At 40.7% G+C, this 72,089-nt stretch overlaps 1 protein-coding gene across 2 annotated transcripts; it reads right to left on the bottom strand.

Moving 5' to 3' along the window:
- Positions 1 to 13,392: 13,392 nt before the first annotated feature.
- Positions 13,393 to 69,264, bottom strand: SH3BGR (SH3 domain binding glutamate rich protein). 2 transcript variants are annotated; one of them, XM_072807017.1, is made up of 7 exons: positions 68,948 to 69,264; positions 61,511 to 61,696; positions 53,577 to 53,657; positions 30,890 to 30,964; positions 30,103 to 30,195; positions 16,733 to 16,876; positions 13,393 to 13,812 (listed from the first exon to the last, which is right to left on the bottom strand). In XM_072807017.1, exons 1-6 carry the CDS (start codon positions 68,990 to 68,992, stop codon positions 16,766 to 16,768), a joined length of 591 nt encoding a protein of 196 aa, XP_072663118.1. In that variant the 5' UTR covers positions 68,993 to 69,264; the 3' UTR covers positions 13,393 to 13,812; positions 16,733 to 16,765. The 2 variants fall into 2 exon arrangements, with proteins under 2 accessions (XP_072663118.1, XP_072663117.1); XM_072807016.1 differs by lacking the exon at positions 68,948 to 69,264 and adding an exon at positions 62,490 to 62,668.
- Between the last annotated feature and the right edge of the window lie 2,825 nt (positions 69,265 to 72,089).

Here is a 72,089-nt window from a genome sequence, read left to right as displayed (position 1 = left end):
GTGCTGTTTACCCTCTCGATGTATTCGCCATGTCTTACTCTCTGTATTCTGTTTCTGACATCAGGGGCCTGCTGACCCTGAGAGACTGCCCTCACAGGACTAGTCAATTCATAGAGACAGCAGACAACTTGCATGTTTTTCAAATGCAAACCCACCAATCCAGAGCCCACACCTCTGACCACTTTCTCTCATACTCTGGACCACTACCCCCATGCCTGCATCTGGGACCAGGTACCAAACAATAAGGGACAGTCCCTATGCCCCAGAATCTGCTGAAATTATTCCAAGGAGCCTGTCCTAGGCCTGCTTACCCTGACGAGGCTGTGTCTTCCTGTGGGAACCATAAGAAAGGTTCCTGCCCCCATGTCCACCTTCCCTCTGACTCCTGACCCTCCTGGTGTTTCCCTGTGTGCCCCCCACTCCTGCCATTGCAAAGTGTGGCGCACCCTCTCCTTTGGGAGCTGTGAGTATCAAACTCACATTTCAATGGCAATTGTCTCCTGGTCTGTTGGCCATACTGAGCCTCACAGTTCCTATTAACACATTATATTTGAAAACATCAAGGAAACAAAGTTTTCCTGGAGAGAAGAGAGTCAAGGATTGACGGTTAGTTGCTGGGACCACACAGATGCAGGCAAAGTGACCCCAGAAAGCAGTCTTCAGTCATCACTGAGAGACTAGAGTCTTGGGTCTTGCAAAGTCTAAGCTACGGTTTTCAACCCAAACCTGTGTCACTACTTCTTACGGTGGGCTACCACAAAAACATCCCCATTTTCATTCTCTTTTTCTTCCTGAGCAGCCATCTTTTTATAATCTTTTGGAAATGACGTCTTGTACCAGCTTTAATGTATATATGGCTACATTTACACAATTATTCAACACATCTATTGAGCACCTACTGTATGCACTGTTCTAGGCCCAAGAGATACAATACAGATCTCTAATTACATGGAGCTTATAATCCAGTAGGACAAGATAGTAAACAACATGAATAGATGGTATGTTAAGTTGGGCTTAGCAGGACAATAAAGGGGAAATGGAGACCATATGTTCCAGGAGGTCGAGGAGGTCACTTTTTTAAAATAATATCTTCATTGAGATATAATTCAGATACCATAAAATTCACTTGTACACTGTCTAGTTCTGACATCCCTAGTATTCACAGAGTTGTGCAACTATCCACATTATCTCCTTCCAAGACATTATCATTTTCCAACCTCTCCCCAAAAAACACCATAACCATTAGCATTGCTTCCCCGTTGCCCTGTCTCCCCAGCCCCCAGCAAACACTAATTCACCTTCTGTCTCTGGATTTACCTGTTATGGGAATTTCGTAAATGGAGTCATACAACATGTGGCTTTTTGTGTAGCTTCTTCCAATCAGCATGATGTTTCTAAGGTTTGTTTATGTGATAGCATGTGCCTATGTCCCATTCCTTGTCATGGATGAATAATACTCTGCTGTATGCATTTACTACTCTTTGTTTATTTACTCATCACTTGGTTTTTTTCCACTTTTTGACTACTGTGAATAATGCTACTGTGAGCATTTGTGCAGAAGGTTCTGTGTGGACACGTGTCATCACAGCTCTTGAGGATATACCCAGGAGTGGAGTTGCAGGATCATCTGGTCACTCTGCATTTAGCCTTTGGGGAGATAGTTCTATTTTGAATCAAGTGATCAAGGGAGGCCTTGCTGATAAAATGACATTGAGTAGACATCGGAAGGAGGTGATCTAAATAAGCCAGACCTAGAGGTGGGTGAGGGCATGCCAGGCAAAGAACAGCAAGATCAAAGGCAAAAACAGACCTGGTGTGTCTGAGCGACAGCCAAGTGCACTAGCATGGCTGAACTAGAGAGAACAGGGAGGGAACTACATGTTGAGCTATGATGCATCACATTTAAGTGGCAACCTGTTAATATGTTTGTAATTAAATGGGCCTACATATTCCAGCTTCCTGAACTTAACCTCTTAACTCAACTTATCCATACGAATTTCTTTCACTGATTGATTCAGATTTTATTCCATTTCATCTATGATTCTGTCTTCTTCTGACATGTTTCACAAAGAAATACACAGAATACACGCACACAATGATTACATAGCAAAGATTAGGTTATAGATGCATCTGTGTTTGGAGTGGCATGAATAGGTATGCTTCTGCCCCTGCCAGATAAAGGTAGGCTAACTGGAAAGCCCATCGCCCTGTGCTGTTATTGCCCACATTCCCCAGCCCCGGCGAAGTAAACTCTGTGATGAGTCAGCAGTAGCTACATGATCAGACACCAGCAGTAGGAATGGTGCTCCTCTACAGGCAGGCTCTGGATCACCTCTCCTTTCTGCATGGGTCACACAGGAGAACTACAGAGTGAGCAAATGGGCTTGGCCACTTGCTTCTCCTGGAAGTCTTGATTGCAGTGGCTGCCTCTTCATGTTCCCAGGATGGCCTTCGGTTTAAGGTTCAAGAGGACAGTGGGAGTTCTAAACAAACAGGGTGTGTGTTGTTGCTAAGAGAGACTAACTGGGCCCAGAGGAGAGTGCGGAGGCCAGTGAGGATGCACTGAGGAACAGATATGGTGGTTGTTACTGAAAGGTGAGGTTTTACTCGGTATGGAATGAGCAAAGGCATTTCAGGAGAAAGAATGGCAGGGGTGAAGCTCAGACATAGGGGAGAACACGGGACCCTTTAAAAGAAGAAGGAGGAGAAGAAGAGGAAGAAGAAAAGAAAAAGAAAAGGCAATTAATTAACTACATCCCTTTTGTGGTGGGGGAAATACAGAGAGATGAGCAGGCTTGAAACACACAGCTGTAACACCTAGAGCCTTGTTAGATGTTGAGAGCAATCTGGATTGCTCTCAATCCAGAGCATCTCAATCCTTCATGCTAAAGGCAAGAGGCAGGACAGGAAGGATTTCAAGCATTGAGGTGACATGATAAGGTTTGATATGACTGATGATCGTGAACTGGGCTAGACTGGAGGCGAGGTGCTCAGATAAATTCCCAGTCCTCTCCACAACATTGCATGCAGCTCCCAAGCCCACCTGAGCATCCTGCCTGGGGTTCTTGTAATATCCAGATTTGAGTCCCAGATCAGCCACTAAACTCTGTTTAACAGGAAAAGCACAGGGGTATCTGGGTGACTCAGCGTTTGAGCATCTGCCTTCGGTTCAGGCTGTGATCCCAGGGTCCTGGGATCGAGTCCCGCATCGGGCTCCCCGCAGGGAGCTACTGCTTCTCCCTCTGCCTGTGTCTCTGCCTTTCTCTGTGTGTCTCTCATGAATAAATAAATAAAATCTAAACAAAAACAAAAACAGGAAAAGCACAAACACCCCTTGAGATAACAAATATGCCACAATGAGCCAAATGTGACAATCAAGATCAGACTGGTCCAAATTCAGCCACAAGAAAGTTGTCATCACAGAACATGAAGACTCCTAACTCTGGGAAACGAACTAGGGGTGGTGGAAGGGGAGGAGGGTGGGGGGTGGGGGTGCATGGGTGACGGGCACTGGGGGGGGCACTTGACAGGATGAGCAGTGGGTGTTATTCTGTACGTTGGCAAATTGAACACCAATAAAAAATAAATTTATTATAAAAAAAAGAAAGTTGTCATCATTTCCCAAAGGACCCATAAGAGAAGGATTCGCTCGCCTTCCCTTCCTTGTTTCTTCTTTCTGATGTAGAAAGCAAGTCCACTCAAACAAATGGAATTATGCCACTTGGCAAAGTAACGGCGACAGATCCAGATACATGCACATGTTATATGTATACATAAAATGCGATCATTGCAGTTTTTCTATCCACTAAACTAACATTTCACCAGGGTAGCCTTTGTCCTTAGAAAATTCACAGTGGGGGCAGGTTTCCTTCTATGAATGAAACAGGAATTTGAGCCAAATTTAAGTAAATCTTAAAGAACAGCTAATCTTACTTGACATCAACATGATCCTGGTAAAAGGAAAGAGGAGTCTGGGACCTCTATTATATTGGTATTTTTCATAAAAACCTATCTGCAATTGTACCTTTGAAAAGAATCTTATTGTCACTTACAAAAAAACCTCCCAGTTCTTGGTTATATTTCTTAGTTTCTTCCTATTTCTTTCTTCCCCAAGATAAATCAAATGATCTTTTAACCAAGATTAAATGTCCACAAAGGAAATATCTTTATATGGGACTGTTCACAACATTTTAGATAACTTTGTCTGCCGTCAGTCATCATTTTTCCTTGAGTCTTTGTGTGATCGCAAGAGGAACCAGTGGCTTGATGCACCGCCACAGGGGGAGCTTTGCATTCCTTCTAGAAGCGCTCTGTTCTCCTTCTCCCACTCAGTGTTTCCATTTCTCTGTATCATTCTATTCTCTGACACACGCACACATATACACCACGACACCTATCTTTCCAGCATTACTTCCTGACATTTTTTTTTTATTTTATTTATGATAGTCACAGAGAGAGAAAGAGAGAGAGGCGGAGACATAGGCAGAGGGAGAAGCAGGCTCCATGCACCGGGAGCCCGATGTGGGATTCGATCCCGGGCCTCCAGGATCGCGCCCTGGGCCAAAGGCAGGCGCCAAACCGCTGCGCCACCCAGGGATCCCCCTGACATTTTTAGAATAAATTATACTATTGTGTTTGTCCCTAAGTTTTGTGTGTTCTTTCAATTCCAAAATATAACCTTATCAGGGAAAAGATTGGATGGGCAGAAAGGGAACCCTCATCATTATTTAAAAAATTTTTTTTTAATTTTTATTTATTTATGATAGTCACAGAGAGAGAGAGAGGCGCAGAGACACAGGCAGAGGGAGAAGCAGGCTCCATGCACCGGGAGCCCGACATGGGATTCGATCCCGGGCCTCCAGGATCACGCCCTGGGCCAAAGGCAGGCGCCAAACCGCTGCGCCACCCAGGGATCCCCCTCATCATTATTTAAAATCAAAGATTCAGAGGCACCTGGGTGGCCCAGTCAGTGAAGCATCTGCCTTTGGCTCAGGTCATGACCTCCCGGTCCTGGGATGGAGCCCCACTTCAGGCTCCCTGCTCAGCTTTCCCTCTGCTGTTCCTCTCTGCTTATATTCTCTCTCTCACTCTCAAATAAATAAATAAAATCTTAAAAAAAAAAAAAACATTCAAATCCCCAGTGACTCACAGCTTTTCTGCCCAGAAAAGCCATACTTCTTTTTGTTCAGTTGATCTTCTATGCAAGGCCTGTAATGATTGTACCTTCCCTCCAACCTTGTCTGCAAAGAGTAAAGACTGTGTAAGTGCAAAATCCAAGCATTAAGTTTGTTTTCTTTTTAGTTTCATGTGTTGTTTTGTTTTTAAAACCTATTTTTCTTTGCTTCCTACTATATTTTTTTATTTTATTTAAAGATTTTATTTATTTATTCATGAGAGACACAGAGAGAGAAAGAGAGGGACAGAGACACAAGCAGAGGGAGAAGGAGGGGCCATGCAGGAAGCCTGATGTGCGACTCGATCCCGGGACTCCAGGATCATGCCCTGGGCGGAAGGCAGGCGCTAAACCCCTGAGCCACCCAGGGATCCCCTAATATTTATTTTTTAAAGAGAGTGCACATGCCATTGGAGTGGGGGTTAGAGGAGGGGCAGGGAGAGAGGGAGAGAGAGAATCTGAAGCAAGCTCCATGCTAAGCATGGAGCCCAACATGGGGTTTAATCTCACAACCCTGAAATCACAATCTGAGCCAAAATCAAGAGTCGGACATTTAACCCACTGAGCCACCCAGGCACCCAACTTCCTACTATCTTAAATCAATTAATCCTTAGGGAAATAATCTCCCACCACAAGAAGAAGACAGAAAGGCATGGAGCTGACATCAACTTCTACAGAGTAAAGCCTGTTGGAAATAATAAAAGTTGCTTTAGAATTAACAGCTACAGCCTCAAACATCTTAGAGTAGCATCAGCAGTGAATGAATCCACAAGAATTCAGCTGGAATACAGTGGCCAACATGTAAGGAGTCCTTGGTGCGAGGTGTTGGCATCTATTAACTTATTCATCTTTGGGATGAATACAACCGTGTAGTAGCTGTTACATTACTCATTTTACGGGTAAGAAAACTGAGGTGTTAGGAAGGTGTGTGATTTGCCATAATTCGCCAAAGATCACACATGTGAGGAAAGAGCAGAACCAAAAATCAAAAGTGAAGCTGCCTGTGCTCAAAACTGCTATAACATGTCTGCCTATGCCTTGGCACAACCAGAAAAACTTGGAAACAGATGTGAATCAAATTTTTTTTTCTTTTGAAGATAATGAATTTGTGAGAATCCAGTGTTCTTCAAACCAGCTAGGGGCACCTGGGTGACTCAGTGGTTGAGCATCTGCCTTTGGCTCAGGTCATGATCTCGGGGTCCTGGGATCAAGTCCCATATCGGGCTCCCCACAGGGAGCCTGCTTCTCCCTCTGCCTACTTCTCTGCCTCTCTCTCTCTCTCTCTCTCTGTCTCTCATGAATAAATAAGGCCTTTAAAAAAATAAATAATAAATACTAAAAATTGGGTGAGAACATAACCGACCTGATGCCTGTACATTTCTATTTTTAAAACAACTTTTAGCCAAGAGCTATAGTCAAACTATGTAACAATTTTGTGTCATGGGAGCCAGGGAAGAGGAAATGGGCCATGGCCATGGCATGGAACAGGGTTCTGGAGGCCTCCTGCAGAGATAGGTGCTAATGCTTTACTTGCTGGATCCAGGAGCAGCCGAGAGGAAAGGGCCCATGGAGAGGCGCCAGGGCAGTGAGGTCTTCACCCATTGCTGGAGTAGTTCAGCATTTTGTCAACCAGTGTGACTAAGCCAGTGCCATCCAGTGCAGGTTGGGCCAATTTGAGCCCACTCTGTCCTCACTGAGGGACCATAGGCCATACTGAACCCTAGTGGCAACTGCTCTCCTGTATTCCATGCCCTCTTAGAGGAGGTGGATTAATATGACATTTTAAAGAACACTGGATCCCCATAAATTCATTTTCTTCAGAAGATTCTGGAGGCCAAACAAAAAGGTTGTAGAATAGTCTGTGGATATGGTGGAAGCATCATTTATGCGAATTGACACAAGAAGAGCCAGAAAATTAGTCTAAATTCCCACAAGGCAGCAATTTGTAATTAGTTTAATAGCAAAATGTGGGGTAACACGGAAAATGCAGGTAAATTTTAGCTGATGGTTCTCTTTTTTTCTTTAAACAGTAAATGATAGGACAAAATGGTCAGTATCCCAGAGTCACAGGCTGACTCAGACTTCATGGTAGCAACATCTGACCCACTTCAGTGGCTGGAGAGCCTTTGCTTATCCCACAGAGGCTCTCTGGAGAATGTCAAGATTCTCTTGCAAATTAAATTGCCTTAATTGTTTGGGTAGGCAGCCAAAAATAGTAATGACCAATAAGCCTGGCCTTTGTACTCAAACTGAGAGTTTGACTCCCACTTCTACTCCCGACTAGCTGTGTGCTCCTAGGCTGGCTACTTGACTTCTCTGTGCCTTTATTTCCCCAGCTAGAATTAAAGCTCTATAAAAATAAGACTTAGGTCTTATGGTCTTTGGAAGGATTAAAGACGACAATATTAAAGAGTATCTAGCACATAGTGAACATAAATTCCAACCAAGAAATTCATTTAACACAGACTCAAAGCAACTGTGTTGAGTTACAAAGATGAATGACATGTGAATTGCGTCCTTAAAAACCTACCATCTAAATTCCACTGCTTGGTGTTTACTGAAGAGAAATAAAACATTTGTGAACAAAATGCCTTGTCCACAAATGTCCATGGCAGCTTCATCCAAAATAGCCAAAAACTAGAAAGGACTCCAACATCCATCCATAGGCACAGTAATAAACAGACTGGTGATTCCATACTCAGCAATGAGAAGAAACAGATCAATGCTGATATTAGCACAAAGATAAATGCACCTCCAACACTTTGAGGAGGAAAAGAAACCAGACAAAAAGAGAGTAAACAGTTATTTTACTCATTTATATGAAGTTCTACTAAAGGGAAATCCATAGTGTCAGAAAACAGAGTAGTAGTTGCCTGGGGAGGTGGTGGAGAGGAGGGAGCAGCTACCAAAGGATCACAGGGGAACTTCATAGGGTAATGGGAATGTTCTGGATCTTGATAGGGGTATGGGTTACATGAATATACATAGATGTAAGAATGCATCAAACTGTACATGCCGAATAGGTGCTGGAGTATATAGTAAGCAATATATCTGGTCTTTGTCTTCAGTTCCTGACACAGATCTCCTAAAACCCTTGAAATTTTCTGAGTGTTCAGAGTGTCTTTTGTTATTCATAATAAGCCCCTTTGGATCCCTTTGGACCTGAGAAATGGGAGATGGGAGCTGGTTGCCAGAAAACCAACCATGGGATTAGAAGTTTAGACCTTCTCACCCACCTTACCCAGACATCTGGGAGGAGGAGAGTGAGTTCAGTCACCAATGGCCAGTGATTTGTGCCTACCTGATACATGCCTACCTAGGAAACCTCTATTAAAAAGCTCAGAAATTAACCCCAGGAGTTAGTGCCAAAACTGAATTAAAATGACACCTATCGGTGTCAGAAAATTGGAGAACTGGCCAATGATGGAAAAACAGCACAGTTGCATATTATTGTATAAAGTAAACCTCAATGAAGTTGATTTAAAAAGAAAAATCTACAACCAAGCAAAGAGTTTTCAAATTGTTCTCTGCATTGGTGGGTCCCCTTGGGGTCAAGGTATACTCGAAACTATACTCAGAGCAGCTCTCCTCCATCTGATTTTTATACTGGGAATCCATTTGAACAGATTCCGTGGCTTAAATATATATATATTTGAAAACCACTGGTTCCTTTGTAAGAGACCATTGGGAGTGATCAGTCTGATTGGCCCATGCAGGTGAGGGAATGAGGGCTTCGCTGTTTCCTGGAGTTTAGATTCCTCCTGGGCAGCATTTCTTAAACCCAGCTGCACATCTCAACCAACCGAGGAGCTTCCAAAAATACTCTGGTACCTTCAGAGTGGATCGAAGACACCATCATTGTACGGTAAGTCCCCAGGAATTCTAACCAGTTGGAGAGCCATCACCCGCTTTGTTCGGGAGCTATCTAGAACTCCCATTCCTCTGTCTAAATATTTCAGAAAAACAAAAAAACAAAAAAACAAACAAACAAAAAAAACAAAAAAAAAAAAACCTCATAGCACTGAAATCCCTTCTAACCACTCTGAGACACCATCAAGTTGCCTGTTTACTGGATTTGGCCTAATGCTATTTCGATCTCTGAATCTAGTCAAAAATGGAGAACATCTCTCTACTCCTTGGAGCAAAATAAAACCAGGTTGTATTTCTCTGCTTTATTTTTTGCAGAATCTGAAGATAAATTAACCTATGAGTGTGAAGTTTTTAATATGAGCTTTACTTTCCTCCCTAGGTAACTTCTGTTGCCTTTCAGCGATAGACTAACACTTTGTTATAAAGGGAACACAGAGAAATCTGATCTGCTACAAAACTAGCAAACTAAAATTCATGTCCTGGGACTAAAGAGTATTTCGCCTCATTAAATCTCCCTCAACAAAGAGCCAGAAGGAACCATCCTCTCAGCTAAAAATACCGTGAGGAGTTAGTTGCGACACCAGCGCATCATTCAGTGGCCGGTGACAGCTAAGCCCCGGAGGAGTTCTGGGTGTACCCTTCAGCATCAGTGAGTGGAGTGTACCCAAGGACAACCAGACTGGAAAAAGCAGATGACAATTTTTAGTTTTTTCTCTCTGCAACCTAAGACTTCGTATTGGAAGCCACTGACCAACTTCTGGAGTACTGTGGGCTGACAGCGCTTCACTTGCCTCTATAACTGGGGCTGGCGTTGGTGGCCACAGCAAGCAGCCCAAGAACCTGAGAATGAAGGGGATGGAGATGTCCCCCCTGACGGTTCAACTAAGAAATCAGCATATGTGGATCATAGCTGAGAAGTTCCAGTTCCCTCCCTCCAGGGCCTGAACTTCATGACCATGGCATTGAGTCAAGCAGAACGTAAGGACCATCAGAGCCCAGGGAAGGAGACTCTCTGAGGACAAGGCACACACTGCCCACTGCCCAACTGGGAACTGTCCAGGGGGCATGGCCACAGTCAAGGACAGAGAGAAAAGGGTTTGTTGGGAAGGCTGCTCATGGCCATGGGTGGAACCCAGGTAGATCTCGGTCCCAGCTTGGCCATTTCTGGGCTGTGTGACCTTACACAAGTACTTAACACTCTGTCCCCACATTTCTATGCTGCCTCACTTTCTTAATCTGTCAAATGAGGATGGTGTCCACCTCATCGGGTTACTGTAGGGATTACGTGAAGCCCTTAATACAGAGCCTGACTCACAGCAAGCACCCAACAAATGTTAGCGAATAAAAACACTATGAAACACAATAACCAGAGGCCTAATTTTAATCATAAACTGTGAGTTTGATTCGTGTGAGCTGGTGAGAGAAGGGGGTATGCTCAGGTGCTAACACTCTCCACCTGCTGGATTTGAACACATTCCACTCAAGTTACTCCTTGACCCCCACACGCACCTGCCCAGCCGAGTCCTTTCCCATTGCGCATCTTCCGCCCCTGAGAGCATCACCATGTCTTCAAACAATCTCCGGACTTCTAGTTCTGGAAAACAACCCAACCTGCTGAGAGGTTTTCATGATTTCACAACTCATTTTTCTCTACTTCCAACAAAGTCCAAAACAAACAGGAAAAAAAAAAAAAAAGCTGAGGATCTTAGACAATCATGAAAGAAATACTTTTGTGAGGATAATGAATATATCTCCAAATATTTGGAAATACACTATTTTAGGGCTGAAGGGCTGGAATGGGGAGGGACAATCAGCCACTTGGCTCATTAGGGTTCTGTTCATACTACTGGGAGGAACTAGCACCATTCAGAGGCTACAGGAAAATCCTGTACCTTTACCAAAAGTGTCCATATCCGATCAATCATTGAATCATTGACTGAGTTTAGACTCCTTCTGTGTAATGCAATGGTGTGAAATTCAAACAATCGATTACTGGTTTAATGGTGTTTAAGAATGCACATCATTTTGCTCATGATAAATTATCTTGGATAAAAGCATTATAAATGATATGCTAATTAATTGACCAATTGGCATGCAAGGTTTCTGTTTGTTCTTCCTCTGTCCAGTTGGCAAATCCCATATGCCCACCTTCTGATTTCAACAGTACCCAACCTTTTACATGCTGCCAGGGGGCTCTGGGGGGCAGTACGCTGTGTCCAGAAGTTTATGTTCTATCACCACCTAATGGACTTCTCCATTATTACAATTCACTAGAGTCCCTGTGCATGACCATGCTTAGCACAGGTGTCATACTGAAACTGTTTAAAGGAAATATTCAAAAATATTCCTCAAGGAACTCTCTCACCTCTCACATTTAGTCTAGAAAACTAAGAACTCCCCAAAACCACACATTGCCTTTATCACACATCTTGGATCCAGGCACCAGATGAAGACTCCAACCCAATGAAATGCAAGGAGACCCCTGATCGGAAGAGAACAGCATGGAGATGGGAGTGTTTCTTGTTCAGGGCTTAGGAAAAGTGCTCTTGGATTTTTGTGTAGTTGTTTTTCTACTTTAAAAAGGGCAAAGAAAAGAGAAACCGTTACTTGGAATTTGGGCCTTCTGTAGACTAATAAATCAAACTCTTTGTACCTCTATTAGCTTCAGATCAACAGACAATTATTCCATTTTCTGGCCTTTCCTTTCTTCAGAAGGATTTTGCTTATTTGCTTGGGTTTTTCTTCTGGGTTTGTTTGTTTTGTTTTGTTTTTTTTTTACGTATTCATAATGCTTTTTGGTTTCTAGAAGTTTCCTATACTGACAAATGTGTGGAGGTTAAAAAAACTCTATTTTGATATTGCATAGTCCCTATTGGGGGATCTTCCTTACTGTGTCCCCGGGCTCACTTAGCCACTTAAGCTGGTGCTGTTTATATGGCATCCCATATACAGGCAGACCTAAGTGGAGTCTGCATTGCAATAATACTTCCCAAAAAAAGGAAATGGAAGTGAGAATAAATAAAGATACACTCATACAATGTCAATTTTCTGATTACAGAAAGACAATATAAGAGAAAAATAATTCCATTTAAGTAAGTAGTCATCTTTGTCATCTTGCTTATTATTAGCACAAATAGTTATTTTCCTTTAGCAATATGAGAAACAAGAGGAAAATTGGCACCCAGCTGAATAAATGTTCCTCCATCCGACTCCACCACAAAAGAGCTACAAGTCAGCCCAAGAAATAGCAAAAAGCTTGAGGCCTACCCATGAGTGGAGCTGCTACAAAGTTATGCATGCTCTGTAGATAGGACATTTAATGCAATAAAGTACGAAATAGAAATTAATTTTTAATCACATGAATTTTCATCTCACCCTAGTCTCACCTTAGTTTAAGCCAAGAAAGAAATGTTTCTAAGGTCGTTTTCAATAATTGGGAACAAAATAATCTTAATTCTCTTCAAAGTGCCTCTTTTTGTTACTAGGGTAACAGGAAAAGAGCTGTTCTCAGAGTCCCTGTGATGCACACAATCTCTGCCAACACACAATACGTTCCCGGATGACACAAACAGCCTTGGCTGCAAAATCAATAGGCAGACTGAAGAGGAGGTGAAGTTTATGGCCACCCCGAGTTGAAGTGCCATAATTGCCTTTAAATAGGACCACATGGAGGGGGACAAGCTCTTCTGACAGAACGGAAGCACTGCTTGCAGCAAGAGAAATACAAGGACCAGCACAGATACGAGAGGGGAGGGGTGTCAACAAAACCTTGCAAGAAAGGAAAAATCCCTTTGACAAACTGAGATGGGGTACGTGAGCACAGAAACGCTGCCAGCCTACCTGGTGTGCAAGTCGTCGGGGCTGGACCAGCTCTCGGTGGACCCTGGCATCAGCCGGCACAACTACAGACGTGCACTCTGCACCTCGCAGCCGTGGCTGCAAATCAATGAGAGGCAGGAGGAACAGAAGCAGCCACTCCCTCGGCGCAGAAACGTGCAAAGACACTGGGGTGCAAATCTATCTGTCCCTACTGTCATCTCTACACAAGCGGATGGCAGGCTTACAGTTAAAAAAGGCCTTGGAGATAATGTGCACAGCTGTGTGTATCACACAAAATATGATGTAACAAGACAACCAGTGTCATTTGAAAACACGAGCTGAATAACCAGCACAACAAAAAATGCCCGTCCCAGTGCAGACAGAAAGGTTGTGCAAAGGATTCAGACTTGGCAACAGACACATTGAGTTCAGCCGGATACAAGTAGAGACTATAAATAAAGAAATTAATGTTCCTCGGGGAAGATAGCCGCTATTAATCTTTATTTGTATGATTGTTCTCTGGAAAGCTCTTTATTTTCAAAGCTCTTTATTTTCAGCTCATTCTGAGACAGGTGGCATAAGGCACATACGAAGAAATGCTTTTATTACATCACAAAGAGAAGTTCTATATTTGGAAATCATGTTTCAAAATCATTTCTTTTCAGGGTATTAGTAAGAAGATCTATTCATGCAGAGCAAAAAAAAAAAAAATTAAGCAAAAGCCAAAGATGTCAGGCACATGAAGGTATGGAGGAGTTGTCTTCACATGGACTCTCACGTTGCTAAGATTAGATAGACATACCCGCGTACATCTAACCATGTCAGGTAGGTACAATTCCTCGGGGAACCCCGGGTGTACCGAGAGAGGGGTGCTAGCTTCACGCCAAAGCATTTTGTTGAGTTTGGTTTGTGGGGAGACAGTTGAAATACTGCTTCATGGCTTGAGTTTTCTAAAAGAAAGGGAAAATAGTAGGGAGAGGACGTCAGGAGAGAAAGCCAATGTTTACCACGATCTTCACTACTTACCACGTGTTAGAGGCAAGTGCTCCCTTTTACTCTCTAAAGCACTACTCACCCTTTGCTTCCAAGTGCAAGGAAAGAAAAATTAAATGGTTTCTTTTCGTGGAAACCCAGATCAGGTTTATATCCTTTCTCTGTACTAACACATATCAAACACCCTAAGGAAGTCAACATCTCTGATGACAGTTTCCCCACTGAAATTTCATGGAGAATGGAGAGGCCGAATTGACAAGCTCGGAACTGGAGAGGGCAATTTAAATGGCCCATGCCTTGACTGCAGGGCAGTATTGAGCAGCAGCCCCTGGGGAGGTAGCATTCGGTCTCATACTACAGATGATTTCTCCTGGAGCATTAAGTTAGCATCAATTTTGAACATGGGATATGAGAATCCCTTCACCATTCTATTCCCTGTTCTCCCTGGCTTCTCCAAGTTTCCCCTAAAGTGAAACCTTGTCAAATAAAACACCTGGATTCTCCATGAGCTAAGAGATGGGTTTGCTTTGGACACTGAATGGCGTGGTGCCCAGTTCAATGAATGACTGCATGGCCATGTTGCATATGAAAGGATACTGAATCTCTCCAGGGTTGGGGGGTGGGATTTTAGGGAGGTGTTTGAGTCACTCCTTCACTATCAGGCATTTTGACCTCACAACAGACTCCTGTGGATGGGATTTCAAACTACAGAATCGGTGGAACAGGCAAATGTGCTTGCTGGCCACAGCTGTATTTGCCTTTTCTTTTTCCTCCTTTGAATCAGTCTGTGAAGCCATCTGGCTCCATGAAGGATGCTCTCAGCTGTGCCACTTCACAATCAACATATTTTTTTCGTTATCACACTATAAAATTGCATGATTTTATTTTTTTTTTTTTTTTTAAATTGCATGATTTTAAAAGGAACTTCAGATGGCGGGGGGTGGGGGTGACTGGGTGGCAGGCACTGAGGGGGGCACTTGACGGGATGAGCACTGGGTGTTATTCTGTATGTTGGCAAATTGAAAACCAATAAAAAATAAATTTATTAAAAATAAATAAATAAATAAATAAATAAATAAATAAATAAATAAATAAATAAAATCTTTTAAGAAATAAAATAAAAGGAACTTCATAAGCAGGGTGAATAGAAATGGATTTTAAACAGTACTTATGAGTTTTTACTGTTTGGGGCTTTTTGGTAGAAGAAGAAATAATCAGGATATTTCTCCTTCCCAATATTCTTCAGATAGAATTTCTAAAAGCAAACTTGCTCATTTTTTTTTTCAAAAAATGTGTCCCAAACTACTCCTTAAAATTGAGACACTAAGAAGGGACACTAATAAGATTAACAACAGATTTCTCGATAGTAACAACAGAAGAATTTTTTTTTTAAAGAAAAGAAATGGGATTACTTCCAAAATGACAATCAGTAGGCCTTAAAAGGTGAGGTCTGTGTGTCCAGAACATGAAAGAAACCACCTGTGAAATGTCAAATGATGGGCTAGATTTCCTTTGTAATTTACATAAATGAATAGTGATATTTGCATGGTCTGATAAGAATGGGCTACGCTTTTTTAATAAAAAAAATTTATATCAATTTTTTATGCATAAGTGACTGTCAGTATATCAAGGGGGGAGATTCATACTAATCAAATTGGTCTTTGGTGCATAGAGCGGAGCTATTTCTCAGCCAATATTTACAAAGCACCGGGGATTTCTTTTTCCTTCCTCTGCTTAACTTTTGTCGACCCTTCATGAGACAGGGCTCTGAGATGCACCACAGGCCTTTACTGAAAAACCACCCTACACTTCAATGCTTCACCTTCCATCTCTCCTTCCCCAGATCCCCGATATCTGCACCTCCCAAATCTGCCTTGTGTGCTTCACTGGAGGCAAGGAGACTAAACAAACTTTTAGTAAGTAAGGAGACTAAAAGAATTTTTCTAATTTTAATTTCAATTTTGAAAAGAACCTTTAGAGTACCAAAGCAAACCTCAGCGCCCTAGAGAATAATCTGCTGCCTCAAATTTGGTCACAAGTTTAAATAATATTCTTATTAATATTATTTAAGAATACAACTCTTGCATAGGCATTTGCTAAGTGTCTGCGATAGCCAGAGATCGCTGCAGCACTTACTGATCTCGAGTTGTTTTCATCCATGTCTTATCTGTATGGCCCACAATATTTGTCCTCAATACCCACTCTCATGAGATACTATCATCATCTTATTAATGTATTCACACAGCACTTGCAGAATTACATAACTATCCTGCATTGTCAGAAGTTTACAGTGACAAGGCGGCGAGCGTACTTGTCCAAGGAACTAAGGTGATTTTCACCATATTCCATGATGTTTCTACACGAGCATTCCGGTTAATATTTGATAAATGAAAATGTCTGTCAAGTACTTATCACTCAATCTCGAGCAGCAGTATTTTTCCTTCAAGAAGAGCCAGCGTTGTGATTTTTCAAGGCTGTAATTTATTGCCACCATTGTGAACTCGATTGTCATTCCCCTATAGATGTGTACGTATATCCAGGGCAGCAGGAGAGTCTGGGTAATAGAACAACGGTCACAGAACACTCCCCGTGCTCTCCCTTAAATGAAGGTCACGCAGAGGAAGAGGAGGAAATAAATAACACAAAGCCAACTGCGCCTTGCCTCTAGGGTACACATTTCCTGGAAATCATATAAACCATGGCCTTCCACACCCTCACCCACGGGATGGGTGGGGGGCAGCTGAGCAGCCCTGTGGCTCCAGCAGAGCCACCGGGGCCCGGGGAAGACCGCGTGGCCTGACCTGGGGTCCTTCTCCCATCACCAAGGGAGAGGCAGCATCAGCCCAACGTTGTAACAACCCAGGACCATGTGGTTACCTGGAAGAGGGGAGAAATGAAGCATGAAAAGGCCTAAGAATCTTCTGCTTCTGCTTCTTCTTCTTCTTCTGGCTCCTCCTCTCCTTTCTCAGCTTCCTCTTCCTCTGCTTCCCCTTCTGCTCCCTCATCAGTGATCTCTTCCGTCTAATTTTAACAAAAATTTCATTAATTTTGAGAAAGGTCACAGATACAGCGAGGAAAGAAATACAAACTCTCAGACTAGAGATGAGGGCCTCTCACACACCCCTACCCTACACTCACACACACACATCACACATACAATACACACAACACCCATCACACACAAAAAACCTATGACATACATCACACACACAATATATACCACACACATCACACAGTACACGTGCCCATCACACAATACACACAACACCCAGCACATACAACACCCAGCACACACACACTACACACAACATACATCATACACACAACACAGAGCACACACACAACACCCAGCACACACACACACACACACCCCACAATTTGGAATGGTGCTGCAGAGCACTACATTAATTCTAATGAGTATCATGATTTCTCTTAAGTATGTAGTCTTTACTCATATTAATGCACTATTCTCATCAAATTACCTTTAAAAATTTGGGAGGCAGTTAGAAGAATAAAATATGAAAAAATCTCGGCAAACAGAACTTATCAGAAAAAGATGAAGCTTTTAAATGTAGAAGTTGGTTATATTTTGTTATAGCAATCTAATTTTTTCAAGCCAAAGTCATCAGCAACCCATACATATAACCTGAAACTACCTCCAAATTAGTAGTATCTTTCTCTTATCTTTATATATAAAAATGGGATTTTTAAAAATGGAAACATGTCTAACAACAAAGAAGCTACTTATTGGAAGGATGTAACCTATAACTTTAAAAAGCAGAGCATAGAATAGGCTAGAAATAACCTTTAGGCCTAGGAACAGGGGTTAATTTGACAAAATGACATTAAAAATAATGAAGCAGATCTATATTTACTGTCTCTCCCCCCCCCCAAAAATATACACACATTACATGAATGAAAGTAGCTTACAAAAGAGTATTCATCAAGATTTGATGTGTGTGTATGTGTAGATAGCGGTTAACTCCAGGTAATTGGGCTACAAACTATTTTCATTTTCTTTTTTTAATCTGTATTTTCTAAATTTTTTATAAAGATCATAAACTATTTCTGGGGCCCTTGGGTGGGTCAGTTGATTGAGCATCTGACTCTTGGTTTCAGCTCAGGTCATGATCTCAAGGTCGTAAGATTGAGCCCCAAGTACCATTATGCTGGGTATGGAACCTGCTTAAGATTCTCTCTCTCTCCCTCTGCCCCCCTCCCACTCACACTCTCTTGCTCTAAAAATAAACAAATAAAAATTTTAAAAAATAAAGATCATGAACTATTCCTTTTTTTAAAAAAGTTTTATCTATCTATATCTTTTAGAGAGTGAGAGAGGGAGAGCAGGTGTATGCACATGAGCAGGGGAGGGCAGAGGGGGAGGAGAGGGACAAGCAGACTCCACCCTGAGCACAGGGCCCTGTGCTGGGCTCTATCATATGACCCTGAGATTATGACCTGAGTGGAAATCAAGAGGATGCTCAACTGACTGAGCTACCCAGATGCCCAATCATGAACTATTTCTAACTTTAAAAAGCAATAAAATAAAAAAATAAATAAAAAATAAATAAATTAAAAAAATTAAAAAATAAAAAGCAATAAAAGGGGGGATCTCTGGGTAGCTCAGCGGTTTAGCACCTGCCTTTGGCCCAGGGTGTGATCCTGGAGACCCAGGATCAAGTCCCGCATCGGGGTCCCTGCATGGAGCCTGCTTCTCCCTCTGCCTGTGTCTCTGCCTCTCTATCTCTTTCTGTCTCTATCATGAATAAATACATAAATAAATAAATCTTTAAAAAAAAAGCAATAAAAGGTTTTTTAGGGGAATTTCTTATGACATTTGGGACTCTCTTTAATGTTGATGACCTTCAGCAACAAAGGACTTGATGAAACACTGAGACAATACACTGGGTGATTTTTGGTAAATTATTTTTCCTTTTCTTCGGTTCTTGTTTTGATTTAGCTCTCTGATTAGCATTTTAAAACAATTAATCAAAAAAGTTCATTCACAATATTCTTAAAATCATTCTTGATTACAATGGAAGTCACTGAGAGTCAGCTAACCTGAGGAGCTGGAATAAGAGGGAGAATCCGAGAATGTCCCTTTGCACCTGCCCTCAGAATCCTCTAACATTCTCTCAACTGATTCCTCTCCACACTGACATGATTCCATTCCTGTGAGGGTTTAAATTCAAAACTACTCCGAAAAAAAAAAAAAAAAAACTACTCCAAATGCCCAGCTAAGGAGCCACAGGTTCAACAAGCAAGCAGCTGGGCAAGAATTGCAATCGGCTTCATTTTGACACATAGCACCCCTTGCACAGCGGCAGCAATATAAAAATAGCATGCTGCCCTTGCAGTGTTAAATTAATGAAAATTATCACAAAATTCCTTATAATGAAGTCCCTGCCCCAGCACAAATAGAAAGCAAAACAAAATTTCTCAAACAAGCAAAAGCTCATTCTTGGAAGCTTTCACAATTAAACAGGAAGCATTAGGATATTTCAGCAAGCAGGAAAAGAAAAGGAAAGAAGAGAATTCATTCGTAAAAAACTTAAGCCGAGTTACAGATCTCCCCAGGTCTGGGGTCTCTTTCCCCCTTCTCATTTCCTATAACTCATTTCAATCACTGAAAGAAAATTAAGGGTTTGGGTTTCGTTGTTTTTTGGTTTTTTGTTTTTTTTTTTACTAAACACGAGTTCTTAATATAAAACAAACAGTATTGTCTTTGAAATTAGATGGACTTTTTACAATGAGCATCGAAACAGTAGATCTTGCAATCCAACTCCCTTGCCAACACTTCAGGTGACCTAGAATTTATGACCTAATCCAGTGCTTCTCAGACTTTCTGGGGCATCAGAAACACCAGAGCTTGCTAACACACAGTTTGCTGGGCTGCACCTCAGCGTTTCTGATTCAGGAGAGCTGGCACCAGGCCTGAAAAATCTGTATATACAGAGGTTCTCAGGCGATGTGGCGGCTGCTGCTGCTGCTGCTGCTCTGAGAACCCACTTTGAGAACCTCCAACACAATCTCTATTCCCTCCCTTAAATCACATCAATTGATAACCAGAGCATAATGAGCACTCCCAAGGAGTAGGCTTGGCATCACTACCCACTGAGGCCTTCATTTTCCAGGGTGCGTTATGTTTATTCACATTTTTGTGCATGCAAGTTATAGTCTAATGTAATTACATCATTTACATAAGCATCATGGAAATCAGAACATGAAAGGATATTTTGTTTTCTATGTGAACTTAACGGAATGCTTTGAAAAGACTCTGTACATGTAAGTCATCTTAAAAACTTATCATCAAATGAGGTATCAAAAAAGCTGGGATTGGGCAGCCCGGGTGGCGCAGCAGTTTAGTGCCACCTTCAGCCCAGGGCGTGATCCTGGAGACTCAGGATCGAGTCCTGCATCAGGCTCCCTGCATGGAGCCTGCTTCTCCCTCTGCCTGTGTCTCTGCCTCTCTCTCTCTCTCTCTGTCTCTCATGAATAAATAAATAAAAATCTTTAAAAAAAATAAAAAAAGCTGGGATGGCAGGGAAGACTCACAAAACCCAAAGAGATTATGCACCTAGCTTGCATTGTATTTTTAAATTTCTGCTCTATTTTTAAAAAGCCAAAACCGATTTTCTAGACAGACAAATGAGTTATGTTTATGTTAGAAAGACAACAGGAGGTGACTGGGTGATGGGCACTGAGGGGGGCACTTGATGGGATGAGCACTGGGTGATATATGTTGGCAAATTGAACACCAATAAAAAAATAAATTAAAAAAAAAGAAAGACAACAGGTAACTCCAATCATTGGACTCTTATTTAAAGAAATAGTCTTTATCTTACATCAAAAACATGGCAGGAAGTATACGTTTATATATTTCAAGTTAGAGTAAAAGTGTTAAGCCTCTACGTTTTTATAACTGAGCACTTGAAGTGACTTCTTCAGTTGGTCAAACCACCTTCAGTTCGAAACTTAGGACTTGAGGTCTTCCATTGTACCTGGGAATGTTGGTTATTATTTAAGCACAGACTCCATAAACAAACCTATCAGCCAACCCAAGAATAGATTGCATTCCATTACAGAGGATAAATCTTATTTCCTTAATTTGTATCTTTAATAGCTTTAATACTATTTTCTAGTTAAGTTTTGTGTGTTTTAAGTAGGCTTCACACCCAGAGCAGAGCCCAACATGGGGCCTGAACTCAAAACTCTGAGACCAACACCTGAGCTGAGATCAAGAGTCAGAGGCTTAACCGGCTGAGCCACCCAAGAGCCCCTCCAGCTTATCTTTTAATGCTTTAATTGTGCTTTTAAATCTTATATCCTCAGTACTCTTAATTCTTGAATATTTATTTTGTAGGATTCTTAATCTTTTATCTCTGTGACTCTTGATTCTTTTACATTTAAGTTCTTCTTACTCTACCTTATTCATAGAAGACATTTCTTTTTTCAATCCTTTATCTTATTGAATGCATATGTTTCCTTTACATCCTTAATTTTAATTCCTTTTATAATCCTTTTCTTTCTTTTCAGTGAGTGTTTTCTCTTATGGGCTTAGGAGGATGGCAAAGAGGCAGGCAATGCCCCGAACAGCGAATTGGAGGCTCCTGCTATCTATGTGATCTCTCATCCCCTTCAATCCTGGCCTTCTAAAATGAAGATAGACTCTCAACCTCAACTCTGTCAGACAACTGAAGGCATGCCAGACCAAGGCCTACAGGGTCTCATCCACTGGCCATGGGAGACAGGCTCCAGGAGGCTCTCTATTGCACACCAGTGGATGAGAACCAGTGCTCTAATATAACCTCAAGATGAAGAGGCAGGTTAGAAATTCTTCCCAAATCAGTAATGCTCTCCCTGGATAGGTTCCCACCATGTTATGTTTCCTAATGTCACATATCTTCCAGACACTTAAAGAGGAGCTGCATGTTTAAACTTCATAGTTTCTATGATACACAGCTATAGTGAAACATCTAAAATTGACCTCAGTGTTATATGCTACTTTGACAACTAGTAAAATCTGGAAGGCCAGAAATGGCCTAAACACTGGCCAAAGCTCCCACAGATTAGGATTAGGTCTCCTACCCAAGCAGCCTGCTTTACCGAGTACCCGGGCACAGTGCCTGTCCATCCCCTGGAATTATTCAACAAGCCAATCACATCCTCCATGTGAACCAAGGCACACTTTGCCCTCTTGATACCACAAAGCCTGCCTCCCACACCCCCAACTGTTCACACTGTCCCAAGTGCTCCCCTTGTGTCCCTACACTGTGTTGATGTTCTCATCCCTTGGGCTTGGAGAATATGTAATAAACTGCCATCAATCTCATCTGCCCGGTGTCAGGTTCTGTGTATCAGCCATCCCCATGACCATAGGAAGGGAATCCTTCCCTCACCAATAAGTTGAATAGGTGGCAATCAAAACAACACTGCTAAACACCATGCAAGCTGCATTAACTGTACACACTACCCAGGAAGGAGGAGGGGAAGAATGGAAGCATGACCTGGTCCAGCCCAGCCCAACTCTGCAGACAACACCTTCCCATAGGAGGCTCAGGAATGGTCCATGACCACACCCTATTTCTCCATCCACGTCTCTTTGCTACATTTACCTCCAACTTGCTAAAGTTCCCTTCTCAGCAGGCTAAAGGAGGATTTTCTGGGATGCCAGCTACATCAGCTTCTTCATATTATGAAGAACAAAGAGAACATGGCTAAGCTGCAATTCTCTGACCTAAAAGATGTTTTTATTAAGCACCGCTGTTAAATATGCTACTGTACCTCTTCTGTCACTGTCTCTCTCGCCTCTTCCTTAGGTCCATAAATAGGAATTGAAGAAAAAATATGAATTCAGTTAAGTTTTAAGTTGAGTCTAAAAATTAAACAAATAGAGGCGCCTGGTTGGCTCAGTCGGTTGAGCATCTGACTCTTTATTTCAGCTTAGATCGTGGTCTCGGGATCATGGGATCCAGCCCTGTGTCAGGCTCTGCACACTCAGTGCAGAGTCTGCTTGAAATTTTCTCTCTCTCCTCTCCCTCAGCCTCCTCATCTCCCCCTGCTCATGCTCTCTCTCTTTCTCTCTCTCTCTCAAATAAATAAATAAATAAAATTGCTTTATTTTTTTTTAATTTTTTATTTATTTATGATAGTCACAGAGAGAGAGAGAGAGGCAGAGACATAGGCAGAGGGAGAAGCAGGCTCCATGCACCAGGAGCCTCATGTGGGATTCGATCCCAGGTCTCCAGGATCGCGCCCTGGGCCAAAGGCAGGCGCCAAACCGCTGTGCCTCCCAGGGATCCCTAAAATCGCTTTAATTAAGTGGAGGGAGCAGTCCCTAAAAATTCCTCATGCCTTACTACTCAGGCAGTGAGCTTACGGAATCTTGCACTTGGGGGAGCTAAAAGCAATCTTGCATTCCCATAACCTCTCACTCAATCCCTCCTTTGGACAGATGAGGACATTGAGGCCACAGAGTTAAGCAATTTGCCAAAGGTCAGAGGACAAGTAAGCAACACAATCAGGACTGACTTTAAGGCTCCTGGCCCCTCATTTAGTGTCCTTCCTACTCTGTGATACATCTCAAGATCAATAACAGAAAAGGCAAAATCATGGAAGGCGGTGATAAGGACCCACCACATCCCTCAGTCCAGCCCTGTATCCTTGGCCAGTTCCGGAACCACACTATCAGATTTCTGAGGCTGGCAGGCAAAATACAGAACCTCAAAGGCTGCTCCAGCTGGCCAGGCCGGGTCAGCCCCACAGGTCTGCCTAGTACAGGGAATCTCCAAACTAATCCTTAGCCCTCTTTCAACGCACCAAGTTTTAGTGCTAAAATAATGTCCAAGAAAAGAGAGGTCCATGCTTGTTGGCTTCTCAGCAACGTGTTGAGTGGACGTCCCTAGCACTGCCTAAGTCTTCCCATGCCTTGGCCCTCCCATCCATGACCTCCAGCTTCTCTCACTCGGGGCACGGTGCCCTAGTCTTCCTTATCTCTGACCTGTTCTCCACACAGTGGCCAGGTATCTTGTAATAAAAGACAGCACACCTTACTTTGCTTCCCTCATGTTGAAAAACTTCCATCTTTTCAAGGAACTTCTATCCATTATTCATAGGATGGCCAAAAGGCCATCACAATCAGGCCCCTGCCCACCCCCACCCCTGCCATGTCCCTCACCACTCTTTATTTCAGCCATGTGGACCATGTGCCCCTTTCTCACATCGGCCACACTTTCCAGGGCACTGCTTAAAATGACATTTTCTTTTAAAAAAAAATTATTTATTTGAGAGAAAGAGAGAGCCAGAGAGAGTACAAGTGGAGGGAGGAGCAGAGGCAGAAGCAGGCTCTCCACTAGGCAGGAAGCCCAATGTGGGGCTGGATCTAGGACCCTGGAATCATGACCTGAGCCAAAGGCAGATGCTTAACCACCTGAGCCACCTAGGCGTCCCTTAAAATGACACTTTCAAGGAAGACTTTTCTGACTCATAGGCTGAGTTATGGGACCCCCCTTATTTGTTCCCATGACCATCATTTATCCATCTCACTGACGAGTCTGTGTACTCCTTGGGGCACGACTTGTGTGTTTATTCATTTTTGGATCTCCAGGATCCAGCCACTATCTGGAACCAAGATGTCAGCTCAATAAATGTGCTAAGTGACCAGATAAATGAACGTATACTCTGCCAGTAACTGTTTGGATCTCGAAGAACATTAATTTTCCTCTTACTCACAGGAGATCAAATTAAAATATGTAACAGACAATTATCAGCTACATAGAGTTCCACATTTTTCTAAATTCAGTTATTTGTATGAACTGAATTCAGCTGAAACAAATGCATCAACGAGATAGACACTGTTAAAAATGGGGTTATCCTTAAAGGGAGGCTGAAGGACAGTAGGGGGGCTTACAGGAATAAGCATAAGTCTCAACTTTTACAGCTTAGCCAGCAGCAGTTACCGAGGCACCTAGGACTCCATCAATATCTGAATTGACCTCAATTTCTTAATTAAATGGGGAAAGTAATTGCCCAGAGAATTTATAGAAATACTTCACCACAAAAAAAATCAAATATGGGGGCAGCCAGGGTGGCTCAGCGGTTTAGCGCCGCCTTCAGCCCAGGGCCTGATCCTGGAGACCCGGGATCAAGTCCCACGTCAGGCTCCCTGCATGGAGCCTGCTTCTCCCTCTGCCTGTGTCTCTGCCTCTCTCTCTGTGTCTCTCATAAATAAATAAATAAAATCTTAAAAAAAAAAGAATATCATAAAAAATCAAATATGCTTTGAAGAACCCAGATGTTACGATCACCAGTTCTACTAGAACATAAGCTCTGTGGGAGCAGGGACTTTGTCATTTTCCTTGCTCTGTCCCCAGTACCCAGAATTCTCCCTGGCATATGGCAGCACAGTCTGTCAATAAAAGGTTGAATGGATGCATTTATATATGCTACTTCTGCCTCGAATTCCTCATAGGAGGAAGGGGATATATTATGGAAACAGAACTTAAACCTCCATCCTTAGGTCACAGAATTGTAAAATATCAGAATTAGGCAGAACCTTAAAAAGCCATTCATATTCAATGCTTGCACGGACCTTTATGATGAACAAAAAATTATACTGGTAAAAAGTTTTCTGGGTTTTTTTTTAAGATCATTGTGATCACATGGTCAATTGAGCTAAGTTCTTGCAAATCTTAGGACAGGCTATGCACCATTCACTGGACGAAGCTACAACCTAAAATCATTTTACCTTGTTGTTCTTGTAAAGAAAGCTAGTCAGGGGAAGCCCCAAAAGTAGAAAGAAACCTTCACCAGCAACTATTCTTGTTGGGAACTTGGCCAGTGAGGCAGGCCACAGAGGCGGCAAGTGGCCAGGACTATGGACAGGTGTTGGCTGTGGTGAGTGTCAGGCAGTGGCTGATTAGGACAGGTGGCTGGTGTGGAAGGAAGCCAAGAGCCAGCCCAGAGTGACCTGAGGGGGGCAGGTGGCCTCAGAGTGGCTGGAAATGTCAGGGACAAGGGCAGAGTTCTCTCGATCTTCAGGCCTGAGACTTACCAGCTCGAGAACTTAAGCCAACATCCGCCCTTCGAGAAAGCAACTTTCCTCAGGACAGGTTTTGGAGGAAGCCGAGTGGACTTCACAAGCCATCATCATGTAGTCAGTCAAGCCAAGGTCTTAAAAGGTTTTGGAGAGGACCACTGAGTTGGCAGGGAACACAGCTTAAAATAATATTACTTCAGTGGGTGCAGCGGGTACAGTCTCCCATAAAGTGCTCATGAGGCCCCCAGTCTGCAGCCCCTTCCCCAGTGTGTGCCCTGAAGCTGGGGTGACCTTCTGCTTCCTTCCTTTCCTCCTCAGGTACCATTTACAAGCCTTGCCTCTCTGCCCTAGCCCCTTGTCCTTTCCAGGCCAGCAGGGAAGGCGACCACAGTCACCCCTCTACTGGGGTCTGGAGCAACAGAGGAGATCTCCTCAGGCATGAATGAACAGTCTTCCCAGTGTTCACTATCCTGCCTCCCAAATGCCCCCAACCTGCCAGCACATGGTTAGTGCACATCCTGGCATCTGGCATTTAAGAGCTGGGATGCTGGGGTTGGTGGTCAGGGGAGGCCGTTTCATTTCAAGAAGTCACGATTTCTGTCTCCACTTCTGATTTTTTTTTTAAATCAAGAGTGCTATTCTTAGATAAATACTCCTCCCCATTAAAATGGCATCAAGTGCGACCTGAGTGAGCACGTGCGACAGTTGGATCAGATGAACGAGCCCACACCTCACTTAGCTGGTTCATCACTTGGTTTATCACGGCCAGCTGCTGGAGGCAGTTGCTACCATGATACACTTGAAAACTGTTCTTAACACACCAATGAATGGTTTTTAAGACACAGATGAAAGGTGTGAAATAATGGTGGACACTGAATCGGGTCTGTAGTCTACTTAACAGAGAGGCACCAGCACCACGTGTCTGGTTTCCACCATGTACCATGGCTCCCTGACATGTCAGCATTGGGTGCAGCCAGGCGAAGGGCACACAGGATTCTGGACAATGTCCCTGTGAGTCTATGATTATTTCAAAATAGAAGGTGAAGATATGTGTGTACTCTTTGTCATACATAGTGTAACAGACTACTAGGATATGAATTACATTGGGCTCATACCACACAAAATGGGGAAAGGGAGGAGCATTAGTGCCGCTCCCACACTCCAAGAAGATAGCTGCAGATTTATAGTTCTGGGCTCCTAGGAAGAAATGATAGGCCTTGCTTTTTTAAATCCTAGGCTAGCTAGGAGAGGCAGTGAAGCTAGATGGTCCTTAAACAATGGGGCTTGGAGCTTAAGCTTGGAGTTGGGTTGATGGAAGCAGCCAGACTGAAGACAGAGGGGCAGGAGAAGGGACATTGCACCCAGGGGCAGCCACTGTGCTCCATCAGAGACATGTCCACCAACATCCCACCAGGGCAGAGGGCCCTGCCCAGCCGAGGGGCCAGCGCCCAACAGCTACTACAGGCAGCAGGACAGCCAGGTCACAGAGTGACCATCACGAAGAATCGGAGCCCTCTCCTCCGTCCACTGATGACTCGGGATAACCCAAGTCCCTGGGGAGGGAGTGGGTCTTCAACGCCCCTCACCCTGATGGAAGTTCCCACCAGCATGAGGTGGAGGCGTGAAGTAGATCTCACACTGTTCGAGAAATAAAGGAAGCTGATATTCTTGTCACACATCTTAGGAACCAGATGGAGGCCGACGGGTACTATGTTCCTTCTACCCCCCATGGAGCAAGCAGAGGGAGCCCTGATCTGTTTGAATAAAATGGGCCAGAAGGAGCAAAAGGTAAGACTCCGTGACATCTCCTCCAGGTGGTTTTCAACAGAGCCAGAGTTTCGTCTAAAAAGCATCAGATTGATCTGAGCTATAACATCTAGAAAAACCTACCAGGATGGGTCGAGTACTTTGGAAATCAAGTTTTAAAGAGGCAAAACACAGCAATCTAATTGACTTTTCTGTTTGCTACAAATAAGCCTTATCTAAGTCTGCGGGCACCGTGGGCCAAAAGGTGTCATGACGAACAGCCTAGGTGGCCTTCCCACCTTAACCTTTAAAAACAAATCCAAAGGGCACCTGGGTGACCCAGTCAGTTAAGCATCCACCTCTTGATTTCAGTTCAGGTCATTATCTCAGGGTCCTGAGATCAAACCCCAAATCTGGCTCCACGCTCAGCAAGGAGTCGGCTCGAGATTCTCTTTTCCTCTGCCCCTCCCTCTGCATGCACATGTGCATGCTCACTCTCTCTTTAAATAGATAGATAATAGATGAATAAATAAATAGGAACAAACCCCAAAACTATTAAAATGTATAAGAGGGAAAAAAATGAAAAATGAAAAATAAAATGGATAGGAGGTTCTTCAAGTGCAAAATACAGCCATTCTAAATATCAGATAGTTTTGTCTCCTTTTCAAATTTCAATCCATTACCCTATATATTCAATCCCAAAGGCAATCATATTATGTCATTTGTAATGCCTACTGACAAATCATGGGGTTCTTTTCCTTTATATAACTGGATTAAAGTAGGTCAAAGAGCACGGATCACTTGTCAAATTGGAAAAAGTCAGAATCTATCTTTATGTAGAATATTATTAAAGAGTTGAAAAATGAGTTTGATCATGAATGTGAATAATACATTCATCCAAAATTAAAATGATTTTACTTAGTCACTTCTTCATCACAGCTCAGGTGAAAATAACAAAAATGATTTTTTTTTCATTCCTATCAGCATTCACAAAATTATAATTTACTTTGTAAAGTGTTCTCAATAAAAAAAAAAAAAATGCTGGTTTTGATGGCTTACCACCTCCCTGAACAATAGCTGAGAAGAGGAAGCAGACCCATCCTTGCTGTAGTTATGAAAATGCTACCTTCCTCTCAGTACCCAGGAGAAAGGGATTGGGATGTAATGTTTCTTATCTTTGTCTCTCTGTTTTAAAAGAACCAAACTGGAAAAAAAAAAAAAGAACCAAACTGGATTTCAAAAAGTATAAATTGATAACACTGTAAAACATATAAAAACATGGATTTTTAAATTATGGGGTAATGAAATTGTCACTATATTTAATTTAAAATTTATTATTTCTGAATTTACAGACTGCCATGAAATTCCATCTAAATTCTGGGTCAGGATTAAAGATTTTTTGTCTTTCTTCCAAACAAAAGACTTCAAATAGTCTTAAATTATTAACACTTTGAAACAGCAATCTTTAAATATGAGGAATTTACCGCCCTGGCCCTTCCAAATTTAAATTCCTTAGGATGCAGACAAATTGATGCCCACCCCCACCCCAACACGCCCATAGCATGTTTCCCTAGTACCCTTCCTAACCACATTCCATCTGCTGGGAATGAGAGTCCAACTATCTTAAAAGATGCCTACGTATCTATAAATAGGTAAAAAGAATCATAAATAGGTAAAGATGCAAATCATCATGGTTCAGTAAACAGTCTTTGCTACAACTGGCCTAGTGCATTTCTACCACTGGCTCAGCCCGATGCCAGCAACCCCACCCACTCAGCTCCCTGTGCACCAGGGTCTCCCCTTACCTGACTTACTGGTTACATTCTCAGTATTCCTTGACTCAGTGGCCCATCTGATTCCCCATTCTCTCAGCTTGGCCATTCTAGAACTAGAGTCACCCCAGCCCTCCCATACCCCCTGCCCTTTATCCTGTGGCCTCTGAACTAGGACGCTTGTAGAATTAGATCACAGACCTTTGAGCAGCTGATATTCCCATGACTGGATCTGAATTGAGTGTGGGTTTCCCTCCCTGAGGCACCCCCTTCTCTCTCCCCAGCTCCTGTCGGCTTCCCACAAAATGTCCAACCCCTCTAGTTCTGTGTCCCAAGCAGGCAGTGTTCTTGGTGGGTGTTTTGCTGGGAATCCATCAATACTCATAAGGTTCCTTGTTTTATAAAAAACTTGAACCTAACCCTAACAACACAATTACAGATTATTAAAGCCTTGTCTAGTCTGTCCCTCCAGGCCTGGGTTCAGGGTCCTTCCTTGGTTTCCTTTTAGTCCCCTACCTGCCTTGACCACAGTGGTTAACGGTTCCTCCTGCTTCCTTCCTGGATGAACCCTCAGCTCCTGACTTCTGTGCTCTCTTCAGTGTGCCTAGGAAGATTCCTGGCACCTGGGCGGTGCTTCAATGCTTGTTGACCTGAATCCAATGAAAACTATGGTGCAAAATGCAAACACTCACATTCTTCTCTTGAGATTCAGTGAGGTTGCCTGCATCTTCATTGTCCTCTTTTTGTGCCTCATTTTCTCCAGCCTCTTCAGTCTTCTCTGTTCCCTGGTCGTAAAGCAAACCATGGTATCACTAACCTTAGATAAACTTTCAAGGGAAAAGCAAACTACACATGCTATGGTTTTCTTATTTGAATACACATTATACAAACAAAGCAAACATAGACTTCCTATTTATTAGGTCACTTAGCCACTAGAGTATAGAATCACCAATCCCCTATATTGCTCATTGGACCTGCTGTTGTAAGTCAATAGATCTGAGTCATGTGCCTGGTAAAGAAATAAACTCACTAATGAGAAGCTTGTAATTCACCCACTTAAGGCTTATGAAGAAAACTCCAAATGATTTGATATTTAGACAGTGTTTGCTTTCTGTTGCTTAAGTGGAGGCAGGTTTTATCATTTTAGAGAGAAAAAAAGATGATAGGGGATAGATAGTGAATACATACATGGATGGATGATGGATGGATGGAAGGATGGATGATGGATATGATAGATGAATGATAGATAATAAATGGATGAATGATGGATGGAGATGAATGATGATGATTGATGATAGATGATTAGATAGATAGATAGATAGATGATAGATAGATAGATAGATAGATAGATAGATAGATAGATAGATGATAGATAGATCTTCTATCTATGTAAAGTAGAATGACAGAAAAAATGAGAACCAAGCAGACATTCTGAGGAAGCTAGTCTGGGGGAAGATGGTTCAAGATATCAACTCTTACCTCTGCGGTGCTCTGTACCTCTCCCACTACATCACCATTGGGAAGGGAAGATGCATCCTCGGATGATTTTGTCACCTGCATCATATAAGTTGAGAACGTTAGAGAATTTTCTTGAGGATAATAACTTGCATTTCAACATCTTCTAACCAAGTAATGTTTGTCTTCATCCCTCACTTTATCTTTACAACAATACTATAGCCTGGTAAGTAGGACAATCACTACTACTCACACTTAAGAGATGAGAAAATCAAGGCATAAAGTGTCACATTGCAAATTAGGGATGGGGCTAGGTCTACACCTCCTACTTTATGCTCTTCGGACTTACCCACAGTTGCCAACCTTCTAAAATATTAAGTTATTTTTCTCATCATAAGAAAAAATTTTGTAACTGTGTGAGGTGATGTTTGCCAACTAAACCTACTGTAATCATTTCACTATAAATATATACACACACACACCCACACACACACACACATCAGTTCTTTACATTGTACACCTTAAACTAATACAATGTTATATGTAAGTTATATCTCAACAAAATTGGGGGGGAAATCAGTTCTTTTTATTACAAAGGCAGTTAAACCATTGACACACCCTCTAGTACCATGCTCTTATGGTAATCAATATTAAAATTTTGTTATATACCTAAATCTATCCTAATACATCATAGAGGTTTTTTTTGTTTGTTTGGTTGGTTGGTTGGTTGCTATTTTTGTTTTTGTGTGTGTGTGTGTTTCTTAAAACAGACATGGGAACATGGGGCACATATTGATTTTTTAGCTTGATATATCCTGAACATTTGCCCAGGTTAATTCAAATAGTTGTAGCCTCATTTTTTAAATATCTGCTGAATATTAAATATATAACTTATTCAAATATTTCCCAGCCAATAATTTTCCAGAATTTATATGTTTGTGCTTCAATAAACACTATACTAAGCTGAATAAAATGGTGGGGGTTTTATCAGATTTCTTTCCAAAACAAGAAATTGTAGCAATTAATATTCCACAGTAAATAAATTAACATCCTCTTTTCCTTTATCCTCATGACCAATGATTACTCTTTTTGGTCTCTACCAACACACTGGGGAGAAAATGAAAACAAAATTTTTGTTTTTGTTCCCATTTACATTTTCTTAATTACTAGAAGAGAAATGCATATTTTTCATGAGTTTTAGCCACTTACATTTCCTGTTCTGATACTTGCCTTCATGTTTTGCCCCTTTTTATTTGAGTTGTCTTTTATTATTAATCTTTAGAGGTTCTTTACATAATAGAAATATTAGCTCTTTGTCAAGTTACAACTTTAATTTTTGGTCTATACATTTTTGCAAATTTTGTACTTTTTAGTCTTTTAGCCTTTTATAAAAAGTAAATTTATCTAATTCTTATTCTCTGAATTGCAATGCTGTTATTTTATATTATTTATGAACAACAAGAGCCTTGATCCCTCTAGAATTTAATTTTGCCTATAATGTAAAGTAGGGCTCTGTTTTCATCCAGATAAACACCAAAGCATGTCTGCACTATTTATATAGCATCATATATTTGAATATACAGACATATCTATGAATATATTTATCAGTTTCCATGCCAATATACTGCTTTTATCAGTGTAGCTTTTAACATGAATTTTAATATTCAGAAAGGCAAGTTGCTAAACAGTTTTGTTTTTAATTTTCTTGGCTCCAGTGCCTGGGTGGCTCAGGCAGTCAAGAATCTGCCTTCAGCTCAGGTCATGATCCTAGGGTCCTGGAATCAAGTCCTGTATTGGGCTTCCCACTCAGCACAGAGTCGGCTTGTCTCTCTGTCCCCTGCCGCCGCCCCCACCCCTGCTTGTGCTCTCTCTCTCTCACTCTTTCTCTTAAATAAATAAAAAAATAAAATATTTAAAAGTAAATAAGTAGGTAAATAAAAATAAATTTTTCTTGGCTCTTCTCAGATGTTAATTATTCCAATAAATTTTAAGGTCATTTTCCTAGTGTCAAATTTTTTAAAATAAGATTTTGATTAAAATAGCATTAAATAGGGGTGCCTGAGTGGCACAGTCGGTTAAGCTTCCAACTCTTGATTTTGCCTCAGGTCATGATCTCAGGGTTGTAAGATCAAGCCCAGCATGGGACTCCACACTTAGCATGGAGTCTGCCAGAAGATTCTTTCTCCCTCTCCTTCTGCCCCTCCTGCTTGTACTCTTTCTAAAATAAATAAATAAATCTTTAAAAAGATAAAATATCATTAAATATATTTATTAGCTTAGATAATTTTCACTTCTTATTGTTAAGTCATCCTATCCAGACACATTGTAGGTCTTTCTATTACATTTTTATTTGTGGGTGTCTTTCAGAATAAAATTATGTTCTTCATAATACAAAGCTCTATATGGTTGCTGATAAATTTATTCCTAGATATTTTATAGATTTTTATCACCACTGTGAATGAGATTTGATTTTTATATTTTAACTTCCTATCCATTATTGTTGATATAAATAAAAGCTAATTTTTAATGTTTTTCTTTTATCCAGAAACTTAATAAACTCATTAATTCTAATAGATTTTATTGGAGTTTCTTGAGATTTCCAGGTATACAATTACATTATATACAAATAAAGACCATTTTAAAATTTCATATATATTACATATACATGACACATTTTCTTACATGACTATAATAACTACAGCTTCTGAAACAAAGTTTAATAGTAATGACAGACATGCCTCTCTTGCTTCTAATTGTAATAGAAATGATTCAACATGTCAGGATTCACTGTGACACTTACAGCTGCCTTTTGATAATTTGGTTTTTATCATGTTTAATTAATTTATTTCTATTTGTATTTTAATCCATTTTAATTTTAACTAAGAATATCTGAAGAATTTTATGGAATATCTTCTTGGTATTTATGTAAGGAATCATATGGGTTTACTCCATTAATCAGTTCATGTAAGTAATTATGTTAATAGAATAAATTCTGCTTTGTATTATACAGTTTGCTAACATTTTATTTAAACTTTTCCCCTCTATGTTTATAACAGAAATTGATCTCTGTAAACTGAAAATATTCTAAGTAATATATCAACTGGTATCAACTGGTGTATATCAATTTTGTATATAATTTGATTATAATCAAATTACATATATATGTATTCAAATTACTTTTATTTGAATCAAATATATATGTACATATGCCTGTCCATATGCACAAAGACACATTCTCCCTCTTTTGTATTTAATTGATTTGGCCTTTTCTTTTTATTGGTTCATACTGCCTATATTTTATTTTGTTTTCTTGTTATTAATTACTCAAATTGAATATTTATTTTAGGAGCATCTGGATGACTCAGTTGGTCAAGTGTCTGACTCTTGATCTCAGCTCAGGCCTTGATTTCAGGGTTGTGAGTTCAACTCCACATCAGGGGTGGAGCCTACAATCAATCAATCAATCAACAGTTTTACTAAGTTTTTACCTTTCTTTTTTAATTATAAGAATATTTAAAGTTAACAATTTTGCTCTGTATAGAGATCTGACTATATATTGGGGCTTAGGTATGAAATAACCTCTCTTACTATTTGATGATTTGTAATACCAGGGGTTTGTTTTGGTTTTGGTTTTTTTTTTTTTTTTTTTTTTGAGAGTAAAAGAGAGAGTTGGTGGGGAGGGGCAGAGAGAGAGGGAGAGAATCCCAAGCAGGCTCCATGTCCAGCATAGACCCCACACAGGGCTCAATCTCATGACACCAGCTCATGACCTGAGCCAAAATCAAGAGTCAGGTGCTTAACCAACTGAGCCACCCAGATGCCCCTATAATTTCAGTTTTCTCTTCTTTGGATACAGAGTTATTTGAAATGGTATATATTTACTTCTTAAGTTTCTAAGATATTTTTCTTTCATATTATAATTCTGTATTTGGGATATGAATGTAGTCTATAAAATTATCTCCTTTTGAAATTTATGAAGGTTTTCTTTGTGACCAAGTATATGATAGCTGTGGAAATTATTTTAATAAGTACAAGGGAAGAATACATTTTATTAATATCTATCTATATAGTTATTCATGTGTGTAGGCATATGTACATCCTATATATATTAAATTTTCTAATTATTTTTGTGTGTATGCTTAAAGTACTACCTGATAAGTACTATGTATCTATTGAAAGAAACATTGTATTTCTCAGTTTTTAATTTATATATTTGACTGTTATGTAGCATGATCCATAATAATTCATGACTACTATATTTTCTTCATAGATTTTTATCATTTTTCACTATATAATACCTTTTTCACCTAGTTAATGTTTTTGGCCTTGAATTCCTCTTTATTTGATATTATTAATGCCACTCCAGCTTTCTTGTTATTTGTATATGCCTGCTGTATACTCATTCCTTTATTTCAATTTTTCTTTAAATGAATGTTTTATTATGCTCTCATAAATAACATGTGGCTCAATCTTTGTTAAAATCCAACTTCACTGTCAACTCTAATTCCATTATAGCCAAGTAATCTCCTTTGGAACCCAACCTTCCAACAGATAATGACTATGAATTCTGAATCTAAAAAAAGAAACAAAGAGGGCCACCTGGCTGGCTGTTGGTAGAGTATGAAATTCTTGATCTAGGGTCATGAGTTTAAGCCTCACATTGGGTATGGAACTTACTTTAAAAAACAAACAAATGAGCAAACAAAAGAAAAGAAAAAATAAGAGAAAAAGTAGCCAAAGTAAGAAGATTCAAGAAGGACCTGACATTTAAAAGATATAAATAATTTGCACATCCATATTCATAGCAGCATTATTCACAGTAGCCAAGAGATAGAAACAATCCAAATGTCCATCAATGAATGAATGAATGAATGAAATGTTATATATACCTACAATGGAATATTATTCAGCCTTAAAAAGAGAAGTTATCCTGTCTCATGCCACAACACAGATGAATCTTGATTGCATTATGCTAAATTAAATAAGTCACTCACAAAAAAAATGTTTGATTCTACTTATATGAGATATCTAAAATAGTAAAATTTATAGAAACAGAAAGTAAAATGTTGGTTACCGGGACTGGGGAGAGGAGAAAATGGGGAGTTGCATGAGTATAGAGTTTTACTTTTGCAGAGTGAAAAATTTCTAGAGATCTTTTACACAGCAATATGAATATACTTAACATCACTGAACTATACACTAAGAAATGGTTAAGATGGTTAAAAAAAAAAAAAAAGAAAGAAAGATGAGAATGGTACTGAGTGAGTTACTGTTTTCAGGGCTTAAGTCTGAGAATAGGGGGAGATAAAACCACAACAGAAAACTCAGGGGTTTTTGTCTGAAGCATCAGAATACAGAACTAAAGCACAAATAACTCAGCAGAGACTTGGGCTGCTACCAGATACATAGAGTTTGCAGTTTGATTCTCATAAAGTAAATGTCTACTGAAACAAAAAATAGTCAATATTTTTCAGAGGAATGCAACAAAATATAGTCTGCACAACACAATATTTGCTATATCTGACAACCCAAAATACTTGAGATATAAAGAACAAGAAAATATGACCCATTCTCAAGAGAAAAAAACAATAAATGGAAACAACCTCTGAAAGGACCCAGATGTTAGAATTAACAGAGAAGGATTTCAAAGCAATTATATCCTACCCGTGCTCAAAGAAGTAAAGAAAAATATGCTTGCAATGATGAAACAATGGGAAATTGTTCACCAGCAGAGAAATAAAAACTATAGGGGCACCTGGGTGGCTCAGCGGTTGAGCATCTGCCTTTGGCTCAGGTCCTAATCCCAGGGTCCCTCAGCGGGGAGCCTGCTTCTCCCTCTGCCTGTGTCTCTGCCTCTCTCCCTCTCTCTGTGTCTCTCATGAATACATAAAATCTTTAAAAAAAGAAATAAAAACTGTAAAAATTGAACAAATGGAACATTCCAGAACTGAAAAAAGATAACATCTAAAGTAAAAAAAAAACAAAAAACAAAAAAAAAAACCTCACTAGACTGGATGCAGAATGCAGAATGAAAATTACAGGGAAAAAATACAAGAACATAAAGAAAGATCAATAGAAATCATCTAGGGGCGCCAGGATGACTCATTTGGTTGAGTGTCTGACGCTTGGTTTCAGCTTAGCTCATGATCTCAGAGTCATGAGATCAAGCCCTGTGTTGGGTTCCATCCTGAGCATGGAGCCTGCTTAAGATGCTCTCTTTCCCTCTCCCTCTGCCCCTCCCTGCTCGCTCTCCCTCTCTCATAAATAAATAAATAAATAAATAAATAAATAAATAAATAAATAAAAAAAATCATCTAATTTGAAGATCAGATAGAAACAAGATTTTCTAAAAATGAAAAAAGCATCAGGGAAGTATGAAATAATAACAAAAGTTTTCACATATAGATAATGGGAGTTTCAGAAGGAGAAACAAGAGCAAATGGAGCAGAAATTATATTTGAAAATTAATAGCAAAAATTTTCCTAAATTCGGTAAAAGAGACAATTTTACAGATTACAGAATCTCAGCAAACCACAATAAAGATAAATGCAAAGAAAATTATACTTAGGCACATCATAATCAAATGGCTAAATACCAAAGCAAAAGAGAATGTCTTGAAAGTGGCCAGAGAAAACTGACATTGCATACAGGGAACGAGGATTCCAAAAAATCCTCATGTTTTATCAGAAGTATAGAGACCACAAGACAAAATTTAAAAAGCCACATTTAAAACACTGAAAGAAAAAAATCATCAACTAAGAATTCTATGCTCAATGAAAAAATGAGTGGGAAATATCAGAAGGGGAAACAGAACATGAGAGACTCCTAACTCTGGGAAACGAACTAGGGGTGGGGGAAGGAGAGGTGGGCGGGGGGTGGGGGTGACTGGGTGACGGGCACTGAGGGGGGCACTTGATGGGATGAGCACTGGGTGCTATTCTATATGTTGGCAAATTGAACACCAATAAAAAATAAATTTACAAAAAAAAAAAAAAAAAAAGAAAACATTCTTCAAGAAGGAAAGCCAAGACCGCTTCAGATAAAAGAACAGTAGGAGAACCTGTTGCCAGCAAACATGTGCTACAGAACAATGCACAAGGCTAAAGTAAGGTCTTTGGGTCAAAGAGCGATGGTGCTAGATGGAAACTTGATGCTTCAGAAAGAATAAAAAGCATTAGAAAAATTTTTAGGGCAGCCCAGGTGGCTCAGCGGTTTAGCGCTGCCTTCAGCCCAGGGCCTGATCCTGGAGACTTGGGATCGAGTCCCACGTCGGGCTCCCTGCATGGAGCCTGCTTCTCCCTCTGCTTGTGTCTCTGCCTCTCTCTCTCTCTCTCTCTCTGTCTCTCATGAATAAATAAATAAAATCTTTAAAAAAAAAATTTCAAAAAAGAAAAATTTTTAAATGTCTTTGTAAACAGAAAACATTTTTTCCTCTTACTTTCTTTAAAACACATAGAATTGTTCAATACAAAAATTATGATGTTATATAGTAGAGTTGATATACACACAAGAGTGATACATATGATAAGACAGCATAAAGGATGGGTCTGGTAAACACAGATATTTGACTGCAATGTTTCCGCATATTATACAGCGTTACAATACTAACCTCTAACTCAGGGCACCTGGCAAGCTCAATCAGTGGAGCATGTGACTCTTGATCTCAGGGTTGTGAATCTGAGCTCCATGTGGCACGTTTAGATTACTTTAAAAAAAAATATTCACTATAATGCTAACTCTAAACTGTGAAATACTAAGAACATATATTACAATCACTAGAGCAACCATTATAAAGTAGTTCAAAGAGATATGGCTCAAAATCCAATAGATAAATTGAAAGGAAATCCTAAAATACACTCAACCTAAAAGAAAGCAAAATAGCATGGAACAAAGGAATAAAAGGATGGGGACAAAGAGAAACAAATAATAAAATAATAATAATAAATCTAAACAAAACCAATTCAATGATTACTTAAAAGTTAACAGATTGGACACGTGGGTGACTTAGTGGGTTAAGCATCTGCCTTCGGCTCAGGTCATGATCCCAGAATCCTGGGATCCAATCCCAAACAGGGCTCCCTGCTCAGTGGGGACTCTGCTTCTCCCTCAGCAATCTCCCTCTGCCCCTCCCCCAGCTCATGCTCATGCCCACTCTCACAAAAATAAATAGAATTTTTTTTAAAAGAAGGTAATGGACTAAATGATGCAATTGATCACAGGCACTGTCAGAATGAATGAAAATGCACAAGAGCCAATTCTACGTTGTCTGCAAAGACACACCATAGAAACAAAAGCACAGGTAGGTTGAACATGAACTGACGGTAAAAGATGTATCACGCAAATGGCAAGCAGAAGTCCGGAGTGGGTTTGTTAATATCATGATGAAAAGATAGAAAGACAAAGAGTATTACCAGAGACTAAAACAGTGACACTGATGGGGCGCCTGGGTGGCTCAGCTGGTGAGGTGCCCAACTGTCAATTTCAGCTCAGCTCATGATCTCAGGGTGGTGAGTTCAAGCCCCGTGTCAAGCTCTGTGCTGAGCGTGGAGCCTGCTTGAGATTCTCTCTTGCCCTCTGCCCCACCCCCACCCCACTCATGCTCTCTCTAAAAAAAAAAAAAAAAAGACATCTGATAAGGATAAAAATGTCAACCATTAGGAAGTCATAACACTCATCAGTACGAACATGCCTAACCATGGAGTTTTAAACTAGACAAAGCGTAGATCGGCAGGATTAGAGGGAGGAGCAGACAATTCACAACTGTAGTTGGAGATCTGAGCACGCCCCCTCTCATCAGCTGTGGAACGACTATGCAAGAAATCAAATTGTCTTTTTTCTTCTGTTTTCCTTCTTTTTTGGGGGGGGGTGAGACGGCCAAGAACTTCAGCCTTTTTAAATTTAGTAGAACAATTGATGTACTTCAATTCCTTTTGCTGTATTAATCCATTATTCATTATTCATCTGGCTTCTCCCATGTGACTACTCTCCTTCTCTTGCTGGCTCACATCTCTCCATTCTGTCTTCCTCAGCTCTGTCCTCTACCTTGTTCATCTAAATATTCTGAAATGTTTTTTTTATTTCAATTTTATTTGAATTTTTTATTTCAATTTTATTTGTTGTGCTGCTTAGTTTCCTACTCCTAAAACTTTGAACTCTTTATTAATATATCCAATTATATAATACATAGGATCATGAAAATGGCTTACCTGCCTTCCTCCAATTAAAAGGAGACCCTCAGGGCAGCCTGGGTGGCTCAGCGGTTTAGCACGACCTTCAGCCCAGGGCCTGATCCTGGAGACCTGGGATCAAGTCCCACGTGGGGCTCCCTGCACGGAGCCTGCTTCTCCCTCTGCCTGTGTCTCTGCCTCTCTGTCTCCCTCCCTGTGTCTCTCATGAATGAATAAATAAATAAAAGTCTTTGAAAAAAATAATAAAAATAAAACGAGACCCTCAGAACACCTGTATTTTCTTTTCTCCATATTCCCCATCCATAATGGATATTCCCTTTCTCACATACTCCCTCCCACAACCCCTGGATTTTTCCAAGATGGTTTAAAATTCTTTTTTTTTTTTTTTAAGTTTGTTTGCTTGTCTATGAGAGAGAGAGGCAGAGGGAGAAGCAGGCTCCCTGAAGGGAGCCTGATGTGGAACTTGATCCCAGGATTCTGGGATCATGACTTGAGCCAAAGGCAGACACTCAACCACTGAACCACCCAGGCACCCCAAGATAGTTTAAAATTCTTGATGTCACTATTATTACAGTGTTTTCCTTCACAGAAGTGGCTCTTGACATTAGCAGCACATTTAATTCATCTGGGAGCTTTCATCATTCATTGAGCTTGGAGGCAGCCCTGGCATCCAATAGCATTAACAGCTCCCCAGGTGCTCCTGCAGTGCAGCCCGGGTTGAGGCTGACTGCCAGGATGTAGCCTTCTCCCAACCCTCTAGGGAGGACCCTCTCCGGGGCCTGCCTGCCTCCCCACCCAGCTCACACCCCTCCCCACCCAGGAACAGGCACTTCTGCTGACCACTGACCACTGAGGGGCTGAGGGCAGGATGCAGGTGGATGGAGGCTTCCACCTTCCAGGCTGCTCCACATCACCTCCCAGCTCCCACCCTGGGCCCTCCTGTGTCTCAAATCCACCTCCTAGGGATAGGGAGAGCCCTGTGAACCACTCCCACCTGGGCAGGGCCTGGCCTTAGTTTCCCCCTTCAAATCAGCCCTTTTGCCTCCCATCTTCCAAGTGTTCTTCCCTAGTTCTTGGTCCTCAGACAGCATCGTTGGGGCTTTCCTGCATGGTGATCAGACAAGGGGTAGTAGCATCTTCAACTGGAAGGTCCTCCCCTGTCTCTTTAACTATTCATTCTCTTCCTTCCATCAGGCCTTTTGATCTTTCTGGAACTCCTGTTATTCATAGATCAGGTCTCCTGTGTCTGAATTCCAAACTCCTGGCTTCCACGCATGGTTTCTACTTCATCACGTTTTATTTCATGTTTGATGTATTTGCCCCTGTTGAGCTCCTGGAAGCAGGATCAGGCCTCAGCTGTGTCCACTGTCTGTTGTCCATGTTGCAGTTTCAAATTAGCAAATCCCAGAACAAGTGCTCGAGCTCCAGACTCAGCCCTCTTACGGCTCCTGTTAAATGTTTTTCCAGGTCTCCTCTGGCTTCATCATTCATGCTCGTTCAGTAGAAGGCACCTGATCCAGCCGCTCGGTTGGTCTTCCTTCCACAGGTTACTGGGAAATGCTGAGCTTACTTAGATATTTTTGCCATTACTCAAAATTGCTTTCAACAGGCACTAACTAATCACACCAGAAAATGAGTATCAAAACTTATCATCATGTATCATTTAGGACCAAAAACTCCATGATGCAGATATATCATCTGTGGATGTGTTCAAAGAGCAAATCCACCTTCCAACAGAGGATGCAGCATGACCACCCCCAGAGGGATGGGAAGCCTCTTTTGAGCAATGTTGGTATTGCTGTTGGGAATCTCAAAACTTCCTGGGATAGTGAGGAGGACATCCCTCCTCCCTGGGATGTAAGGATTCTGACACCCAGTAGTCATCCCCATAGTGTTCTGTGAACACAATGCTCTGACATGGGCATGACCATCCTCATCTCCACCAGCCAGGGGAAATCTAATTACATATATAAGTGGGTGTTTGCCACTGATATCTTAATAATATTCCCCTGACTAAAATAATGTATAGAAGGCATTGATTCGGGACACCTGAGTGGCTCAGCGGTTGAGCATCTGCCTTCGGCTCAGGACGTGATCCCGGGATCTGGGATTGAGTCCTATATCGGGCTCCTTGCAGGAAGCCTGCTTCTCCCTCTGCCTATGTCTCTACCCCCTCCCCTCTGTGTCTCTCATGAATAAATAAATAAAATCTTAAAAAAAAGAAAAAAGAAGACATTGATCCTGGGCACCTGGGTGGCTCAGTTAGTTAAGCCTCCAACTCTTGGTTTCTACTCCGGTCATTATCTCATGGGTCATGGGATTGAGCCTGGAGTAGGGCTCTGTACTCAGTGGGGAATCTGCTGAAGATTCTCTCTCCCTTTCCATCTCTTTCTACCCCTCCCCCACTCACATGCACTCTCTCTCTTTCAAATGAATAAATAAAATCTTCCAAAAAAATAAAAGACCTTGATCTTAGTGATTCCTTGCCAGACATTTGACAACCACAGTATAGGTTATCAATCATCACTTCAGTAATTTGCTTTAAATGTTAAGTTGATCATATATTTACTTCTTTCATTTCAATCTAGCATGTTCTAGAAGTAAAAACTACTGTTTCACTTAGATGATTCTTATCATCTACTCATATAGTTTTATTAATATACAGTTGTTTAGGATCTACTCCACACCTACTGACTCTCCTTACTTGATATTCTTGATATATTCCTATCATCTATGGTAAGAATGTGCTTGGCATCATGGTATCTTTCATGGGACATATGCTTGGTATATTCACAGTATAGTATGTTGTATATAATCATATCAAGAGTTTTATTCTATCCATCCATTTTTACAAATAAGATATAATGTTTGCTATCTTTGAAAACAGGCTTTGGGATTATGTTCATAGATATTTTGTCTAAAACTTTTTGAACTGACTTTATTATTTTATTTTGAATGTTGCAGAAACAACCAAATTTTCGTATCAGGTGCATTATTCTTGTTTTAATCCCCATAAAGCATTTCACCTTTGAAAATTATCAAACATTAACCACAGTTATTTTTTTTAAGATTTTATTTATTTATTCATGAGAGACACAGAGAGAGAGAAAGAGAGACACAGGCAGAGGGAGAAGCAGGCTCCATGCAGGGAGCCCGACGTGGGACTCCATCCTGGGTCTCCATGATCACACCCTGGACTGAAGGCGGCGTTAAACTGCTGACCCACACGGGCTGCCCAACCACAGTTATTTTAAGTCTTTTGTCATTCACTGATATTTTTCTTAGCTTGTTTTACTCTGATGCTTCCCTAAAAGTTTTTGCAGTCTACTACAAGCCAGACTGCCTCACCTTCCACATAAAATGACCCAGAGGCCCCTAGAAAAGGATTATATGCCAGGCACTTTGGGGTATAGGCTTCTGATGGCAACACTTAAAGATCATTCAGGCCATACTAGTGGACTGAGTCAGGATTTCCAGAACTCTGGCTGAGAAGCAGATGGGTTTGTGTGACCACCAACCCCAGATCCAGTGGAAAGAGAATCAATTACATAGAACTGAATGAATCAGTGAAGATGAGGTTAATTTTTGTATGGAATACTGTTGATGTTATTTTAATGTCCTATTTTCTGGATATAGAAGGAAGCCTCTGTCTTTCCTCTTAAGCTTTTTATAAGTCAAAACAATGTAGTAGGCTCTATTTTTGTATGCTGAAATGAGACATTTGTAAGTGATATTCTCTCTGACCCCTTCAGAACTCAAAAATTCTAAAGTTTTTCTGTGTTTCATGGCAATATAGCTATGGCTAGGTTCAATAAGAGTGTGCATTTCTTGTTGCCAGGGCATAACTGGAAACTGGGTATGCAACCAAAGTCTTGCCTGGAGTGTGCTTTTGAGAATGATGCTCATTTAATCAAACATGATCAGATGGTTTTAAAGAACTAAAATTGCCTCTATGGAGCCAAGGCTTATTGGCAAAACCCTCTTGGGCAAAACTGGCCTCATGCTTGGCCCCATACAGCCTGCCTTAGACAAGAACAATATTCCAAAAGCAAAAATGCTGTGTATGATATTTAGTATCATTTTATAAGCATATATTTTCTATGTAATTGTCAAGATGTCTATTTTTAGAGAGAGCTTAATTTCCTTGCTGATACTTGTCCACAGTGTTGTTTACTACAAAATGACACTGACAAATTATATCATTTCCATAAATCATCAAGTGTCTGTCTTCCCAAAGGATACTTGAAGGACTTCCCCCGTGTACACATGCATAAACACTTATAAATCCAAGCAATGCTGACAACACCAGAGGTTCTAGCACAGTCTGTGCTGCTAACTAGTGGGTATCTGTGCAAATCATGTAAACGCTGTGGGCTTCAAGCCCCCTCCTCTGGGAAGAGAAGAATCTGGACTGGATGGTCTCTTAGCTTTCTCCAGGCTTCATTTTATAATTCCATGGCCATTCCTTTCTTCCACTTAGCTAAAGAGAATTGCATACAATATGACAGTACTTAAGCACAGGTCAGGGCAGGATTTAAAAACTGAAATTAGATTTTTTATTAAAAATGTTATTTATTTATTTGAGAGAGAGAGCAAGCCCAAGTGGGGGAAGGGGCAGAGAGAGAGGAAGAAGCAGACTCTCCACTGAGCAGGAAGCCCAATGCAGGGCTTGATCCCAGAACCCTAGGATCTTGACCTGAGCCGAAGGCAAATGCTTAACCAACTGAGTCACCCAGGCATGAAAGCAAACAGTTAACCAACTGAGTCACCCAGGCATGAAAGCAAACAGTTAACCAACTGAGTCACCCAGGCACCCCTGAAATTAGATATTTTTTAATGGGACAAGATAAAACATAGCAGAGGCTGAAATAGATTTACATATACTAGTATGGATATATCTCAAAGCATAATGCTGTTTTTTAAAGAACTAATTATAGAACATTTTAAACAATGTAATACCAATCAGCCATTAAAAGCACCAAACAATATATGTATTGCTTGTGTAGATAAATAAATAGTTTATATATATAGCTTTTTATATAGATTTTGTTTTTAATTCATGATGTTGATGGCTCCCAGGGAGGGAAGGAAGCAGAGCGACCTCATGATTTCTCTGTAATGTTTGGGGTTTTAACTAAAGCAAATATGGTATCACATTCATTTTAGAGAGGCACATCCATAAATATTTAAATGAGTCCATGGATTAGTGGTTGCTAAACAGAAGCGTACATCAGAATCAACCAAAGAACTTTTTTAAAATGCAGATCTTTGGTCCTCTCCCCGGTAATTCAAGACCAGTGGGTCTGAAGTAGAACTCAGGCATCTGAATCTTTTTTTTTTTTTTTTTAGATTTTTTTAATTTATTTATTCATGAGAGACACAGAGAGAGAGGCAGAGGCACAGGCAGAGGGAGAAGCAGGCTCCCTGCAGGGAGCCCGATGTGAGACCTGATCCCGGGACTCCAGGATCATGCCCTGGGCCAAAGGCAGACGCTCAACCACTGAGCCACCCAGGCATCCCCATCTGAATCTTTAAAACTATACAAGTGACTCTACTGCACAGCAGCCTATCATACAAAATAGTACTATTTAAATAAAATTGAAAAAAATACACAAATGGTCATAACAGCATTACTCATAATTGCCAAAAAGTGAAAACAATTCAAGTATTCATCAACCGGCAGGTGGATAAATAAAATGTGGTCTACCCATACAATAGAATATTATTCTGCATAAAAAGGAAGAAGTCCTGATACATACTAGAAAATGAATGAACAAACCTTGACAACATGCGAAGTTAAAGAAGCCAGGCAGAAAGAGGAAAGTGTCGTGTGATTCCATTTATACAAAATGCCAGGAAAAAAAAATGCCAAGAAGAGGAAAGTCTATATAGAAGAAATTATATTAGTAATTCCTTAGGGCTGGGAGAATGAGAACAGAGGGTAGGGGTGAACAGCTAAGGAGTGCTGGGTTCTTTGAGGGGTGACTGATGAAAATGTTTCAAAGTAGATTGTGATGATGGTTGCACATCTCTGTGAATATACTAAAAAGCCATTAACTGCACACTTTCAGTGAGTGAACTTTATGCTATGTGAATTACATCTCAGTATAGTGTTTTTAAAAAGACAACCAAAAATTAAACACTTAATTTCATCACATAACTGAGAAATAAATTACATAGAATTAACTGACATAGGGCAAGAACTTAATAGAATACAGAATGATACTTTTTAAAAAGATTGGGGTCATTGAAAATGACAGGCAGTTTCTAGTTATTCATGAGAAATTGAATGCAGATATTTGCCTTGGCTTCTTCCCAGGACCCCACTGACATGGTAATAAAGACATTTTCTTTTAAAGGATAAACTTACAGTAAGGGACAAAAAGAACAGGTGAGAGGTTACTGCCTAAAAAGAATGCCCATAAATTTTGAAGGCAGAAAAGGAAAGAGTTGAATAATAATTTGAAAAATAATTAGAAAATAATTAGAAAAAAATCTAAGACCTAATATCTTACAAAAAGGAATGTGGGGAATAAGGAGATTTAGATTTCCTCTTCATCCCTGGATGGCAGGTGACTGCCCATTCCTAAATAAGCAGTTTTAGTCTCTGCGAAGTTGAACCAGTGGGACCCTGGCCTCTTAGTCACGAGGCCAGCTGAGGTGGAGAACCAGAGCCAGGACAAGGGATCTATCTGAGAAGTCCACATCTTGAAAAGGAACAATTTCCTATCACCCTTTCCAACTTGCTCCCAGAACACTGGCAACAAGATTTACTTCCCACTTACCACCACTGTCTTGAGCTCCTCTATTGCCTCCACCATCACCACCATCATTATCACCATCACCTCCACCATTACCATCACCATATCTCCTCCATCACCACCACCACAACCACTACCTCCATCACCTCCACCACCATCATCACCCTCACCACTTTCACAATCACCTCTACCACCACCATCACCTCTACCACCACAATCACCACCTCCACTATTTCCTTCACCATCACCAACACCATTAGAACCATATCCACCAGTATCACCACCATCACTGCCTTCACTATCACCCCCACCATCAGCATTGCCTCCACTACCAACATTATCACCTCCACTATATACTTCACCATCACTACCACCACATCCACTACGTCCATCACCTCGACCATCAACAACACCATTACCACCATATCCACCACCAGCACCACCTTCACTATCACCTCCACCATCACCACCACCACCATCACTTCAACTACCCCCACTACCACCTCAGAAAATGGAAGGTTCCTTCTCAGAGAAGCTCAGCTAAACCAACAGCAAAAGCTCACAGTCCAAGATCCCTAACAGAAAGCCAACAAGTCAGGGTGCCTGGGTGACTCAATCAGTTGAGCGTGTATCTGCCTTCAGCTCAGGTCATGATCTCAGGGTCCTGGGATCAAGCCCCATGTCGGGCTCCCTGCTCAGTGGGGAATCTGCTTCTCCCTCTGCAGATTCCCCTCACTTGTGTGCACTCTCTCTCTCTCAAATAAATAAAGAAAAATCTTTTTAAAAAAAAAACCAACAAGTCATCTTTAAGTTGTCCCGTGGTAAAGTCTACCACACAGAAAGTTGTGACCATGGATTCAACTTTTTAGCACCTTGTTCTTAAAAACAAAGATCCCCAGACATCTGAGATAAATATCTTACATAAAATTAAAAAGGAAACAGAGAAAGGGGACACAGAGAAACAGAATGCAGAGTTGAAGAAACTGTATACAAGGAAAAGCCTTATTTAATAAACTCAGAGTTAAGAAAAATTACTTGTATAACAAGAACAAGAAGCTATTTAATAAGGGAGTAGCCCAAAACAAGGAAAGAAAACAAAAAAACCTTGAAAGAAGTAAAATATGATAGGGGGAAAAACAGAAAGTGGAGTAGAAAGTGGAAGAAACCTCCCAGAAAGGAGAAAAAGACAAAAACATCCATGTTTTTGAATATGAAAGTGAAGAGATTAGAAAATTGTAGAATTAGTCCAGAGGGTTTAATATTCAAATAAGAGGAATTCTAAAAAGAAAGAAGAAAAGAACATGTGAACTAACAGGAAATGAACCACCACAGAGGTAATACCCCACCCCCACCCCTTCCAGAACCAAAGGGCATGATTTTGCAGATTCCAAGGGCCCAGCAAGCACATAGCACAAATAACAAGGAAAAGACCTCTACCCGGCACCTTATCTTCAAAACAGAAAAAAACGATCCTTAAGTCTCCCAGAAATGAGAAAAACAGAAGCACACACAAATAAAAGATCAAGAGACAGGCTGGCATCAGGCTCTGCAAGAGCAACTCTGCAAATCTAGACAGAACACGGAGCAGCGCCTTCACACTTCCCAGATGGACTCCTCCCATTTGTCAGAATTCTGTGCCTGAGCAAACCAGAAAGGAAAGGTGAAGGATGTAGGTTTGAGGTGGGGCCTTCTAAGTGTTGTGATAATCCTTGTGGCACCATCAGACCTTTATGAGATCATATACAATTTGATCAAAGTTAATTTTTAATACTCAAGAAATAATCTTTTCATTAAGAAATGAAAAAAAAAAAAGGAATGAAAATACACATGGAGTCACAAAGATGCACTTAAGATAGAAATTCAGGGCAGCCCTGGTGGCCCAGCGGTTTACCGCCGCCTTCAGCCCAGGGTGTGATCCTGGAGACCCGGGATTGAGTCCCACGTCAGGCTCCCTGCATGGAGCCTGCTTCTCCCTCTCTCTCTCTCTCTCTCTTTCTCAATCTCTCTCTCTCTCTCTCTCTCTGTCATGAATAAATAAAAATAAAATCTTAAAAAAAAGAAGATAGAAATTCATCAACACCACATTTCCTCTTCATAGCACAATAAAATCAGAAACTAAATTCTAAGGAGCCTCGGTGTCCATCGAAAGATGAATGGATAAAGAAGATGTGGTTTATGTATACAATGGAATATTCCTCAGCCATTAGAAATGACAAATACCCACCATTTGCTTCGACGTGGATGGAACGGGAGGGTATTATGCTGAGTGAAGTAAGTCAATCGGAGAAGGACAGTGTATGTTCTCATTCATTTGGGGAATATAAATAATAGTGAAAGGGAATATAAGGGAAGGGAGAAGAAATGTGTGGGAAATATCAGAAAGGGAGACAGAACATAAAGACTCCTAACTCTGGGAAACGAACTAGGGGTGATGGAAGGGTAGGAGGGCGGGGGGTGGGGGTGAAAGGGTGACGAGCACTGAGGGGGGCACTTGACGGGATGAGCACTGGGTGTTATTCTGTATGTTGGTAAGTTGAACACCAATAAAAAATAAATTTATTATTTTTAAAAAATCCTAACTAAAAGACAGAAAAAAGAAAAAAAGAAACTAAATTCTAGTGTACCTGGGCGACTCAGTCAGCTAAGCATCTGCCTTCCAATCGGGTCATGATCCCAGGGACCTGGGATCAAGCCCCACATTGGGCTCCCTGCTCAGCAGAGAGCCTGCTTCTCCCTCTCCCTTTGCTCCTCCCCCTGCTTGTTCTCTCTCTTCCTTTCTCTTGCTCTCAAATAAATAAATTAATTAAATATTTTTTAAAAATTTTTTAAAGAAACTAAAATTTAAAATAGAATCTGAGGGTCCTAAGAGCAAGGAGATTAAACATGCTCACTGGTCTTTGTGTGAAGCTGGTATGCCAGGGTGTGCAGGATAAATATTCCTAGCCCACCAGAGAGAGATTTGGAGGCACATTTCAAGCCCATAAAGACATTCATGCACCCTTGTCTCACTAAAAGCACTACCAGAAATGTATCCTTAGGAAATAGTCCAAAAGAAAGACGACATGTTTCATATCAAGAATTACTGTAGAATAATTTGAGCAACAAATATTCAAAAATATAAGCACAATAAAAAAAATTATGGCACACCAACTTGATAGAATATTCCATGAACTATTTAAATGACTGTTGTGAGGGGATGCCTGGGCAGCTCAACAGTTGAGTGTCTGCCTTTGGCTCAGGGTGTGATCCCCCAGGTCTGGGGATGGAGTCCTGCATCCGGCTCCCCACAGGGAGGCTGCTTCTCCCTCTGCCTATGTCGCTGCCTCTCTCTCTGCATCTCTTATGAATAAATACATTAAATCTTTAAAAAGTAAATAAGTGACTGAAAAATAAATGACTGCTGTGAGGCTGTCACAGCAGAAATGAGTTTATGATACAATCAGTAAAGATGAAAAATAAAGGAATAAGAAAAAATAAAAATAAATAAAGGAATAAAGTCAATTAGGATACATCCATTTAATGGAGTATTAGGCAAAGGGATCACATGCTCATGAGCATTGTGAAAAACAGCACACCATTACAAGTAAAGACATGAAGGGAACATAGTGCCCAGGATCTGCTGCAACTAAGGAGAGGGTGCTTCACTGTGACTCCTGGGGAAGAGGTGTCTCTGCCTAAGAATTTGACATATAAAAGGTTAAAGGAAAACTCTCCTTTCTAAGCTTTGCCAGACTACTGTTGACCTGGGATAGAAGTCTTTGTTAAAAAAACAAAAACCAACAAACATAAGGAAACAAAACAAAACAAAAAACCCCTACTAGGTCTTCAGCTGTAAAATCTAGACTCTCCTTCCACCATCCACTGGTCTGAGGTCTGGAAAGAAGGGACTGAGAAGTAACAGGAATCTGTCCAGAAGGTGGCAGGGTGAGAAAGCAAGGGCACCTGGCACAAGCAGAGTAGAGCACCTAGATTCATGACTCATAGTTCCAGCAGCAGGAATGAACAGGCACTCTTTAAAATGATCAGATGGCATTAAGGAGGTCATGTGATGCGATGAGCACTGGGTGTTATACACAACTGATGAATTATTCAATATTACATCTAAACTAAAAAAAAAAAAAAAAAAAAAAAAAAAAAAAAAAAAAAAATATTACATCTAAACTAATGATGTACTACATGTTGGCTAATTGAATTTAAATTAATTAATTTAATTAAGAAATGTGATGCCTCTTAATTAATTAATTAATTAATTAAGCAATCAGATGTTGGGGCACCTAGGTGGCTCAGTTGGTTAGGCATCCAACTGGATTTCAGCTTAGGTCATGATTTCAAGGTAATGAGATCGAGCCCTGCTTTGGGCTCCACAGTGGGTGTGGAGCCTGCTGAAGATTCTCTCTGTCCCTCTCCCTCTGCCTCTCTCCCCAAAATAAAATAATAAAATAAAATGAAATAATATCATCAGATGCTGTCATATTCTCTTGTCCATGGGAAATGCCCCCAGAGATAACTGACCATGTATAATCCCTCCTTCTCATCACCAGATAGTTCTCCTTTGACCCCTGAAGCCTGGCTTCTGTCTACACCTCTCCTCAGAAACTACTTTTGTCACAGCCACCAAGGACCTCCATGTTGTCTGGGCCAATAGTCACTTTTTGTCCTCACTTGATTCAATCTTTCAGAAGCATTGGACCCTCTTCTTTGAAAAATATTCCTCGTTGGCTGCCTTAATGCCACATGCTCCTGGTCTCCTGCTTCTAAGGCTCTCCATCTTAGCCTCTTCAAGTGACCTCTGCTTATCTACCCAGCTTTAAGCTTGGAGCACCTCCAAGCCTGGGCTCCTCATTGTCAACCCTCTATCAATATTTTAGCTCTATCCACACGCTAGTAGATTCCATGTGTGCATCTTCAAACAGACCTCAATGAGACATAGATCAATCTGCAACTAACTCACTTCTTTACTTAGATGTCTCATTCAAACATCCCCCTGTAAATGTGGTCCTCCACCAGTGAATGTCTACACCCAACAACTAGAAGCAATCATTCATTCCATCTCCACCCCCACATTCAATCTATCAGCAAGTCTTATCAATTATTCCTCCAAAATAGGCCCTAAAATCACCTACTTCTGTGTAGTTCTATCCCACCACCCTAGTACAAGCTGCCATGACATCTCATCTGTATTACTATGATAGTTTGTACACGTGCAGTTCATTCATTCTATAGTAACCAAAATGAGTTTTCAAGAAGGAAATAAGGTTACTTCTCTGCTTAAACCCCTTACAATGTCTCCACTACACCTAAGATAGAATCCAGAGCACCACAATGGCTCATGGGATGCCCACCTGTAGCTCCCATCTCCTGTGGTACTTCCACCCCTCACTCCAGCAATGTGGGCTCATGGCAGCTCTTAGAACTTTCCATGCTCTATCCTGCCTCGGGGAATTTTCACTTGTTCTTTCCTTTGCCTGAAATAGTCTTCCCTCCACCTTTTCTTCCAATCTTCAAGACACAAGTGACCTGAGTGTCCCCACCAAGAAATGTACCTTAACACCAAGGCACCATGTCTTAAATGTAATAACTAAACTAACATGACCCAATTAACAAACTCCTATACCAAATAAAACTTCCATACCAAACTCCTATGCCAAATAAAAAAGATTGAATTGCATGTAATAGCCTTTTTTAAACTGTTAACAGAGGGTGTGAAATGTGTTGCATTTAAGATGACCAAAGCCAGAAAGCTATTTCACTAAAAGGGAATATTTTGTTCCTCATATAAAACCACTAACCAACTGTGAGATTTACATGTTACATTCAGAGAAAGAATTGGCGCTAGACCTACATATGATAACCTAAGCACTAAGAGGTCCCAAATGGCATTACCTGAAGAATGCTGACATATGAAAGACAGCACAGCCACATGCCTCTGAGACAAACCCATCTCTATAAGGTAGGATTTTGAGTTGTTTCTCCTACAATGAGAATTAATTTGGACTCAGTCATCACAAATCTCTTTTGAAATGAAGCTGAGTACAAACAAATTAATTAAGAAATAAATGAGTTAAACAAATGTGTACTTGTATCTCTGGAGAGTCATGTGCGAGATTCTTGGGAGAAGTAAGGATACAGTGGCTGGTGCATGGACTGAGCCAGATGGTCTGCATTAGACAAATTCACGATATTGGCTTCATTAATATAATTCTGTGTTTAAATGACATAATTATACGTAATCAAAGATGAAACAACACCAGAAGGAAAAAAAAAATCTGTTGAGATTTATCTTATTCTGTGTCTAGATCTTACCTTACCACTCTCTAAAAAATAAGCAAAGTCAACACATTTTAAACATAAAGAATTAATATAGGGTAATATATTATTATAAAATTAACCAAGATAAGCTACATGAGAAGTTAAATCATTACAAAATAATTTCAGAAATGCAACCTGGGAAATCAAATCTTTACATTTTTATTTATTTTTTTTAAGATTATTGAATGCAATGTTTCTTAGTCTTGGTATTTATAAGTAAGCAAAACTTATTACAACAAGGTGTAAACAACAAAAAAAATGAAAAGCATAGTTTTAGAACATGCTCTAGTAAAAACCTTGCATTATCTCTATGCATAAGACTTCATCAGAATAAGGAATATATGAGAATCATCTTAATTTAAAGGTCATCACTTATTAAACAGTCTTGGATGCTGATTTCTAGCTTCATTTACTCTGACTTCTATGGGGCCCCAATGGGGTATTCAAGCTTACCTTTGAGCCTGGAGGAGGAGCCAAACCAAGAAATGAATAAATAATATTCTCTTCTTTTGCAGAGAAGAAAGAGTCAAAATCCTTGAGGAAAAGGGAAAGAATGTTTAAACCACATTGCACATCTGTGAGCCAGAATATTTACCTAAGTTGGTCTTTTTTATTAGTCATTAAGTTAGAAGCTAACACAAAAGGTTATCCCAGTTTGTTTTGTCAAAGATGACTAACCCCAAAAGTTAAGAAATCTCTAACCATGAACTTTACATTTGTTTTTAATCATTTCACTGTGGAATACAGAGCAATGAGAACTCACATACACACACACACACACACACACACACACACACCTGTTCATGCTCAGGAACTGCAGACAAGACTCAGATATACAGAGTGAAAAGATTCTCCAAAAGTTTCATATCTTTATCTGGTTTCCTTATAATTTGGCCCTATGATTTGGACCCTGATCAGCTGTGACTAAAACAACACAGGATTTCTCTAATGTTATGTAATAGCTTCTATAGGACAAGACCTATCATCAGACCTTCTGACACTAGCAGCCACAGGATTATGGAGGGTTTACAGTGGCACTTGTTTTGGCAGAGTGGGAAAAACTACCAAGTAAGGTGAAACATGGTAGCTGATTAAAATCTGGAGCTCAGTAAAGCTGTATCCACCCTGCCACGAGCCCACCCAGGGGTCCATCCCTAAATCCACACCTCAGTAGTGTGGTTGTCAATAGCTCAGAAAAGTTTCATTTCATATAATTAAAACATAGGAAATATTCACCAGACTACTTCATGAATGCCAATCTTGGTCATCAAGGAGCGATCAGTTTCTTCACACACCGAGGGTGGTGTGTCTGGCCCAGCTTGACAGACAGCACTCAAACTTAGCCATGTAACTGCCCTCTACTCTTATGTGTGTTAAGAAGCTTAAAACCAAATACAAGCCACTGACATTGGGGGAAAAAATGTCATGTATTCTTGTGTGTTGATCTTATCCAAACCTTTATTTTCCTCCCGTTGCTCAGACTTGCTCAGTGGTTAATTGTATTCTTTTATGTTGAATGCATTTTTTGTAAGCTTCCCCAAATCTTAGTTGAAGAAAATAGAGCATCAAGAGCAAGTAATCCTTTGGTATTGATTCCTGGGGCATGCACTTGCTAGATGTTGTTAACAATTACATGATAGAGGGGCGCCTGGGTGGCTCAGTCAATTGAGCATCCAACTCTGGATTTCAGGTCAGGTCATGATCTCAGGGTCGTAGGATTGAGCTCCACATCAGGCCCCATACCTTGTGAGGAGTCTGCTTGAGATTCTCTCTCCCTGTGCCCTCCCCACCACCCTGCTCATATACTTTCTCTCTCTAAAACAAATAAATAATTATTTTTTAAAAGATTACATGATAGAACACATTAGTAGAGAGTAGGCAAAATATAAGGTGAACTTATTCTATTTTTTAAAAAATTCTATAAACATCTGTAACTTCTCTGGTTGGCCAGATTTAGAAGCTTTCAAATCAAGAAAGGTTTTCTTATTGAGTGAATTGTCTTTTGCTTCAACTTAGATCCAAATAACATCTTTTTTTCTTTCTTTCTTTTTTTAGGCCCAAATGGCTTCTTTAATTTCTCTAATTTGACTCAGCAACAATTTGTCATTATTTTTTACTTGACACTAACAAATAGATACAGAAAATAATGAGTATGAAATGTTTTTTCAACTTCCAGTCATGTTAGTGTAGCAGATTAGATGCCCTGAAACACTATCTCAAAAAAAAATTTTTTTTAAGAAGCCAGAATAAGAAAAGTCTAGATACATTGCTGAGCTGATACAAAAGGAAAGATTATTGCCAGGTGAGACCAGGCACTCTAAGAATAAGCACATACCAAGGCTGAGTTCCTGACAAAACCAGTAAATCTTTTATGCCCACTTTGATGCCATGGAGAGTAAAGGCTGGAGTGGATAAAGCCTAGAACTCATGGTGAGGAATTTTATAAAAGGACAGCAGTGAGGGAGGGAGTAAAGGAGGCAGGCAGAAGGAGGAAAGAAAAAGCTTCCCCAGGAAAAGAATGACAATTAGACTGACTGGCTTCTTAACAGCAACAAAGAAGTTGGAAGAAAGTGAAATAATAATTTCAATGTCTTTAGAAAAAACAATTATCAATCCAGAATTTTAGACTCAGTGAAACTATTTTTTCAGTGAAACTATTTTTGGACATGAGGATAGAATAGACATTTTTCTGGAAAAAATATTTTTGAACAAAAATTTGGAGAATTTATCACCAATAAACACTCAAAGAAACTTTTATAGGCTATATTAGACCAAAGGAAAGTGATTCCAGATGTATTATCTACAATGCAAGAAGAAATAATGAGCAAATATATTAATAAATATGTGCACAAATCTAAACTGAAACAAGTATTGACTATAAAAACAATAATTAGAAGTGTCTAATTTATGTGGTGCAATGACGGCCAACAAACAAAAGTACTAAAAAATCAAAACACGTGTAAATAGGGAAGTGGTGATTAAAGTATGAAGGCTCTTTTAATGTTTGGCACACACACAGTTGTACATGTTGTTATTGCTCTTTAAGCTCTGTATTTTTATCACATGACACATTTCATACTAAGTTTTTAATGATGTGAAATAGCTTGTCCAGTAACCTCTGTGTGTGCGGAGAGTGCCCTGCTCCCCCCCGCAACTGGGCTTGCATCCTGCCTCCTTTGCAACCCTCCTTTGCACTTTCCTGTGCTCAATGGCCAAGGTCCCCTTTGGTTGTGTTCAGGCCCAGGCAAACACCCAGCCCTTACCTGGGCTAAAATGCACAGAGTCCAACTTGGAATTGACAGACATGTCTGCTACTTCCAGTTAGCATTCCTCTGCCAGGCGGGTAACCTGGCCTCCACTGCGCCTGGCTTCCCATCGGGTGTCTCTTTTCTCTAGCTAACAGTTGTCTGCCACACCCTGGGATAATATCTTCATCTGTTTTGCACAGAGCAGCAGGAGTTCACACTGGCAGAGACGATGGTACTCAGAACTATCCTTGACATCCAGTCCTCTTACTGCCCTAGTGCAAAAAGTCCACTGCTTGTCCTTGAGGTTCCCTCTACCTACCACCATCATCAGGTGTGGCATATGGGTGACCATTCAAGATGAGACTAGTGATTCAATATAAATAATAATTATTCTTATAGTAAACATTTCAATCTCGTGGAAAGACACACTGGACTGGCCATCCAGATTTATACCATTTTAAGCCTGACATAGCCTTGGGAACCTTTGAGTCTCCGTTTAAAATCTGAAGCTACAATACAAATGACTATTTTTAACTACTTTCTTGGAACAAAGCCCTCTGTCTCATTAATCCCCTTTTGCTAAGAGTGTCCACAGACTGCAGAAAAGCAAATTTAGCCAAGTTGCTCATAAGATAAACTACTAATACCTCTCTGAAGGCAGAATTGAAAAGAATTAATATTAACAGTTAAACATAAAATGATTTATAGGCTCAGGGCACCTGGGTAGCTCACTCAATTAAGCATCTTGATTTTGGCTTAGGTCATGATCTCAGGGTCCTGGGATCAAACACTGTATCAGGCTCTGAGCTCAGCAGGGAGTCTGTTTGAATCTCTCTCTCTCTTCTCTCCCTCTGCCCCTCCCCCTGGTGGTACATGCATGCACTCTCTCTCTCAATAAATTAAAAAAATTTTTATTTTTATTTTTTTTTTAAATTTTTAAATAATAATAATAATTTTCAGGTTCCTTTCATTAAATCCATATTATATAACATAAAATATTATACACATATACATATGTATAAAATATTATATAAAATATTACAAAATAATATTCAAATATCCTATTATAATATAATATGTACTGAAGTATTACAAATACATATTCAAATATTACAATATAATCTTTTTTAAAAGTAGAAGTTTTTTCCCTAGGAAAGAGGAAACTTCGTTTTCTTTCACAACTAAATGAAAAAAATCATAGATCAAAATAGGATAAGAAATGCCCTCAAGGTTTTCTTTTCATAGCAAAAATCAATTGCAGAACTTTTACCCTAAGAGTTAACATAGATTGAAAGCTACATAGTTCAATATTTTCTCTACTATAACTAACCTTAATTTAAAAGGATGGTTAAGGAATCCCTAGTTGGCTCAGTGGTTGAGTGCCTGCCTTCAGCCCAGGGTGTGATCCTGGAGTCCCGGGATTGAGTCCCACACTGGGCTCCCTGCATGGACCCTGCTTCTCCCTCTGCCTCTCTCTGTGTCTCTCATGAATACATAAATAAAATCTTTAAAAAATAAAACAAAAAATAATAGGATGGTTAAAATAAACAAAAGATTTAAAATACTACTTTCACTGGAAAAGTACTAGAAGAAAAAATGAAATTATTCTTTTGATAATTTTAGAGTGCAGAAAGCTTTTATAAACAAGACTCAGGATCAGGAACCATAAAGAAAAAAGATAGATGAATTTGTCTTCATAAAAAATGTTTAAGTTCTGCATTCCAAAATATATCACTTTAAAAAGTCAAAAGATAAAAAATATGGGGAAAAAATTGCAACATCTATGGTAATAAAAGGGCTACTTTCCTTCACAAATGAAGGTTTTTACAAACCAATAAATATTATCTGTAACCCAAAAGAAAAATAGCAAGTCATGGGGGAAAAAAGATAGCTTATAAACATGGGAAAAAGGCAGCCTGGGGGGCTCAGCAGTTTAGCAAGACCTTCAGCCCAGGGCCTGATCCTGGAGACCCGGGATCAAGTCCCAAGTGGGGCTCCCTGCATGGAGCCTGCTTCTCCCTCTGCCTGTGTCTCTGCCTCTCTCTCTCTCTCTCTTTCTCTCTCTCTCATTAATAAATAAATAAAACCTTCAAAAAATAGGAAAAAATGTTCAGCCTCTTTCACATAGATAGAAATCCAAGTCAAAGCAGTGAGAATATATTTTTCATCCAATAAATTGGCAAAGATCCAAAGGTTTGTATAAAGAATGTTGTCAAAGTCACAGGGAGTTCAACTAGCCACTCACAGATTAGGTTGGTGGAAAGAAAAGTTGGCACAAGTGCAATACAAGGCCATGTGCCAATATCTTCTGAAATGAAAAGTGTATACATGCTTCAACTCAGCACATCTTCCAGGAATTTATCCTACATACATATATTCATTCTGAATGCAAGGATCTGTGTGTATAAAGAGATTTCTTGCAGCATTGTTTGTATGCTGTTTCCCGAATGTTCCCCACTAGAGGACTGTGTTGATAAATATGTCACATATGACGCAGCATTTTGCAGCTATTAAAATAAGGAACATGTGCAGTTATACAATGATCTCTGAGATGTGGTTATTAGCTAACAAAAATCAAATGTGCATAGCACACTCACATTTTCAGGTGATATACTATATATTTATATAATGTATACTATATTATGGATACACAGAAAATTTCTGAAGGTCAAACAAGAAATTGCCAACATTAGTCAAAGCAGGACTGACTACATAATTTGTGAGGTCCCCATGCAAAAATGAAACATGGGGTCCCTTTTTCAAAAACTATGGTGGATTTCAAGACAGCAGGGCATTGGACCAAGCAGAGAGCTCTCTTAAGCATGGGGTCAGCAGGATTTCCCCGATCACACAGTTCCAATGAAGCTAGTCCCCTCAGGGAAAGGAACTAGTCACAGGAGTCTTACATGGGAGGGAGAGTAATTTTTACTGGAGACAATTTTTGAACCACTTAAAATTTTCAGTGTGCACATATAAGGACTGAGCTAAGCCTCTGAAGAATGCTAAAACACCTATGTATATCTATACAGCCCTGTGCTGGGTTGAATAATGTTCCCCCCCCAAATCCATGTCCACCCAGAATGTCAGAAAGCAACCTTATTTGGAAATAGGATAGTTACAGATGTAATTAGTTACAATTAGGTCATACTGGAATGGGGTGAGCCCTATTCCAATGACTATTGTCCTTTAGGAAGGCCAAGTGAAAACAGAGAGAGAGAGACAAAGAGAACACAAGGTGAGATAGAGATTGAGGTGAAGAGATAGATCTGCAAGCCAGGGAACACCAAAGGTTGTTGGCAATCACCAGAAGCTAAGAAAAAGGCATGGAACAGATTTTCCCTCATAGCCTCCAGAAGAAACCAACCCCACTGACATCTTGCTTTCAGATGCTTTTCAGATTCCCTCATAGCCTCCAGAAGAAACCAACCCCACTGACATCTTGCTTTCACAGTTCTGGCCTTCAGAACTGTGCAAAAGTACATTTCTGTTATTTTAAGGCACTGAATTAGTCAACTTGGGTCACATAACAAAATGCCATGGACTGGGGGCAGGGGGTGACTGAAACAACAGAAATTTATCATCTCACAGCTCTGGAGGCTGAAGGTCCAAGACCAGGGTGCCAGTACAGTTGGATTCCAGCGAGGACAGACAGCTGCCTTCTGGCGGTGTGCTCACAAGGTGGAGAGGGATCTCTCTCTCTCTCTCTCTCTCTCTCTTTTTTCCTCCTCATTTAAGAGCACTTATCCCATCACAAAGGCCCCATCATCATAACCTCATCTAAGCTGATCACTTCCCAAAGGCCTTATCTCCAAATATCATCACCATTCAACATATGAATTTGGGAGGAGGGGGACACAAACATATAGCCCATAATAGCCACCATGTTTGTGATGCTTCATTAGTTACATCAGTCCTACAAAACTGATACAAACCTCCAATAACCAAACACTCTGTGCTTCAAATCAGAGGCAGGGCCAAAAGCTTTTCAGTAAATGGGCAGATAGAAAATACTTTTGGCTTTGGAGGTCATATGGTCTCTGTTGCAACTACTCAGCTCTGCCATTGTGCAAAATCAGCCACAGGTGATAGGTGAATGAATTCATGTGGATGTGTTCCAGTAAAATTTTACTTACTAAAACAGGTAGCTACAGGCATTGGCCTTTAGGCTTTAATTGAACCATACCTGCTTTAGATGAGAAACACAATAATAAAGAGGAGCTAACCTAAAAAAAAAACAAAAAACAAAAACAAAAAAAAAAAAAAAAACAGCAGTTGTGCTGATTACTGCATCTTAAAAATGAACTAGAAGGCTTAGATGACCCCTAAGATAACCTCCAGTTCTTGTGCTCTGAAGTCCTTTGAGTTTTTGAATGTTTCTTTTCAACAATTTGATTTACTAACCAGGATTGTAAACTCTAGGGGAAAAGTGATTTTCAGGTTAAATGAACTATTAAATGTATGAAGTAAATTGCTGCTGTAATCAAAATGTCCAGAACAGTTTTTAAAGTATCTAGATACATTTACACAAATTTATCTTATAACTCTATTAAGATTTTCCTTCTGTAAATCATTCTTTATAAAAGTGAAAGCCTACCCTGTGTCTGCCTGGGTTCATGGATGTGTACATCATAAGGCTGATCAGAATTCTCTTCCAGCTAAAAGTATACTTTGAACAAGTGACCTCAACTCTTCAAAATGAAATAAGGGAATTAAAATAATCCTAAGAATTTCCAAATCACCATTTTATTGTTTCTATCCTTTTGTAAATTTTTATATTGATGACTCATGGTGGATCTACCATCCAGGTATTGGTATAATAGATCATGTCCTGAAAACTGTCAACAAGTTCAAATGCTGCCTCCCAATTAACCTGATTTTCTTAGATTTATTTTTTCTTTTTAGAAAGAGAGAGAGAGAGAGAGAATGAGGGGCAGGGAGAGAATCTCAAGTAGACTCCCTACTCAGTGTGGAGCTAAATACAGGGCTGGATCTCATGACTCTGAGATCACTGCCTGAGCCGAAATCAAGAGTCAGATGCTCAATAGACTGAGCCACCCAGGTGCCCCCAAATTAGTCGGCTTTAAACAATTTCTGGTAAACACACATGCAGAAGAATTTTCCAAGAAACTGAATACTCACCCCACAATACTGCTCTTCATTGAAGATCTGGGGGGGCAAGGGGATGCCATTTTGAGGTTTTTTCTCTCCAGGGACATTCTCTCTCATCCACTTCCTATTGTCTTCATCTCCAGCAATGTCTAATTCCTTAAAGTCGATCTTATTAGCTTCCAAAAAGCCCACTACTTCTTGCTGTTTCTTCCTAATCTGATCAAGAATAGAAAAAGGTTATTATTAAACTAGGTTTATTTTTTTAATGTTTTACTTATATTTATATAAATTAAATCCTTTCTCCAATTATACTATATAACAAAAATAATCTTGCTATTATTTAAACAAGGAAAGTGATGAAGTCACACCTCTTCATTATAAAGACTCAACGGAGTGATTGTTAAAATTCTAAAATTTTAATTCCACCAATGTTTCAATCATGATATAATCAACTTAATAAGAATAGAGATGCCCTCAACATAGCTTTTACTTGAGGTCTTTGACGTGCTTTTAAATTATTTTTTTCTTTTAAGATTTTTATTTACTTAATCGAGAGAGAGAGAGGCAGAGACACAGGCAGAGGGAGAAGCAGGCTCCATGTAGGGAGCCTGATGTGGGACTCAATCCCAGGACTCCAGGATAACACCCTGGGCCAAAGGCAAGGGCTTAACCATTGAGCCACCCAGGGATCTCCTCTCCTAAGCTTTAATGCCAAAAAATAAATAAGGATTGGTTATGAAGAAAAGGGGGGATTGGAAGAATAGCAAGAAGGAAAGGGAGAAAAGACAATTCACTACAAAACTCAAATACCAAGTACATCCAACTAAAAAGAACTCCACGCACAGTTATGAAAATGGGCACATTGAACAAAAATGCCTTTAGAAATAATATAAGAGATTGGAAAGCCCACTTAAAATGAGTGAAAGGGGAAAGGACAGAGGAAAATCCAGAAAAAGCCAGTGGCTGTGTCTCCCAGCTCACAAAAACAAAAACAAAACAAAACAAAAACCTGTTCTCCCTTGGATTTCTCCTTTCCACCTGAGAGACAACTCTTTGTGCCCATCTCCCTACTTGAGGCTCTTGTCTACCAGCCACCATTGCTCAGGAAAGTGGCCCTCTTCATGGCTCAGACCTCTGTTCCCAGAGACAATTACAACCATTTTCTTGTTTCAAAGAATCCACTTCCAGAATGCACAATGCCCTTTTTCATACACCCTAGTAAACAACTTGGAGCACACTCTCTGGGAGAGAGGTCCAGAGTGGTCAACCCAACAGTCAATCAACACTTATTTATCCACTCTACTCTGCACAAAACAGTATACCAAATTCTTCATGTGGAAAAAAATGTGAAGAACTCTCTTTAAAAAGGGTGGGAGGTGCCTGAGTGGCTCAGTCAACTAGGCATCTGCCTTCAGCTCAGGTCACAATCTCAGGGTCCTGAGATAGAGCCCCACATCCCGCTCCCCACTCCCTGCCCAGCGGGAGTCTGCTTCTCCCTCTGCCCCTCCCCACTGCTCTCCTGCTTATTCTCTCTCTCTCTCTCTCTCTCTCTCTCTCTGTCAAATAAATTAAATCTTAGAAAAATTTAAAAATTTTTAAAATTCAAAGAACTAATTTGTACATTCTAGACTGAACATACTGAAAATAATCAAGAGGCAAAAGAAGTCATTGCTTAAAAATAAGAGTAAAATTTTAAGTATTTTCTTTGACATAAAAATATTTAATATCTTAACTTGTTAACTCCTCTGCATACAATGTTTTCTCATATCAAAACAAGTCACTAAAAATGCTTAACAGAGCATGAGGCCCCTGTCATTCTCTTGTAACTCATTTATCAGCAGAGGTACCAGAATTTGAGAATACCAAACAAATGTTATAAAAGGCCTGTCCCAAACCTAAAGCCTAGCCTCAAACCCTCTTCAGATCAAAACCAATTCCTTCTGTAGATTTGTATACCAAATACATATATTTTTTATTCATTTTTACCAAAATTAATGAGTTTATCAGTGATTCATGTGTAGAGTATTTCCTTCTTAATATAAGGAAAAATAAAGCACACATGGATGCTTAAGCTCTGGAAGCAAATCACCACCCAAACCAAATTCTATATAACTTGGTTTGGGTGGTGATCCGATTGTATATATTATATTAATTATAAATGAATTTAAATAACTTTCTAATTTTCTACAAGTAAATATAAATTGCATATAAAAGTGAATATATAAGTTATGTACCCATGTATGTATTAATGGTAATCACACATTTACTTTTTAATTAACATTTGCTCCATCAACATAACAAAGATAATTCGACTAAAAGCATTAGATGAATAAATTGAAGGCTGCTGTTAGCTACAATACAACACCTAATCAGCAAGATTCAGTTTGGGGCAAGCATGTACAAAAATAAAAATAAAAGTCATACAGATAGGTGTGGGGTGACGGAATTTCCCTTAAGCTTCTGGCACAAGCACTCTGGCACATTCCTGAGTGTCACATATATCAGAAGCAAAGGAGGAGCTCAGATTTCTCCACCATGTGCCCTCCCCTAAATCTAGGCTGGCGTACCTTCTGCTTTTCCCCACCAAAACTGTGCTCCAAATTCCATAGCTTCACAGCTGAATTTCTGAATACTACAAAATCCCATCAGACCTGATGACAGGTTGTTGGAATTAAATTACTATTTTAATTAATCATGTTTTCTATACCTACTTTCCAACTTGTCCACAATTATCCATGCCACTCTATAAACTACTTTTTCCTTTGGCCCTCCCCTAAATCTAGGCTGGCGTACCTTCTGCTTTTCCCCACCAAAACTGTGCTCCAAATTCCATAGCTTCACAGCTGAATTTCTGAATACTACAAAATCCCATCAGACCTGATGACAGGTTGTTGGAATTAAATTACTATTTTAATTAATCATGTTTTCTATACCTACTTTCCAACTTGTCCACAATTATCCATGCCACTCTATAAACTACTTTTTCCTTTGGCTATTTCCAGAGATAACTTTGCTGTTTGAAGAGTAGAGATGTCTTTGTTTTAGGCAGGTTTACTTTTGATTAAAGTAACATCTTTTATTCTTTAATTCTTTGATTAAAAGTAACATCTTTTATTCTGTTCAAAATCCTGTCTTCCTTCCTTCTCAGGTACCCTCCCAGGAACCCAAATCAGCCTGGCTGAGGTCCACTGCCACCTCACCAACGTTATTTCCACCTCTATTAATCATGCCTCAGGACTTAAGGTTAAATAAAAGGGTTTCACTTTATTCCAAGATTTCTGAGCAGATGAAAAACAGTTCCCAAAATCCTGACTTGTGTTTCTTTGGTTAGAAAATCAAAGAGAGATAGAGAAAATGGGATGGGAAGATCTGTCTGCTGTTATTTCTTGCAAGACAAGCAATTGCATCTGCAGGAACTTAATGGAATGTTAGGTGCATGATCTTGTGTTAAGTGCTATTTCTCAGCCTCTCACTCAAAAGAGAGAGAGAAGAAAAATTTGTCCTTCTATCCTCCCCAAACACCAGTACTTTAAACTGGGTTAAATGCATCATTCATCTGGTTGTCTGGAGCACCCGAGTTCTGCCTGGGGCTGGAGAAGGGTCTTAGGATGAGCCCAGAGAAGGGGAGAGGGGAGCAGGGAGTACATGAGTTCACCTGGTGGCATGGATGCCTCTGCCTACACTCTGATGGCCACCTTGAGTGTGGCCCTTTCTCCCACAGTCCTCCCTCCTATTCAAGGAGCTCTACAGACCTTCACATGCAAAGTGCAGCTCTTCTCCATGTGGCCTCCTCAGCTGACCACCAGAGACATCAGCTCCCAGAGGGCATCTCCCTCTATAGCCCCTGGGAGAGGAGCATGCACAGCACCCAGTGGTTCTCACCACAGACACCCTCTCAGCCCACATCCTACCCCTTCTCCTCTTTCTACAGCACCATGGCATTGCTGGCTCCCCAGGCTATACCTTCTTTCTAGGCAGCCCCTCTAGAGGATCTGGGGGTCCCTGGGGTCTGGGTCATTTGGAGCCTTTGGGACTTCAGCAGAGGCTCAGAGAGCTCTGTTTTCCTATCTTGTTATATTTACTTTTAAGAAAGTGTTGTTTTCCTGAAATCACCAGCCACTCTTGATTACTGGAATGTATCAGAGTGATCTTTGAGTCACTTGCTTGGCATCTCCTTTTTTTTTGTCTTACACAGTTAGGTCCCTGCACTTAGTGAAAAACTGCATTTGAGCAGAGGTGACCTGCATTTCCCGCCCTGGCTCAGAAGGCAGCGATCCACTGAGCAGCGATCCACTCTTGAATTGCCTCATCTGCCAAGCTGGTAAAGCATCACCCTCCTCAGATTCTGGTGAGAACCAAGGAACATGACATTTGGACGAGGTGAGAGCCTCTGACTCATCCTGGTTCCCAAGCCAGGTTAAGTACTCTGATCATCATTTTAAAATAACAAAGCTAAGGCACCATTAAACTAAGGAATTTTCCAAGATCTATACCCAGATCCATCTTGTTCAAGATGGAGTTTTTGCTCAAGGGCTGAGGCTTTGCCCACTATATTTACACTCAAGCAAGGCTGAAAAAAAAAAAATGATTGAGAAACCCAGGAGCCACCATCAGGATCTGTCCTTGAAGATCATGGTTCCAGGGGCTGTGCATCTTGAAGAGAGTGAGGGCTGTCCTCTCTCCCTTTGGTCCCCAGCCTACTGTAGCACAGGCCTTTGGGACAACACAGACCTGCTCCCACTCCCAAGGTCTCTTCACCATGTTCCTCCGTAAAGCAGTAAAACATGTGACAGCACCTTATCATCAACTGTTTAGAGATGTGACACACAGCTGCATATGTGTAAGCCCTCAAAAAGAGGTGTTTCCTTTTCATTTATTTAATTCATCCCATAGAAGTCATATGCCCTGGCTAACTAAGTTGCAGGCAAGAATCCATTTTTAAAGTAAGGAGACTGAAGAAACAAGCAGTAAAGCATTTGCAGACTGACCACCCCACACACTGGCAGGTGCCCTGGGGTTCTCCTGCAAAGAAGCTTCTGGGTGAAATCTCCCCACTCAGGAAAAATCATTAGCACTTATAATATGGGAATAATCAGTTTTCATTCTTTAGGATAAGACAGAAATTATTCCACTTATGTGGCTTGGGATAATTCTTCTGAAACATAATCCAGACTCACATATACTAATATTAACTAATAATTAGAACAACTACATAATACTGATTAACATTAACTAACATTAGCTAATAATTATAATACCTAATAGTTATAACTATCATAATATTAAGTAGCCATATGTAATAATTATAAAATTAATGAATAATTATAATATGTATTAAGCGCTGATTGAGCACTTGACACTATGTAAGGTATTCCATGCTTATTTCCTAAATCCTCAAGAGGATTTAGGAATAAGACGCCATGAGATGAGTACTATTTTTATCCTCATTTTACAGATAAGGAAATTGAGGCTCAGCAAGGTGAAATAACTTTCCCAAGGTCAAACAACTCCAAGTGGCAACAAAACATTTGCTTAGGGAACCAGAATTAATGTGGCTTTTCCAGGACTCTGGAGTGAACAGTTCCTCTCCAGACCCTTTGAGGCTAACTCAATCATACACCCAAACTTCAAGAATATAAGACACCACACCAAATCAAATTCCAACAAAAAAATATACAAAAAAAGATAAGATACCAAATAATCCTAACAGAACCCCAAGTTTGTTCACTGTCTGTGGAAGGATGCATAGGGCACTTAGACCTGGCCTACAGAACATGTAGAAGGTTGGCAGGTCAGTGGTAAAAGTTTCCATCAATGAGCATCAACAGCATACTGAAAGCCCACTAAAGCCATTTTATTCAATTAAAAAAATCATTTTTAATCTAATAATCTGAAAAATGTGCTCTTCATGGATCAATTAAAAGTTTCTGAGGTCATCAACAGCCACAAAAGATTTTGTGGTTTTACATCTGGAATTTACTCTCATCTGTTTCTGTTAAAAGATGCTCCACAGATACTAAGCAGTTGCTGATGAATTGTGTTCAGAGGAATAACCAGCCTCTTCTCTCTTGTTCTCTTCTTGCCCTCTGGAAAATGCGTGAACTTTCAGGACTGTGGGGGACGGGGGGTATTCAAGAGCCAGCGCTGGGGCTGCTCCCGGCCAGCTGCTGGCTGAGGGTATCATCCTGGCTGAGTGAAATCCAAGCTGCAGGATGGCCCAGGAACCAGATATAAAAGGAAACAGCCCCCTTGCTGGCATCCAACATTGAGGACTGATAAAACAGCTTCTCCCCCGCCACAGCCCCCTCAATGCTCAAATGCTCATTGAAATGTCAGTCTCAGATAGACACAGAAGAATCAAGCCTAAGATCAAAGAGAATTGGCTCCTTCTATCATCCTTGTTTCTTCAGGCAGGTCTATCCTGCACAGAATGAAGGCAGGAACTGGAGGGGTGACTCTGAGCCTGGTTCCAGAGAAATCAGATGCACAGTGTTATGGGGTGGGCTCTTAGTACCTATTTTTGGTCCGTTTGAATTCCTAGAGGGTTTAAAACTGTGGCCTTAGAGATGTTTGCTCTTGTCACTGTGACATCATTTTCCCGAAATAATACGATTACACATGCTAACTTTACACTTTTGGTATGGTTGCATCGCACACGCAAGTAAAATTGAGCCTTGAACAGCACAGCTTTAAACTACATGGGTCCACCTAGATGCAGATTTTTTTTCTATAAATACAGAAATTGCTTTAAATGTTATTTTCTCTTTCTCGTGATTTTAATAATATTTTCTCTTCTCTAGCTTACTTATTGTAAGAATACAGGTTATATTATATAGAACATACAGAATATGTGTTAATCGACTGTTTATGTTGTCATTAAATCTTCTGGTCAACAGTCGTCCATTAGTGAATTTTGGGGGAGTTAGAAGTTGTACATGGATTTTTGACTCTGGAGGTGTCAGAGCCCTTAAGCAACCACCCCCCACCACCACCATTGTTCAAGGGTCAACTGTAATTACACCCAGGAATCTGGTTCATCGCGGCCTTGTTACACAAAGTGTCATGTATTTGCAACTTTAAGTTAGTCTAAGTCTTACAGAATGATTGGCAGAAACATTGCACCCCACCAAAAAAAAAAAAAAAAAACTTTGATTCTATAATATATGCAAACACAACACGACACAAATCACATGTTAAAAATTCTAGTATCAAACACGCCCCCTTCCTGGAATCCCTTTCACACCCAGCTGGCCCGGATCACTCATTTTACACACTTCTCCAGCACGGTTAAAGCGAACGCAGAAAGCAAAGGCACGCGGGCTGACTGCAGAGCCACGGCTGACTTACACACTCATAAAAGAAAGCTCAGGCCAACGCTGGGCCACAGCCGCTGCTTCTGCCTCCCCGTCTGAGTTGCTCAGAAAGTACGACAGGAAGAAAGCCCCACGGATTCCATCAGACACCTACCGCTATCGAACCAGAAGATGTGGCAACAAACACTTTGATAACCATTTTGACAGTCGGAAAGAGGGCTCCCCCCAACACACCCCCGTGAGGGAACGCGGCGCTAGACGGATCCCGACCGCGGCCCGGCCGAGCAGGTAGCAGGTGCCAGGTGCAGGTGCAGGTGCAGGTGCCAGGTGCGAGCTGGCGGCCGCCCAGCGCCGTCTGAGCCCCTGCGCCTCCCTCCGCAACTTAAGCCCTGCGCCTGCCCCAGCGGCGCGGGCAGCGCGGACTTCCCAGGCCATTGGCCCGGGACGAGGGGGATCCGCCAGGCGGAGACGGGATTGGTTGATAAAAGCGGCCACTGACTTTGAACGCCCGACAACAGCCCCTACAAGGCCAGGCTGCGCCGCGCACCAATCAGGCCGCCGCGCACCAACCAGGCCGCCGAGCACCAACCGGGCCGCCGAGCACCAACCAGACCGCCGAGCAGCAACCCCGCGCACCCGGGCGCAGGGAAGGCCCAGGAGACCCCAGCTTCGTCCCCGAGGACGCCGTGAATGCCAGGCTTTCTGCAAACAGACGGCAAGGGTCCGCAATAAGCCACACGGGCCTTGAAATAAGCAAAGGCTTCCTGCACTTTCAAGTTTTCCGACCCGTTTAAAAAAAAAAAAAATTCGGTGAACTCTTATACAATAGATGCCTTTGTGCATGGCCCGTTTCCAGTTTTCTCCCCTTACCACCTGTTTCTCCTAAAGAACAGAAGCTGACAGGCCGCAGACGTGTAAGGTTTCACTGACATCCCAGACAAGGCGGAGCGGCAGAGGCGGGCTGTCAGCAGGGATGAGTTCAACAAGTTAAATGTCTTCACTCTTTCAGAGACGTTGGGAGAAAATAAATGTCTGTAACAGTCTCTTTTATTTATGCAGATCATTAAATCCAGTAAAAAGCCCAAATGCTACCGCCCATTTTTCTAATGGGTTTCAAAATCAAGCTCAAGGACATATGAGAGGAAGTCACCAGGGGGGTTATTTACTCCTCCTAGTTAACAGTCTCTTTTGTTTCTCACTTTCTCGCTGTCTTTCCCTCTCCCTGCTTCCCTCTCTTTCTTTTTTTTTCTCAAGCCCCTGCTACTCCGGGAGGAGGTGGTTGGTACTGTCATGCTGGAGCGACGAGGGGTCTGTAGGCCTTCTTTACCTGCCCCCTTCACCTGAGTCCCAGGGCCCTGAAGGCCTCCTGCCCTCCCATAGGATGGGTGTCTGATGAGAAAGGACACCCCACCCCTGCAGCATAGCTCAAATTCATCTACATCAGAAAGAATGATTGAGAAAACCACCTTTTGGGATCCCTGGGTGGCGCAGCGGTTTAGCACCTGCCTTTGGCCCAGGGCGCGATCCTGGAGACCCGGGATCGAATCCCACATCGGGCTTCCGGTGCGTGGAGCCTGCTTCTCCCTCTGCCTGTGTCTCTGCCTCTCTCTCTCTCTGTGTGTGACTATCATAAATAAATAAAATTTAAAAAAAAAAGAGAAAACCACCTTTTAACTTAGAGCCTCACTATGCAAAGTTTACTCCCAAAATTAGGCCCTTGGTGAAGATGGTTAATGGCTCCCCAAATTTAAGTCATTAGCATTGTAAATTTTACTTTAAAACCCACCAATGATTATAGGTCATTTTTGCTCCTCTTCTTTCCTGTAATTCCAGAATTATAAAGTAACCTTATACCATTTTTGTCATACAAAGTATTTTCTCCAACACCTTAGTCTCAAATTCTACCACACAAGCATGCCATTTTTCTCCAAATATGATTTAAGAGAGTAATAAACTATGCATATTTCTCAATGACTTTGTAAGTCAGTAATAAACTATAGCTGATTCTCATGAGCTCTAGGGAATATACAACTGCTAATCATATGGGGCAACACTGCCTTGGACAATGACACGCCCCTTCCATCCACATGCCCTAGGGAGAAATAGCCTACTTAAAGTAAGAATTAACAATTTTTAAGTGTCTCCCATGTGCCAGAACTTCCTTAAGTGCTTTACAGAAACCACTCCTTTAATCTGCACGACACTAACAGTGGGTTCTACTCCTATCACTCCTTAAGGATGAGGACAGGAGGGGCACCTGGGTGGCTCAGTGGTTGACCCTCTGCCTTTGGGCATGATCCTGGGGTCCTGGGATTGAATTCCATATCAGGCTCCCTGCACAGAGCCTGCTTCTCCCTCTGCCTAGGTCTCTGCCTCTCTCTCACGGTCTCTCACGAATAAATAAATAAATAAATCTTAAAAAAAAATAAAAATAAAAGGATGAGGACAGAAAATGGTGCATTCATGACGTGAGCCCAATTCATCTATCTCCAGGCCATACCAGAAAAACTCCTGACACTACCCTCACATTCCTAGTGCACCCTCTGTGCACTATGGATAATTTTTAGAACTGTATCCTTTTAACAATGACAATGAAAACATACAAATTAGAAATTTGAAAACTGTAGCTGATAGATCTTTTCATTTATGACAGTGACACCAATAAACTTCAAGATGATTTTTTAACTATTTATTTTTTATTGGAGTTCAATTTGCCAACATACAGCATAACACCCACTACTCATCCCATCAAGTGCCCCCCTCAGTGCCCATCACCCAGTCACCCCCACCCCCCGCTCACCTCCCTTTCTACCACCCCTTGTTCATTTCCCAGAATTAGGAGTCTTTCATGTTCTGTCTCCCTTTCTGATATTTCCCACTCATTTTTTCTCCTTTTCTCTTTATTCCCTTTCACTATTTTTTATATTCCCCAAATGAATGAGACCATATAATGTTTGTCCTTCTCTTATTTCACTCAGCATAATACCCTCCAGTTCCATCCATGTCAAAGCAAATGGTGGGTATTCGTTGTTTCTAATGGCTGAGTAATATTCCATTGTATACATAGACCACATCTCCTTTATCCATTCATCTTTCGATGGACACCGAGGCTCCTTCCACAGTTTGGCTATTGTGGACATTGCTGCTAGAAACATCGGAGTGCAGGTGTCCCACCAACTTCAAGATAACTAATAGGAATACCAAACATTCCAAGGAAGTCTTACAATAAAGCTCACCAAATCTCTGCCTTAGAAAATTCACTTCAGGTATAAGCTGTGTGCTTCAGTAAAAGGCAG

Source organism: Canis lupus, chromosome 30 (genome assembly GCF_048164855.1).
Source record: "Canis lupus baileyi chromosome 30, mCanLup2.hap1, whole genome shotgun sequence".
NCBI lineage: Eukaryota > Metazoa > Chordata > Mammalia > Carnivora > Canidae > Canis > Canis lupus.
Note: the sequence above shows the minus strand (reverse complement) of the source record. Positions and strands in the feature narration are given on the sequence as shown.

What these genes read in the sequence shown, in the direction of transcription:
- SH3BGR (XM_072807016.1), bottom strand. Translation starts at nt 62,543, where the DNA reads ATGGGCACAAAGAGTTGTCTCTCAGGTGGAAAGGAGAAATCCAAGGGA. An exon ending in CTCCTCCTCCAGGCTCAAAG is followed by an intron (nt 30,965 to 53,576) that starts GTAAGCTTGAAT and finishes TATATGATGCAG; the next exon opens with GTGACAAAATCATCCGAGGA. An exon ending in CTGAATCTCAAGAGAAGAAT is followed by an intron (nt 16,877 to 30,102) that starts GTGAGTGTTTGC and finishes TGTTAAAATTAG; the next exon opens with ACGGAAGAGATCACTGATGA.